Source organism: Nansenia antarctica (genome assembly GCF_963989245.1).
Source record: "Nansenia antarctica genome assembly, chromosome: 7".
In the NCBI taxonomy this organism is placed as follows: Eukaryota; Metazoa; Chordata; class Actinopteri; order Argentiniformes; family Microstomatidae; genus Nansenia; species Nansenia antarctica.
Window position 1 is genome coordinate 18,438,982 of NC_137677.1, and position 72,089 is coordinate 18,511,070.

A 72,089-nucleotide genomic window follows, 5' to 3' on the forward strand; every position below is an offset into this window, starting at 1 on the left:
TGAAGACATTTTCAAACCTATCACTACCACCCGCCAATCAACAACTACCCAACCTTTTGACTTACTTAGGTTCACTTACTTTTTCCACTAGTACTGTGAATGTTCAATAAAGACATGAAAGATTATAATTGTGTGTGTGTTATTAGCTTAAGCACATTGTGTTTGGCTATACTTGTGACTTAGATGAAGATCAGATCACATTTAATGACCAATTAATGCAGAAAACCAGGTAATTCCAAAGGGTTCCCATACTTTTTCTTGCCACTGTAGATGAATATGGACAGACAGACAGACTAGACATGTAGAGAGATGAATATGGACAGACAGACAGACTAGACATGTAGACATAGATGAATATGGACAGACAGACAGACTAGATATGTAGAGAGATAGATGAATATGGACAGACAGACTAGAAATGTAGAGATAGATGAATATGGACAGACAGACATGTAGAGATAGATGAGTATGGGCAGACAGACATGTAGAGATAGATGAGTATGGGCAGACAGACAGACAGACTATACATGCGGAGATAGATGAGTATAGGCAGACATACATACATACATACAGACAGACATGTAGAGATAGATGAGTATGGGCAGACAGACAGACAGACAGACTATACATGTAGAGATAGATGAGTATAGGCAGACATACAGACAGTCAGACATACAGACAGACATGTAGAGATAGATGAATATGGACAGACAGACAGACATGTAGAGATAGATGAATATGGACAGACAGACAGACGGTACTCACCACGTCTGGTCCAGTCAGCTGCAGTGGTGTCAGCATGTCCTGACAGGTGTTAGAGAGGGGGGCCGCCTCACCCAGGGACAGCAGGCCCACAGCCACCACAACACACAACACCAGCATCATATCTCTCTCTGTCTCACACTACACAACGTCTCTGTCTGGTCTACACACATTAGGTCACTGACACTCTCTCTATCTACTGTAGCGGCTCATCAAAGTTCAAAGTTCATTGTCATCATATACTCAACGAGCAGAACTGTGATATGATTGGTTGGTCACCCAAGTGAGACAATGTTGCACCCCTAGTGTGTGTGTGTGTATTTTGGTCTGGTTACATTTTCTGAATCTTGACGACATCCTGTGTGGTGTTGCTCGGCCCCGGGGTCACCTCCACCCAGCCTCCGTAAGCAAACTTCTTGGTAAACAACGTGCGCCATGGAATCTCTGAGCTCTCGTCTACAGACATCCACTTCCCTAGAAACTGAGAAGACAGACAGACACAGACAGACAGACAGACAGATAGATACACCGACAAACAGATAGATACAGACAGACAGACAGACAGACAGACAGACACACACACACACACACACACACACACACACACACACAGTTAGATACAGACAGACACATACACAGAGATAGATACAGAGACACACAGACAGATACAGACAGACACATACACAGAGATAGATACAGAGACACACAGACAGATACAGACAGACAGCAGTCCTGGCCGCTGGCATAAACACTCTATGAGGTTGTTTAGGGCCACAAACACTAGAGGGGGCCACACTTGCGCTGTCGATTTAGCCCAAGCTACCTGTTCGGTTCTAGTAGGGTTAAATGCTATATTCTGGTCAGCCTGGTTGTAAAGCAGGCCATGCTAACCCATCGCTAGTTCAAACAGACCGTAGCAGACTTTAAACAACAAAGAGACACGGATTCAATCATGATTATTATTTACTTGCAAGGAGGACAAATATAAAGCCTCTCCTGCGAGAGACCCCATATTCATACTGTCTTTCCTTCTCTGAGCCAGTCTTTTATTCCCACAGAATGGAAAGGAGGAGGCAGTTTGTGATCCTATCAGTCTCCTAGATGGCCAAGAGGGCCGTCCCCTGTGATGTCACTATGGCCTTAAGTCAGGGGGCTATTGCACAACATTGCACAACACTCAGGGGGCTATTGCACAACATTGCACAACATTGCCCTACAGCATATATACAGGCCCCTATCATATACAATCTATGCATCGAAGTGGACGCCCAGCGTGGGGCTGAAGATAAGGAGTGGACAATGGGTGAGGAAAAGTTCATACACAGAGCCCAGAGTACAGGCTGTACAAAGTTCACACAGTAATACACAGATGGATAGGAGGAGGCACTTTTCATGAGGAAGTGCAGCGTAAGCACAAACCTGGGAATGTAAGCAGTTTCATGGAAATGTACAGCGTTTAGCAAAATCAGATTTACGACAGGGCCCCTCTGACAACACAATCTCAGGAAGGGAAACTACCCAGGCTGGGATAGAAGATAAGGAGTGGAAAGGGGCCTTGTATAGTTGTACTTTGGAAGCACACAGTTGAACTCTCAGAACAGAACAAAGTGTACAGTGTCCTTTTCAACAAACATATTCACATTAACATTATGAAGACATTTTCAAACCTATCACTACCACCCGCCAATCAACAACTACCCAACCTTTTGACTTACTTAGGTTCACTTACTTTTTCCACTAGTACTGTGAATGTTCAATAAAGACATGAAAGATTATAATTGTGTGTGTGTTATTAGCTTAAGCACATTGTGTTTGGCTATACTTGTGACTTAGATGAAGATCAGATCACATTTAATGACCAATTAATGCAGAAAACCAGGTAATTCCAAAGGGTTCCCATACTTTTTCTTGCCACTGTAGATGAATATGGACAGACAGACAGACTAGACATGTAGAGAGATGAATATGGACAGACAGACAGACTAGACATGTAGACATAGATGAATATGGACAGACAGACAGACTAGATATGTAGAGAGATAGATGAATATGGACAGACAGACTAGAAATGTAGAGATAGATGAATATGGACAGACAGACATGTAGAGATAGATGAGTATGGGCAGACAGACATGTAGAGATAGATGAGTATGGGCAGACAGACAGACAGACTATACATGCGGAGATAGATGAGTATAGGCAGACATACATACATACATACAGACAGACATGTAGAGATAGATGAGTATGGGCAGACAGACAGACAGACAGACTATACATGTAGAGATAGATGAGTATAGGCAGACATACAGACAGTCAGACATACAGACAGACATGTAGAGATAGATGAATATGGACAGACAGACAGACATGTAGAGATAGATGAATATGGACAGACAGACAGACGGTACTCACCACGTCTGGTCCAGTCAGCTGCAGTGGTGTCAGCATGTCCTGACAGGTGTTAGAGAGGGGGGCCGCCTCACCCAGGGACAGCAGGCCCACAGCCACCACAACACACAACACCAGCATCATATCTCTCTCTGTCTCACACTACACAACGTCTCTGTCTGGTCTACACACATTAGGTCACTGACACTCTCTCTATCTACTGTAGCGGCTCATCAAAGTTCAAAGTTCATTGTCATCATATACTCAACGAGCAGAACTGTGATATGATTGGTTGGTCACCCAAGTGAGACAATGTTATTTTATTTTGTTTGCAGTCCATTTATTCTGGTTGCTGTGTTACTTATTTGATTATGTGTGTTTTAATTTTTTGCAGTGCTTATTCATTTACTTACTTAGATGTGTAAGTCTTATGGTTGTGTTTCTACTTTGTATAGTTGTTTGCTTTGATTGGACTTCTGCATGCTTTTACTTTGAAATATTGTCTTTTGTACATGTCTGCATGTGACCGGCACCCCTTAAGGCCCCTGCCCACTGTGCGATGTTATGTCGGTGAACCCCTCACACTGCACGACTGAAAGTTTCAGTCCTACCGTCTCCGACTTGATCAGACCTTACGACGTGCGTGCTCACACTGTACGATTGTGCTCACACTGTACGATTGCTCTCAGCCACGATTGTCATCCACGATTGCTTGTGACGCGACTTGTGCAGTTGTTGAAATTGTTCGATTGTGAACTGTAAACAATACAAAGGTTCCTACTGTTCTTGTTAAATCCGTGTGGAGCTAATGCTATCGTCTCCACAGGCTAAAGTACAACTACACTAATATCCTTAACTTATGTCCTAATCACACTACTGTCATACAAGTCGTACCTTCTCCTTGACATGGACATACACACCTGCTACCTTCTTTGAAAGAAATCGCGATTTATTCAGTGAAAACGAGTACATCGTTCAACTAGCACATGATAGCACAACATAGCATAACAATAGCATAGCATTCGCGAACACAGTCAGTCAATGCACCTAGCACAACAACTAGGGCCGTAGCTAAAGGCTACTATCATGTACTATACTACTAAACCAACGCATCATTTCTACTAACACAGTAATATGACATGATCACACTAGTCTAGTCGTGTTTAAGCCCAGTAGTCCAGTCAATCTGTGGTTTAACCCAGGGGAAATTGCAATAGTAATCATTCAAGTTTTTTGGTGATCCCTAGGGACAACCAAATAACATATTAAAAGTCTTAGTCTTAATATTTATTGGATCAAGGTAAATTCAGGGGTCGAAAATGTGGGTTTTTGTGCCAGGCGCAACACAGCCAGTTAATAGGATAAAAAAATTAACTAATAGATATCACCATGAAACTTGCCCAGTTAATCACTTACATTAAGACTACTATTTTTTGTATTACAAGTTTTCTGAAATATTATGTTTAAATATGCAAATTAGGCATTATCTAATGAAATATGTGCTAATTTGCATAACATTCAAGATCAGAAATCTGAACATTGGATAAAGCCAGGTTACAAATTCTTGTTTCATCTTGTTGTCATATTAGAGTCACGGTCCTCTATAACAGGGAATTTGGATAACTCTTTTTATCACTCCATAAATCTGAAAATGCTGTCAACAGCCATAAAAAGTAAGCTTTGCCATGTTTTTAGGAGTAAATGTTACATAAATCAGGCTATGAATGATATATTAACAAACCCCTCTATAGCAGAACTCGGAATGTAGATAGGAATACAACTGGAAAGTTTGGTGTATGTAAGTGCTACTGAAGTGGAGATTTCTGGCTCAGAGTATGAGAAAAAACAATTTTTGAGAAAACGGCCATTACCCGCAATTATATTTTTATTTTATTGTATTCAAACAAAGTCAATCAAATTAGTTTATAACACATTTAATATCATTGACATTTCGGAACATAGAGAAATGTTAATGTTTTTCTATGAAAACCATGTTGCATATCATATACAGATTAAACACTTCAATGAGAAATAAACCACATAAACCTATAAACCTATTAAAACTTTATAAATACAATATTTAAAAAATTAGACAAAGCTTGAAATATGCCTTTACTGTAGGCCTACATGTAACCTTCACTCCATGTCCTCATCCCAATGTTGTGCCGACATATTCGCGCACACACCTCTGCATTCTGAACAGGCTACAGAGCAATCAAGTCCTTGACGACGGCATTTGCAGCGCATAGTGCCACAACCTGACGTGCAATTACAGCGCACAAGCTCCAACAAGTATTGAGGAGCAGGGTCCTGGTCAGAATGGATGGGAATGAGGCATGAGTCTTGGATCCTCCAGCCCCATTCCTCTGGTGGTAGCGAGTTTCCCATCCATTCCTGAACCTGATGGTACACTCTGAAGCTGTGAAGCATGGCAGACGACGATGTTGGCGGCAAGTTGCGAGGGTGGATAGCCGTTTTGCTGTCAGTCACTTTAGTATAAAAACTTTTCAGCCTGAGGTCATTGAGAGAATCCATTTCTGCTCCTTTGTAGATTAGTATCATTGCCCTTTCCCCTGCAGCAGCAATGTCATCCTTGGTAGCAGATTGTTTCTGAAAAATGCTGGCCTGTACTCTGAATGAGTCGCTTTCTCTAACCAGACCCAGAGATACCCCTTTCCCAACCCCAAAGAGTCTGGATGTTGTATCACAGCCAAGCATGGCATGCGCGAATAAGATGTTGTTGCTAACGTCTTCACCCAACACATCTCTTGCTTGCCCAATGTTCAAAAACCTGTAACTTGATGAAGACGACTTCTTGGGCTCAGACATGAAGTACAGTTCTCCTTGCTGATAATGGTGTAACAGAAGAATGAGGAGGTCGGTGTCGTCTCCAACAAGGACAGTTCGATGTTTCAATGCTGCTGTCACTGCAGTTTGAACTATGAGCACATCGGCGTCTCCCTGAGCATTGTGAATGTCAAACCCTGCAAGTGTTAGTCCCTCCCCCAACAGGTTTATGAAACGTTGTTTGTTCTCATTGTTTAACAGAAATTCCTGTTTTTTCAACCTCAGTGACATGGTTGACGGGAATGAAACCTTCCGGCCAGTGTTTGTGTTCCTCCTTTTATGGGCACCATCCTTTGTAGATGGCTGGTTGCTGTACCCATCAAACACAATCACCACTGATTGCCCATAATGTTTTCGAACATAACCTATGTACGTTTCCACTATTGCTCCATATGTTTTTCCTATCTCCCAGGGTAGTCGGTGGAGGAGGGCCCCTCCATCTAAAACGTACAGAATGTCTCTTTCTGGCACATCATCATGAGGGACTGCGTTCCATATTGCTTTTGCAATTTGGGGTTTGTTCGCTGGGAGAAACACTGTTTTCGTTTCGAAGAGCGCAGGTGGATACCCGCTGAGTTCATACTTGAAGGCTTCAGCTAACTTGTCTGCCTGTGTCCCAGCAATCACTAGTCTCTGAAACAAGAGCTGCGAATCAATATGGACAACTTCTTCTTTGTTCAGTTTGACTGTGGATTTGGAATCCATGGTGACTGCATGTGCTTTCCTCTTGAAGGTATATTCTGTCACCTTTTTCCCTACCATGTCCTTTAAGACCTTTCTACCAACTTCTTTTGAATGGTCCACATTCACCGCATTATGGGCTGTCACACCAGTGATTAGGTGCTGAAGGTGTTCATACCCGGCAAACGGATTTTGTGACTCCAACAATTGAAGTATTTTGATAGTGTCAGCGTTGTCTCGTGCCTGTCTTGATGCAGAAAGGTCCTTGTGCTGTTCACTAGTTTCATAGTTTACCCCTGTCACTTCTTTCATGGCATTGTTGATTTCAGATGTTGCAGGGTTGATAGATAGAGATAGATAGATAGATAAATACTTTATTTATCCCCGTGGGGAAATTCATTTTGCCGCGCCACTCCACTAAAAACCACACATAACAACACAACACAACATAAAGGACAGACAACAACACTGGGCCAGCCATGTACAGTATATAAAAAACAGTGAGATCTGATATAAAAGTGGATTAAAAGGATGGCTATAGTTATTTATATTAAAATACTAAAAAAGTGATGATGGTGATTAAAATAAATAATAAATACAGATTCAGGAGCCTTGACCCCGACTGCTACTTTAGTTGCCATTGAACAGTCTTAGTGCAGCCGGGATAAATGATTTTTTATATCGCTCCGTCCGGGAGCGGATCGTAATGAACCGCCCTCTGCGGCGGCTGCTGGTTTGCCCAGCGAGGACATGATGGAGGGGGTGGTTGGGGTTGTCCCTGATGGACAGCAGCTTACTCCTAGTCCTTCTCTCCACCACCGTCCCCAGAGAGTCCAGGCTCCTTCCCACCACTGAACCCGCCTTTTTTACGAGCTTGTCCAGCCGTCCGGTATCCCTCTTGGTGATGTTTCCCCCCCAGAAGACTGCAGCGTAGAAGAGAATGCTGGCCATGACAGACTGGTAAAACATGGCCAGCATCTCTCCACACACTTCAAAAGACCTAAGTCTTCTTAAGAAGTACAGCCTGCTCTGGCCCTTCTTATAAAGTGCCTCTGTGTTGTTGGACCAGTCCAGTTTGTCGTCCAGATGCACCCCCAGGTACTTGTAGGTCTTCACCACCTCGATATCCTCGCCCCGGATGTTAATGGGCAACCGAGGTGGCTTAGACCTACGGAAGTCTATAACTAGCTCCTTGGTCTTGGTTTGGTTGAGGAGCAGACCATTCCTCTCGCTCCAGGCGCTGAAGGCTCCTATCAGATCCCTGTACTCCCCCTCCCGTCCATCCCTCACGCACGCCACTATGGCTGTATCGTCAGAGTACTTCTGTACGTGGCAGGACTCAGAGTTGTGTTTGAAGTCTGATGTGTACAGGGTGAACAGGAAGGGAGCCAGCACAGTTCCCTGCGGAGCCCCGGTGTTGCTCACTACTGTGTCCGAGACACAGTTCCCCAGCCTGACTGACTGTGGCCGTCCAGTGAGGTAGTCCATGATCCAGGATGTAGTGGAGGGATCAACCCCCATACCTGAGAGCTTCTCTCGGAGTAGAAGAGGCTGGATGGTGTTAAAGGCACTTGAAAAGTCAAAGAACATTATCCTCACCTGACTTCCCGGCTCATCCAGGTAGGAGTAAGCACGATGGAGGAGGTAGAGGACAGCGTCATCCACACCAACTTTTTCCTGGTACCCGAACTGCAGGGGATCACGTGCATGTTCAGTCTGTGGTCTCAGATGTCTCAGAAACAGCCGCTCCAGTGTCTTCATACTATGTGAAGTGAGGGCAACCGGTCTGTAGTCGTTGAGCTCGGCCGGGCGCCCAGTTTTGGGTACTGGCACGAGACATGATGTTTTCCACAGAACCGGCACCGTCCCTGACTGTAAACTCAGGTTGAAGAGCTTCTGGAGGGGCTCAGCCAGTTGGTCTGCACAGACCTTCAGCAGCCGCGAGCACACCCCATCAGGACCCGCCGCCTTTCCAGGGTGCAGCCTCTTCAGCTCCGCCCTTACCTCCTCCACTGTGAGGGACAGGGGGGGGGGGCTTGGTGGGAGAGGGGGGGAGAGGAGGGGAAGGGGAGGGGAGGGGAGGGGGGGGGGGGAGGGAGGGGGGAGGGGAGGGGAAGGGGGCCCAGCCGTGCTGCCGAGCCTGTAGCTGTGGGATGTGGGGGAGGCTGGTGGAGCGGGAGAGGTAGTGGGAGGGGGTTGGAAAGAACCCACACCAAACGTTGTGTTTCAGACATACCCCTTCCCCGTGTCAGTCCTCCGGTTGATTTCATACTTCGCATGAGGGCTTGTTCTATTACAAGGTCGGGGGATAGTCCGGCCCAGTATTCATTTGATCTACGAACAACTTGCAGACCATCTTCCTGAAATCGTTTGTAAACTTGGGGATGTGTGTCTTCTAGTTGGCGCATTTTCTGGAGGTATATGGTCAATGATTTTACATACAAGTTATGTCCGGAGGCAGCCATGAATGGCATCATGTCTGTCAGGGTATCAAGGTGCTGATCCCAATTTCCAGTTCTCTCCGATCCAATGAATGCACGGACTAGGTCGATCATCTCCATGTACTGTAGCCAGAGTGCTGCTGTCCGGTCATCTACCATGGTTCTCTTCTCTGCCTCCAAACGCTGAGCTATGATCTGGAGTAGTGCACTTGCATTTGTCCTGGTTGCAGTGGCAGCCATAACACTGTCATACAGATCTGAGGCTTCTGCTAGTTCTTCTGGTACTTTGGCATGGTCTGTGGATTCTCCATCTGGCTGATCAGAAACTGTTTCCTCACTGTCATCACCAACAGTACCATCTTGAGTCAACTCTGACACATCCTCTGAGTCCACAGCATAGTTTGCTTTGATTGGGACAGGCAGTTTGACATGAAAAGTTTTCGCTGCCAGTAGGGTGTTCAGTGCTCCATCAACCAGGAAATGACCTTGTATGGCCCTGGCAACTGCTTTTCCTTCGAGCATTTTGGGCACCGTATTTGGTGTGTACACTAATTCAAGGATTTCTTCCAAGCCAGAGCCTGACATCAAATGGCCAACTGCGCCAAGGAAACTCATGAGCACATGGAACCCACCAAGTCGGAGAACGATAGATTTCAATGGACTGCCAGGTGCTTCACTTTCAATAATTGTCATCGCTTTCCACCATAGTGGTTGATCAAAGGTTAGAATTGGAGTGACCTGGTAGCGAGCTGCGTGATCATGAACGAACTGCAGAGTGGAATGAATGCAAGTCAGATCTCCTGGATCCATGTCAATCATGGGTAGGAAGATGACTGACGACTGACCAGGATGATCTCCAGTGTTGAGCATTTTCATCATCCCGGACCATCCAGGCCTTGAGCATTTGCCGAGCAGCAAGGACAGCTTCCAGAGTCTATCAGCAGGCGTCTCTCTATCGTCTTCAGAGTGCTCTTCACATTCCCTGTAGGTAAGATTCTTGAGGCCCCCAGACTTCTGTACATATGGAACAATGTTAATGCGTCCGACATCTGTTAGGTCCTTTGCTGTCACCTTGATACGTGGAATGATGGAAGCTTGTTCAGTTTTGGAGGTGATGCATGCAATAATTCCCATGCCATGGAACGTTCCATGGCCATCAATTGTTCGGATATTATGGTCAGCATTATCAGCAACATATTGTATGAAGTGCCCAGGTGTGAGTCCACGTACCTCAAGTTTCTCAGCTACTACTAATGTGTTTTATTGTATTGAGTGGTAGAATTAAAGAAATGTCTAATCCTTTGTTTGAACTAGGCTACTTACCAGTGACAGCTGTACACACACTGTGGCTAGCTAGCAAACGTCAGCTAACCGCTAGCGAAGAGTAACCTGTAATTCAATGCAGCAAAAATGACGATTGATGACAATTATAAATGTGTTTTATTGTATTGAGTGGTAGAATTAAAGAAATGTCTAACATCTTTGTTTGAACTACTTACCAATGACAGGCTGGGAGTGGTGTTTTCATTGTGTAATTGTATTGAAATTACGTCATTCACTTCATTAATCAATGATGCATCAAGTTGTGTGTTATATATTGTATTCACAGGATGGGGGGGGGGGGGGGGGGGCGTGACACATGATGAGGAACATTTGTGATGAAAGCCAGTCTAGCGCTAAACCAGTCGCAGAAAATGAGAGTGAAACTTATTGTGTCAACAATATTTGGTTTCGTTTTTTTTTCTCATAACACGCAACTTTAAGTTTTAAAATGTATTTTCATAAATATGTAGTAATGTGTTTTTAGCATGTTGATGTTCTCTCAGTATGTTGGGATCTTATAAAAATGCAGTTAGACGTTCGTAGCGATGTAACACTGTTAGCAGCGTTTGTTGTGGTTTCATCAGTGACTTTTCTCCCATTCTGTGTTTGAGGTGCACCAACATTCAAATACTCGTATCGTCTTCAATTTCTGTCCGATTTCAATGTGTGACACATCATTTGAAAGCTTACAATCTGTATTTTCAGAATATGTAAAAAACTGAAAGTGTATGTTGGCAACTGATTGATGAAAACATTGTCTGGCGTCACATTTGGCAAATAAGTGGGTGTTGGGGTAGTTGTACCCCTAATACAGGTATAAGACTTAAGAATATCCTCTGAAAAAGTGTTTTATTGGAAAGATTGACCCCCAAAACATAGGAAAAGACACCAAATATGTTGGATAGGTATACATAGGCCCTCCAATATTAACACCATTTTACCCAGATGGCGTCACTCTAAAACATTGTTTAACCTCTTTTGACCTTGAAAAAAGTATGATCCAATAAATTAATTAATTAAGACTTTTAGTATATGATGCAGGAGGGTATTAGGAACAATAAAAACTATGAAACATTACTATTGCAATTTCTCCTGGGTTGGGCCTTTTTTTGAGTTAGATTGACTGGACTACAGGAGGATGATAAAGATGATGATAGATGATAGATGAGGATCTTCTCCTGGGTTGATGACCGGAGGAGATAGCAAAGATGGCGCCGTTAGCATCACAAACACTACTATGCTAACAACACTATGATAACATCCTCCTCCTCCGTAGTATCTAGTCTATCTCAGTCACAGACATGTTCAACAACAACACGTTTTACAACAAGGAAGGGATACAACTAATAAACATGTTAACTCATATTTTACATGTTCTACATAATATGAATCATATTATATGATGAATACAATACTGGTGCTAGTCTGTTTGAACTCTGCTGCTAGCTGCTGTAGCTGCTGTTAGCTTAGCTGATTGTTGAATAGTCATATCACAGTAGCCCTCCTGGCTGCTGCTGTTAGCTCTCTACATACAGCTAAGTTGACTACAGTGACTTGTTCCATTTGATCAGCCCAGGAGGTTTGAGGAGATGAAATCTCTTTCCAACTGTTCTCCCTCATCCCTCTGTCATGATAGGAAGCGGAGGAGACGTCAAACAGACACCCGTGTTCCCTCCAAAGCTCTACCAATCTTTCTTCCAGTGGCTGGGACCACTGAACACGAGCAGTAGGGTTTCTTTTTGCAGCCATTATTGGGCTTGTGATGATTTTGAGCGGATGTATGTGCAGAATCGTGTCGTAGGACCAGCCACACTTCACGAGCCACGACGAAAATGTCTGACCTGCCAGAAATTTGGCGGCAGGTCGTAGCCTCGTCTTTAGAACGTAGGAGCAATTAGTCGTTGATCGCTGACTCTCTCACACTGTGCGACTTACGACGTCCCGATTTGGCCTTACGACGCTAGGATGTCCCTACGACTACGCAACGTAGTCTGCGACAACAAATTCGTGGCGAAATCGTGGACAAATCGCACAGTGGGCAGGGGCCTTTAAGCCTGGTACACATATAAGGATTATCAAAATCTTAACAGATTTTTTATCTGAGAGAGACCCCACACATGAAGATAAAAAATCATGGATTGAACAGCCTTGATCGTATTGTGACTTTGGTCTTGTTTGATCGCCTCGCCCCTATCCACCCCCAACAACAAACAGATAGACTTCAACACACACTCAAACACGGAAATACCACAATCACCACACATTCAGATACTCAAATACCCCGTTCAACACACACTCAAATACTCCATTCAACCCACACTCAAATACTCAAATACTCCATTCACCACACACTCAAATCTGCACTCTGGTCAGATTAACACATTCAGTACTGCAGACTTCAGTCAGTTTAATAGTAATATGAAATAACTAAAAAACCTTCTTCACCCCTGAGCCATGAGTGCTGATCAGATTTCCAGAGCGAGATTACGATTGCAGCCATTGATTACAAACACAAACAAAATCGAATCTGCCTTTTGGATCATAATGATAAGACCACTCTACAAAAAGGCCATTGGATCAAAATGATAAGACCATTCTACAAAAAGGCAGTGGTTAGGCAAACTCGCTAGTCAAGCCAAAATACTGCAAGGCAATGGATTGGGTGAGTAATCGCCAATGAATGTTATCATAATCTAATGATATCTAATGATCGCAAAGTCAGCAGCTCGCAGCGCTTCGAATCCCCGGCGGGCCACGTGTCGAAGTGTCCCTGAGCAAATCCCTAATTGCTAATTCCTCTGTGGTCGCCTTCAATGGCTGTTACCCATTGCCTAGATAATAATTTTGCCATTTAGCAGACGCTTTTATCCAAAGCGACTTACAATTACCAATTACAGGGACATTCCCCCTGGAGTAACTGAGGGCTAAGTTCCCAAGGGTACACTAGTAGTGGTGTGGCTTCAGGCGGGATTTGAACTCACAACCTTCCGATCACAAGTCCAACTCACTATCCACTAGACCACCATTACCCCTAGATGCCCCCTAGACCACCACTACCCCTAGATGCCCCCTCTAGAGCATAAATGTATTTTGTGTGTGCAATAACAAACTTTGAATCCCTCTCCCTTATCTTTGGGCTTTCGCATATATATTTTTCACTATTTCTACATGTAGGGAGACATTACATTAGATTAAACCATGATATGCTGTACAATGCATACAATGCAATGTCAGCTATTGCACAATTTTGGAAGGTTACTGCTGCTGGAAACTCAAAAAGGGCAAAAGAGGGAAGCCTGCTCTCATAAAAAGGGTCTATGCTCAAGAGTCTAGACAAGCACCACACACACAGGTCTTCTAGTGGTCAAACAGTGGAACATCCACATAGTGTACTCCACGCCTACACACACTCACACACTCTCGTCTGCAAGTGAAACCTAGATGTACTCCACGCCTACACACAACAGAGAACACATACTCTCACCTGCTTTGTGGTGAAGAGATCCACCAGGCTGCACATGAGAGCTCATTTCAGACCAAGTATCTGGTCGTGATCATCATCTGGTGGACGTCTGTGACGGCTTAAGTGGCGGAGTGTCTGTTTGAACAGAAAAGAAAGAAAGTGTCCCTAACGTGATTTGAACCAGCAACGGTCAGGTTACAAGTACAGGCAGTTTCGTTTTAACAGTTCTCTCTCTCTCTCTCTCTCTCTCTCTCTCTCTCTCTCTCTCTCTCTCTCTCTCTCTCTCTCTCTCTCTCTCTCTCTCTCTCTCTCTCTCTCTCTCTCTCTCACACACACTGTCGTCTGCGAGTGTGTGAGGATGGCTTGGCTTCCCGGACCCAAAGTGCTGTCCCTGTTGTTGTCGGCGGTGGCTCTATATCTCTGTGTGTCTCTTCCCCGTGGCACAGGTGAGTGCTTCTCCCTCAGTCGTTGTCACACAGGGGATAATGAACTGTTAACAGTGTGACAGATACATTCAGCCACCCCTTGGTTAAGGCTTAGTGGGATGTTTGGGACCAGTGGTGTAGTCTAGTTTTTTCTAGTGGGTATACTGTGATTTTTCCCTCCCAGCCTCATGTCGTTCATTTCGGAACGGCATAAAAATAAATATGCGCCCCCTGTCTAACATTATATCTAACATTACATGTTTTAAGGCTGATCTGTGCACGACAGTGCTGCATTTTGACATATTTGATGTCGCATTTCCCCCCCGTTGATGGTATATGACGCTATAGTCAGTCCCAATGGTCCAAAGGTCAGTGCTTCGTAACACAGACAGGGTGAAGTTTATGAATTAAAGTGTGAAAGTTCTGTCACAAAACGCTGTTACGTATCCTCGCACATTGGAGTAAGTGGGTATACGGAAATCCTTGGCCTTTCTTACTGGGTATACGGCGTAGTCCTGCGTATCACATAGACTACACCACTGTTTGGGACGGACCGACACTGACACTCTGTCACCCCGTTGAAGTTGGCATTTAAATGGTTCTGGTTACAGTTAGGGTCAGGGTGATGGTAGGGGTTATGTTACGTTCTACATTCGCTAGGGAGAATAAGAAGTAACAATATACAGGTGTTATGAGTAAAGTAAAGATATTTATTACTGTAAGGGTAAATTAAAGTCATAATGGTACAAATAACAGAATTAGAACTAACAAATGCCTCATACTCAAATAAACAATAAACTCATCCCGAGGATGGTTAAATAAACAATAATAATAAAAAGGTTTTGAACATGGTATCACTTAATTCACTAAACACATATCACAACTAACAAATCAAACCAAAAGGATCTCTACCAAAGTATCACTGAACAAGATCACTAAACACAGAACACAACTAACAAACTAAACCACCAGCAAGGCAACACAAAATGGTGGGAACTGTGTGATGGGATCACACAGCTGCTGCTGGTTCTCTCTCCTGATCTTTTGTAGGGTGTGGCATCTGATGATTGGTTGGGGTTTGATTATTGGCTGGTGATGATTGGCTGGAGATGATTGACCACTGCTGGGGATGATTGGTAATTATCACGGGGGGGGGGGGGGGGGGGGGTGGATCCCCTGGACTGGACTTATGGCTGTTAAAAAGACATACACACAAATACACAGACACAGACAACCAGGCTACTCATATCCGTCACAGGTTATGATTAGAGTTTAGGGTAGGGTCGTCCCAAGGATCCCACTTAGCATCTACCCTGTTACCATGGTCACACCCTTCAGTATGTCAGACTGTTAAAGTAATGTTACATTGAGTTGATTCAGAGGCGTTCAATACAAGGTTGTACAGTATATTATATAAGATACAGTGCCTTACGTAAGTAATGGGACAGGGAATCATTTGTTTGTCTTTTGGCTCTATACTCCAAAAGTTTGGATTTTACATCAAACAATTACTAGGTTGGCTTCACCATTTAGAAAACCTTTTAGACATAGTTCCCCTATTTCAGGGCACCAAAAGTAATGGGACTGATTTATATGATGTCCAAATTACTAAGCACTTTATGTTTAGTATTTGGTTGACAATCCTTTGCATGCAATAACTGCCTGAAGTCTGCGACCCATTGACTCTACCAGAAGCTTCTCTGGTGATGCTCGGCCCGGCCTATAGCCATCTTCAGTTGTTGTTTGTTTTGAGGAGGAAGTTTCCTCTTCAGCAAATTAAATGTTCAATAGAATATAAATCTGGAGTCGGTTGACTTGGCCCTGAAAAACGTTGCATTATTGTCTTACTGTATGATGAAGCACCATCCGATGAATTTAGAATTGACACTTTTGGAGCGTAGAGCCAGAAGATGGAGAAAATAAATGCTCCATTGTCCCGTTACTTTATGCTGGGCGTAATGTCCATACAATACCTCTCACCATCTCCTGCAGATGCCGCAGAGGTGAGGTACTCCAAGACCCCCGTCACTGGGACAGAGGGCCTACCGCTAACGCTTACCTGCACTGTCGTCTACGTGCCCGAAAGGTGTGGTCCCATTGAAGCTGACTGGAATCGTCTGGACGGCGGCACCAAGCTGGCTGACCCTATAAGGTACCTCACCACTGTCAACGAGAGAGAGGAGGAGGAGGGGGACCCTGACACCAGGCGCAGGCAGGTGGTCACAGAGTTCAAACAGCTCACCCAGGACAACGAAGGACAGTACCAGTGCACGGCACGGTGTGGAAAGAGTGGGGTTATTGGCATGGGCCACATCATCACTGTCAACGTACAAGGTAATGATGGTCTCTTTTAGGGTACAAAAAGTGGAAGGTATCGCTTTCTAACCATATGATTATTACGGTAATTCAAAGCACGTAGCTCATGGAGAGTTGAGGAGATTTGAAGAGGGAAGCAAGCATATTTTTGTGGTGTTTTATGAGCAGTATTTTTATACTTGTGAGTTTGTGTATATGTGAAATGTCACAAAAATCATCTAGTGTTACCAAACCACCCAAAAGGCAAAACATAGAGAGCCAGCATGGGGTGACAACAGTGCACTCTGCTAAAGGAGCAGAGTGAGGAGTGTAATGTGGGCCTGTGTCTGTAGCAAAAAGAAACGCCTGGATATTCTTAGAGAAAACAGGGGGAAAAAATACAATTAAAAGCCCTAGGCTCACAAACGTTCTTGGACAGATGTAATATAGTTGATATTTGAAATTGAACATGCTAAATGTTTTATTTATGTGCAATCACACTTTCCACTTTACTAAAAACCTGTAAAATCCAATTCTGTTTTTGTGTTTTTCTTTCCTTTAAACTATTATTACACACTCCTAACATACAGTAGGGTTAGTACTGTTAAATAACTGCCACATATTGAAAGCTGAAGTAATCCTGGAAAAAGGGGCCAAAGCACTTACTCCTAGGACATTTTGTGACACTTTTATAGCCATAAATACAAAATAAATCCAGGTGGAATATTTCATTAATAATTAATAATAGGGTTAACAGCAGAGGGCGTAATTTACTTTTGACTTCACTTGTTCGAAGTTATACCCTATCATACTCTACCTCAGAAATAAAGAGGGATTATTTAAGACAATATGTAACGATATGTATTTTATATAGCCATGTATATATTTTTTCGTTTTTGTCTGAGAAATAAATAAAATAATATTTTTCAGTCATACTTTGTCTCATTTTGAAAAGAAATTGTGAGAAAATCGTATCGGGTACCCAGTATCGGGAATCGTAAAGAATTGTAAGTTGAGTGTATCGTTACATCCCTACTTTCCACCCATATTTGCACTACACATTTGCATTGGTAGTAGTCACTCTTATCCAGACGATTTACAATAAGAACACTCAGCTAAGAACAACAACATAGCACAACCCATTTAGGCCTGCAGGTCTCGGCCAATCAAATTATAACGCTTAATGAACCAATCATGTTGGTCTCTGTCCATAACAGCGGGCATCAGCACTGATCAACAGGAATCAAACGGAGGTGGACTGAACAAGGCCTGTGATTCTAGACTAGTGGTATGGTCCCTCCTCTTGATGTTGGAGTTCCTTTGGGTAAGATCAGTAACAGTATTCATCTGTCAAAACTGTGCACAAACAATAATAACGTCTTAGAAAACATTGGGAGATAGTATGAGAGAATACTAGTGAAGGATAACTACTATGTTAGATAGGACATGTGGTGCTGATGTTTCTATGTGTGTGTGTGTGTGTGTGTGTGTGTGTGTGCGTGCGCACACGTGTGTGTTTACAACACTAGCCAAACAAGTGTTAGCTTGTTAGCTACATAGCTAGCTTTGTTAGAGATAGATAGATATTTTCTATAATAGATTATAGAAAAGGTAAATCCTATGCACTCCGACCTACACTATAGAAGTGTCCACACCTCTGACCTGAAATTTGTGTTACAGAATGACGAAGGTGAGAGGTTCTGAGAGATGAGACCTTGATGTGAGTCACCAGCACTTCAGGTATTTGTCATTGTATTAGCAATTCTATTTGATTAACATAGTAGTATTTTGTAAAAATGGTGTGTTGGTAACAGTGGCCAATAATTTTAAATGTACTGTCTTCTATTGTTATTACAGCTTTGATGCCCAGATGGGATGGGAAGGAATTACACCGAAGTCCCACTAGACACACAGACACAACATTATCATTTCTTTACCATTCTATTGTTGTATTGCTCAATTGTATCTTGCCAATTTTTTTCCATTGCCATTTTGTTTTCTCTTGCTGCTGGAATGTCGACTGAAACTGAAGCCATACGAATTTTACTCTCTTGTACTTGTATAATTAAAATGAAATGGGATGTAATAAGATTTCAGATTTCAATGTATGACACATCATTTGAACGTTTACAATCTGCGCTTTAATAATCTGGAAAAACTGAAAAATGTCCGTGCCCTACTTGGGGACCTTTTCATCAGACCCTGTCACCGATGCTTCAATTCAGAAATTCAAAGCTGACTGCAGGAGGTTCATTCTGTGCGTGGAGTAATTTTTGTGACAGAAATCAGGCCTGTGTGTTTTTTTGGTAGATGTTTGCCTGTAATTTGACAGAGAAATATATATTGACTTGTAAAACTAAATCTGGGTGCTGGTGAATTTGTTCATCCACCAGAGACCATGGCTGGACCAAAAGGTTAATATCATGTTGTGACGTTAGAATTATAAGGTTCCATCTCCATTATTGTCAAAATTTAGTTTTTAACCTAATCTGATCCATTAGGTGTTTATTAATGCCTGTGTGGTTTTATTTTTAAAATGTTGACATTTTTGAGTTAGTAATTAACAAAATACAAAGGTTCCATCTCACAAAACATAATGGAATGTAAAAACATTGACGCTCAATATCTCTGAACTGCCCTAAACGGAGATAGAACCTTGTAATTCTAAGCTCACGATGTCACAAACATTATTTCTACATTCAATAAGGTGCTGATCCTTACCTAAAAGACCAACATGTATGCATGCTGTCCATTCAACCTTACAGACATCAAAACAGTGGTTATTTTGTAATAAATCTGTTTCAAGCAACATCAGGTTAACAGAGGGTTGGGTTTGAATTATTATAAGTAGTTAAGAATGTCAAGCGAATGTGTATTTGTATTCTTCACCGACCTATGGTACTTTACTTTACATTCTTTGTCTTGTTTCTCACACAGGCCTATTTCTTCTCCTTCTATTCTCTCTTCTGTTATTCGTTGTTTGTCGTGGGCTCGACCTGCAGCGCTCAGGCGTAAACAGGAAATATACCCCCAATGAAGGACAGGAAACCACAGCAGTAGCTTGTGCACAGTAGCAGAGACAGAAGCAACTGAACACTGCCAGTGGAAGGTCTGTGGTCAGAAGCTGAGGGGGAGTGGGAAGTTTGTGCCAATCTCACTTTAGTTTGAATGTCAGCAGGCTATAGACATTCATGCTAGAATTCTTCATCCGATTGTCATAGCAACATGTAATGTGCATAAGATGCACCAATAATAACTGAATTGTGATGAAGGGTGGCTGGACAATGTCCTTGAACAATCGAATCTAGCAACTCAATACGAAACTTTCTTCAGGTTACTGTGTAGTTGCATTTGATTACACCAAGAAGAAATACTGTCAAACATTCAGTAACCAACTTATAATGAAGGTTTGGAACTGTGTGTCTCTCCAGAGCAGAGTGGTAGATAAGTAGCTATGTGTCTCTCCAGGGCAGGGTGGTATAGGGAGATGTGTCTCTGTAGGGCAGGGTGGTATAGGGAGCTGTGTCTCTGTAGAGCAGGGTGGTAGAGGGAGATGTGTCTCTGTAGAGCAGGGTGGTATAGGGGGCTGTGTCTCTGTGGAGCAGGGTGGTACAGGGAGATGTGTGTCTCCAGGGCAGGGTGGTATAGGGACTTTGAGATTAGATTAAACTTTATTGTCATTGCAGAGTACAAGTACTATACAACGAAATGCAGTTTAGCATCTAGCCAGAAGTGCAAATAGAATAAAGAACATGATATTCAAAAATATGACAGTGATAGTGATAGGTACAGTACAGACATGTACAGTAGTTAGAGGTATACCGTTATGAGCTATGTACAGTTATGGTAGCTTATACAGTGTGGTATAAAAAGAAACCAACAAAAAGGACTACGGAAATGTATGAAATGTTTAATTTACTTTTTTGGTTATGTCCCGTGTATTATGTATGTAGCTTTAAGGATGTAGCGATTGGTCACCTACCTGATACTGACCTATGACTCGAGGTTACTTACTGTGAGTGATTGCACCTGGTAGGATGTCTTTATATAGGAGAACGAAAATGTGTGTTTGTTATGGTGGAAAGCTTATAATTTCAAGGGAGCTCAGAACTGCCTTAATTCTTCATGGCATAGATTCAACAAGGTACTGGAAACATTCCTCAGAGATTCTGACCCATATTGACATTAAAGCATCACACAGTTACTGAAGATTTGTGCCAAGAAAATATCCCCCACACCATTACACCACCACCACCATTTTCGCCCAGAGAACTGCTGCGAGATTAATTCTGGTATTACGTTCTCATATTTTACTTACTGTACTGTATGAACATTTTACCTAGCCATACAACATATTTAGATAGATAGACAGATAGATACTAAACCGTAATGTGTTTCCCTCCAGCATGTCGAAGCATATACATCTCTGTAACTGATTTGGCTATTGAAACGTATTCCACTCAGATGGGCAGCTAGCTGGATAGCTAGGCTACCATAGTTACCGAGTGCATGTCTTCACTACACTTCATTATTTTAATTCAGTCGAATATTGAAGAGAGGCCTGCTGCTATATGGCCGTGACGATGGCGCCCCCACGTGTTTATAAATGGGTATTGCAGTGTATCAGGTGAGTGCTGAACTTTAGTTACATTTCGGGTGTCATAAGCCATCAAAGGGAGGAAATGCAACATGGAAATATGTCAAAATGCAGGACTGTCCTGCTCAAATCGACCTTAAAACATGTAACAGATAGCGAACAGATCACTTCAAATATGTAAAAAGAAAAAAATGTGTTATGCTTGTTTATAAAGAAAAGGTCTATAATACATTGAAATGACATTAAACTAAGATAATACGACGGTTATCATCATATGTTTTAAAATCTTTATTAACGAAGAAAATAATTACATGTGTGGTTTTTCTCTTCCTGCTTGACTCCATCCACTATCGTGCCGACAACTCGGAAGGCATTCTGGGATTTCATAACAGTTAAAACGGTTAACCTTTTTTCATTTGTTTTCATTCCTTGGTTTCTCTGACCTGCACATTAATTCAGGACCTTAACAAAACAGTAAAATAATCAATATTCACACAATAATGTAGAGCCATTTACAGATGCACCTGGGAGATGCAGTGCATGGATGTCAGAAAACATGTTACGACTTAAGAATCAGTTTTAAACTGATTTCAGGGAGATCCCAAAGCATTCAAGTTGATGCAAACCTACCAGCATCAACCCTTTTATAGCTTTATGGCTGAGTCTAGATCATTCAACACCATCATCAACATCGCAAACATACACATTATTTTATTTCCTTTTCCCAGCCTTTCCCAGAAATGATTATTCAATCTGGACATCAATGACAGCCAACACATTTCTTGACTTATCTATATCTTTCTTTCCTTTCTAAAGGGATTCTGGGAATCATTGTGAATATTGTGTGCATCATCTTATTTGTGGCCCTCTCTGTGGTTGTCATGGTGTTGTCTGGGTGTTGGTCTGTGAATGTTAAACTTAAGCTTTGGTACCACTCATCCCAGCGAACATAACAGAATGATATATCTTATATAAGATTCATTATTATGACGTACACAAGATCATTTATAACATGTCCCATCCATTGGTTCATGAAAATTAATCTTTCTCAATCTCTTGAACCATTTTTTTTTTTTTTAGATATCATCATTAAGTCTTTTTACCTAAAGGAAATTGTTTCCCTTTGTGGCAGCACAGTGCAGATGACCAATGCCTCTCTCACACACACATGCACACACACACACACACACACACACACACACGCGCGCGCACACACACACACACACACACACACACACACACACACACACACACACACACACACACACACACACACACACACAACCACACTCTCTCACACACACACACACACACACACACACACACACACACACACACAGACACACAGACACACACACATACACACATACATACATACATACATACACACACACACACACACACACACACACACACACACACACACACACACACACGATTTAGTGTACACGATGTTGAGTGCGGAACTCAGTGTTCGGGCTCAGTTGCACAGGGGAACTATTTTGGTGAACACGCGTTTCAGTTCACCATTCAGACAAGTTGCGACAGAACAAGTTGCTCATGTGATAGACATTGTTTCTCAAGATGGGCTTTTCAAGACGACCAAAGCGATTACTATAGGGGGTCCATAATCCAGAGGTAACCTTTCACAACGACGCCTGCACGACACGTGTCAGCGACTAGTGAGCGACACCGTGGTGGCCGATCCAGCAATGACATGACATTGAAACTGTCCTTCTGCAGGGTATATAGAGGAATCTTGAGGTTAATTTCAATACCTTTCTAAGACTTTTTAAAGACCTTGTCAATATGTTTCCAGACCTCACCGCCACTTCGAGCTGTAACCGTTTACATCAGTGACACCTTTAACTTAACAGTTTGAGTTTGCTACAGACTAGACCACTATCACTATCATAATACTTTTCAAGACACCGCGGATACCCTGTTCTGTTTCTAGCAGGATGAAACACGCTCACAACAACACCTCAGGACTACAGCCACATCATCACTAGACTTCTATTTTATTTTATTTTATTTAACCTTTATTTATACAGGTAAAAAACACATTGAGCCCCAAGGGCTCATTTTCAAGTGTGACCTGTTCACAGGCATACAACAACAACATCCACCACAAACAAATACAATACAAAAACCTGGCCTACATAGTCTAAAAACTAAACTAAAAACGACATTGTCTAAAACTAAAACTAGTCTAAAATAGTCTAAGATAAACTAAACTTTCCGTCAGTATAGACTAAAACTAAACTAAAACTACACAGTCTAAAACAAAAACTAGTCTTAAACAGTCTAAGATAATCTAAGACTAAGCTAAAACTACAAAAACCTTAAACTAGACAGCTAAATATCTAGGGACAGGGAGGGGTCAGTAATGGGCAAAAGGGAGGGTCAACTAAAGTCAGCTCGAAAGAGTTCTAATTGATCGATTTCCATCTTTGTCGTGTTTTTTCTGTTATCAGGCTTGGTTGACAAACTGTCTCAATGACCATGGAGTTCTGCTGCGTCCGGCTCATCAGGAGTCGTCAAGTGGTCTGGTCCCTGCCTGCGACCCTGACACGGGACGTCCGGACGTCGCTCTACCGATGGAGAGAACCAAGTGTCGCGAGAAGAAGCTTCTTCTCGCCGTCGATACAACTCTCCTCCACCGTCAGCTGTCAGAGAACAGACAACTCAGTCGCTCAGCTTCACTACAGAACATTATGTCAGAGACGTCTTTTTGTCACCCCTCAGAATGTCACGAGGGGACTCTTCACAGTGGGGAAGGGGACCCCGAATGCGAGAGCAGCTGCTGCACCTGTCCACAGTGTGTTGTCGTTGTGTGACGGCACGGAGCTGCTGCTGGCCAGGCCGTTCCACACCTCCAGTCAGCTCCGTGCCGTCCCCCCTCCTCTCATGTGGCTGGTCCTCAAACCCCTGCAGAAGATCCTGGCTATGATCCTGGGCAGGTAAAAAGAGTGTCAAGTCGCAGAAGCCACTGACAGGGTTCCCACGGCGGGTCCTTGAAATCCTTGAAAGTTTGTGAATTTGAGGGGAGAAAATCAAGGTCTTAATTAAACGTTTTTGAAAATAGACACGGGTCATTGAAAGTGCTTGAATTCCTCTCTCTCTCTCTCTAAAAATAAATAAATATATATATTCAAAAATGTTTTACTTAGCTCGTCAACTAGTAAATACGTCTCTGTATTGCTTAACTTCACACATAGGCCTATTTCACAATATATTGTTTTGCTGTGCTGTGGTAGAGAAGGCAAGAGACCATCTAGTGTTCACACATTCAAGCCTCTCTTTTTTATTGTTGTCTGTGAGCGGATAGTTCCTATTATATCAATTCTCATCTAGATCTGTCTGAGGGAATTGAGTCTTGAAAGTCCTTGAAAGGTGCTTGAATTGGATGTTTCAGAAGGTGTGGGAAGTGGGAACCCTGACTTGTTGTTAGTAGGAGTCATTTGAACTGTCACAGTTTAATTTTTTACGTGGTGTCATGGAGGATTTGGTGTCGCTGTCCAATAGGAGTATCAGGAAGTGGTGGGCCGCCCTCCCACCCAATCGGCAGCAGCTCCTGCGTCAGGCCACGTGGCGGCGCCGCTGGCAGCTGGCAGCGGGGACCGCGGTCGCTACGGCGATCCTAGCGCTCTTCCTCCTCACCCACCTAGACGAGTCGCCGGTGACGGCGCGCACACGTCTCCTGGTGTTCAGCCGAGAGAACTACATGGAGCTGGCGGCCATCACTGCAGAGGGGGTGAGGGACGGGGGAGGAGAGGGGGGGAGAGGGAATGAGGGGTGAGGGAGGAGTAGAACTGCATGAAACTGGCCACGGTGGTGACAGGATTTCTTGTGCTGATTGTGTGTGTGTGTGTGTGTGTATGTGTGTGTATGTGTGTGCGCGCTCGCTTGCTTTCTGTTTGTGTTTGTGTTTTGTCTGCACGCTTGCTTTGTGTGTGAGTGTGTGTTTGTGTGTGTGTTTGTCTGCATGCTTGTTTGTGTGTGTGTGTGAGTGTGTGTCCACAGTACATGGAGGAGTTTACTGAGATGCTGGTCCCAGAGAAGGACCCCAGGCACCAGGTGGTGGAGAGGCTGGTCCAGCACCTGGCCCAGAGGAACCAGGACATCCCAGAAGTGGCCTCTGTTCCCTGGACCGTTCATGTGGTCGACAGCCCCACCGTCAACGCCTTTGTACTGCCTGTGAGTCGAGAGAGAGAGAGAGAGAGAGAGAGAGAGAGAGAGAGAGAGAGAGAGAGAGAGAGAGAGAGAGAGAGAGAGAGAGAGAGAGAGAGAGAGAGAGAGAGAGAGAGAGAGAGAGAGAGAGAGAGAGAGAGAGAGAGAGAGAGAGAGAGAGAGAGAGAGAGAGAGAGAGAGAGAGAGAGAGAGAGAGAGAGAGAGGTGTGTGTGTGTGAGAGTGTGTCTATAGAATGGTAAGGTGTTTATGTGTGTGTGTGTGTGTGTGTGTGTAGAACGGTACGGTGTGTGTGTGTGTGTGTGTGTGTGTGTGTGTAGAACGGTAAGGTGTTTATGTGTGTGTGTGTGTGTGTGTGTGTGTGTGTGTGTAGAACGGTAAGGTGTGAGTGTGTGTGTGTGTGTGTGTGTGTGTGTGTGTGTGTGTAGAATGGTAAGGTGTTTATGTCAGGGCTCGACAGTGCGACCATTTCACTCGCAATTGCGACTAAAAATACATCTGTGCGACTTGAGAAATAAATTCACGAGCACACTGTGCGAGTACAGATTATTTTTTATTTTTTTATTTTTTAAATTCTAAAAATAAATCTGCGCGAACCGTGTGGCCACATTTTAAGCCGTCAGCCAGCCCGCTACGACCACGGGAAGTCATGTTAAAAGTGAAGTTACTTCTGTTAAACTGGCGCTAAGCTAACATCGCTAATCGCTAACTCCCTCCTGGGCCTTAAAGAGACAAGCGCCCTTTTCTCATCTCAAGCTTCATTAGCTTCATTAGCTCACCACATCTACAGATTTGGTCCCACACACTCCAGATTTGAACCCAAGGTTACAACCAGGGTTAACTACCCAGGGTAGAAAGTAGAAAGCTCTCAGACCTTCAGAACCCATAGTGGAGGTACTCCAGAAGTCCAAATGCATCTCTAACCCTAGGAAACCCTAGGAAGCAAGTTGCCTAATGGCATGAAAATGCAACATGTTGTACTTGAGTGTGGCAGAGAGGTGGGACCCCCGGGGATGGTGGTGTGCTAACAGCTAGCCGCCGCAGAGGCACCGTGCTGGGCTGGCCACCTCCACATGTCACCACCCCGGGCAGCATGGGGCTGGGGACTGGTCATCTGGATGTGGGGTAGTTTAATACCCCTAGATGTGGAGTTGTCTGGCCACCGTGTGTGACTGATGTAGCCTGACCCAGCAGAAGGGAGGTGGGCAGCATGGAGACAGACCTCTGCATGGCCTGGCTGGGCTGCTAGCTGACAGACCTAGCCCTAAAGCCTGGCTGGGCTGCTAGCTGCTAGCTGACAGGCATGACATGGATGAATGAATGAACATGCTGCTAACCAGGAGAACTTGACACAGCTAGTTACCATAATACAATGCCATCAACTCTGCGTCTAGTAGGGCTGTAGGCATGGGCCAATGTGTGATTTTGGTGCAAAAATTGCAAAATCACTAATACAAATGTGTTATAATAAAAAATGTCACTGTGCTCCTAAATTTCTTTGTGTGCCCCTAACATTTTTCATTTAGGAGCACATGTGCTCCTAGTGAAAAAGGTTAGCGTAGAGCCCTGTATGTGTGTGTGTGTGTAGAACGGTAAGGTGTTTATGTGTGTGTGTGTGTGTGTGTGTGTAGAATGGTAAGGTGTTTATGTGTGTGTGTGTGTGTGTGTGTGTAGAACGGTAAGGTGTTTATGTGTGTGTGTAGAACGGTAAGGTGTTTATGTGTGTGTGTGTGTGTGTGTGTGTGTGTGTGTGTGTGTGTAGAATGGTAAGGTGTTTATGTTCACGGGGATGTTGGAGGCGGTGGCAGACGTGCATCAGCTGACCTTCATCATGGGACATGAGATGGCCCACGCCGTCATGGGACACTCTGTGAGTACACACCCCTGTGTGTATGTGTGTGTGTGTGTGTGTGTGTGTGTGTGTACGCATCTGTGTGTGTCTGCATGCGTCTCTGTGCCTCTGTATTTTTTTGTGCGTGTGTGTATGTCCGTCTGTGTGTGTGTGAGTATGTGTGTGTGTGTGTGTGTGTGTGTGTGTGTGTGTGTGTGTGCGTGCGTGTCTATGTTCGTCTGTCTGTCTGTGAGTGTGTGTGTGCGTCAGGGTTTCCGTTAGAAAAATTTGCCGTCGGACATCGTGTCCGGGAAGAATCCGATTTACCGGACAAACGTGATATATTCCGGTCATCATATTAAAATATAATTATTTTTATTTTTTTCAAAATCATATATTTTTTTTTCAAATCTAATATAGCTGTTTGTCGCGGTGATTACTGTTGTGTAGCGGCCTATATATGCCATTTAATGTCTATTTCTCATCCGATACGATTAGATGCGAGCTATATAATATATAATAATATAACATGATTTGACGCATGCGCGCTATGCCATGCGTCAAATCCAGCGCTGAACGGGTCCAGCGCTGAACGGGCGCCTCACTGGGAACTGAACAGACAGCATCGATCAATGAACGGACTCCACATTACGTTAACTGAAGTTTGTTAAATTGTTTGGGATTAATGAGTTTTCTATTTTCTCTTTCCAGTTTTACCCTTTTTTAAAAATCAATAAAACAACGTCATTTCTATAACCAGGTCTCGCTGGTTGGGAAGGCATTTCGTTTAGCTCGGGAGTATGACAATGGGGAGAACATAACTGTTTATTGAGAAACAATTGATAGGCAGTCTGGGATACGTATATAAAGAAATACCACAATGTCTAGATGTATAACATTTTATTGAGCAGTAACAGTGCAAGCATGTAGGCTTCTGGCGTGACACGGCTAGCCTAATTTCCGTTCATATGCCTTTTATCAGATAAAATAAAATAGAATAAAACTCTTTGAAAATAAATAGGCTTTAAATTAACTTGCAATGCGTATGTATAGGCTAATTTCCGTTCGATGTTACAGCCTAGGCCTATCGCCTATGCCTTTTCTCAGATAGATAGGGGATAGCCTTAAATAAAATAGCCTAGAGTAAAAACTCTGAAAATAACAATGGCTGCTCATATAATTCAGCTACTTATTAGGCCTACGTCGCTTTTTGGCAGCATTGAAGCGTGCAGCTGCGGAATTGAAATCAAAGCTGCAAAGTGTCTCTCCGCAACTTGCAATGCGCATTAGCCGTGTGACCTTGCCCTCCCCAAGGCGACTTCGGTCCGCAGTTTTAATTCGGTTCTGCAGAGAGAATCCTCTCTCTGCAGGCACACTGGAGACGGGAATCAAGCAGGCTATCTTGGCCAGTGTGGCCCACTCTGGGTAAATTTCGCTGAAGTCTCGGATGAGGACTTCGCAGGCTGTTGAGAAACGCAAGCCCCCATAACCACGAAGCGCTGTCATGACACCGATGGCATCTCGTTGCACGTTTGTGGCATCGATGACCGGGGCTGTGGCTGGTGCTGAGTCATCATCGCTGGTCATTTCTTGGCCAAAATGACCAATGATGGTCTGGATGGCCGGTTTAGCATATTCTTCAAGCGCTGAGGGGACGGAATGAGTGATAATGAATCAGTGATGGCCTATTTTTTTTTATGACAAAATGACAACAGCCAGATTAACTGAAAAGTAGGAAGGTTTAAATGTTATCCTGTTGTTTTCATCATTGTTGTTATTATAGCCTAATAATTATTATTGTTATTATGATGATGATAATTATTATTAGCCTATGATGGGCGGCGGCCATAGTCTACATTTCGCAATTTAGACAAGCATTTTAGGTTATTCAAAAAGGATAGGCCTAAGAATTATACTATGCATTTTGCAACCAACTTAATTAAACAGGCTAGCTTCTACTTACCATCCTGCGTCTGTGGGTATTGGGAGGGGTTCAGAAGGATGTCGAAGCTGTTCAGTACATCTAGGGAATCTTCGGGGAATCGCTCGTGTAGTGCATCTACTAGATGCTGGATGTAGCGTGCTCGGGCATTTTTAAACGCCTGAACGGACCGGTCACCTACATGTGTCACTCTGACATCATTGTACAGGCCGTCTTGGCAGTCCGCCTGGAACTTCACTTCTTCTGGGCCTGGGGCATCTCGTAGCTGTGTTAGTGCCGCTACGGATGCGTGAACCATTGGTCGGATCATGGCCAGATTGACGTCGTCTTTCTGGAAAACCAAGTTCAGTTTGGTCATCACCGGTAGCACATCAGCCAGTGCGTGAGTCCAGGCGATAAAGCTATACGGCTGGATTTGACCTAGGATGCCTTGGGCTTGGGCATTTCCTCCCACAGCCTCTTGATTTAGCTCCATCACCAGAGCAGGCCAGTTACGTTTTATACCCTCCACTGCCCTGTGCAAGGATAGCCAGCGGACAGCGCACGGCTGCTTTAGGCTCGTCATGTCTTCGTCGCTGAGATCTGCTGTCACCTGACGGAGGCGATTGGTCCTGCTGGCTGAGTGCTTGTAAAAGGAGTACACAGAAGCAGCTGTGCGCTTGTAGGCTCCTACCTGGTCAACAGCCTTTGCCGCATCTAGCGCGGCCAGCGCAACTCGGTGGGCACCACAGTGCACCTGAATGGAAAACGCACTCTGTTTCTTCAGAAGAGCACCAACTCCAGCACGCTTTCCCATCATTACACTGGCCCCATCCGAGCCCAGGCCAATGACGCGGGACAGCTCCACACCTCTCTCGCGGAGCACCTCCACCACTTTGTCAAATATACACTGTGCGGTCCCGGAGTGCACATCATAATTGCCCAGAAAACATGTCTTAACTCTTCCTTTTATTTCCAACTTCACGTATATAATCAGCTTCTTGTCCACGGTGATATTTACTGTCTCATCAATGATAATGCCAATGAAGTCACTCCCCTTTAGCTTTTCATCCAGCTGATCCATCACAACGTCTTCCAGTGCCCTTTCCATGTCATCAACAGAGTCGCTGTGGCGGTAAATGCCCTCACTCAAGACAAAATCTGGAGCCTTAACTGCTTTCAGTAGCTCAGTCAGTCCCACATACTGATGACATGCGATGCCATTTTTTGCCATGTGAAAGGCAACTTGTAGCTGAGAGTGCAGCTTATTGTTAGCCGTTGCATTAGCCTGCTCACAGTGGCCTTGCATAGCGGTTTGCTGTTGCCTCAAACTGACCGCCGATATGTGGTCACTGCACCGACTGTGATCAGTGAGAGCCGACATTCTCATATTAGTTGCTCCTCTCGTGAATCCATTATTCCTCCCCGATGTTTCGCACGGTGAGCAGAACATTTTTCCGGCTTCCTCATCTAAACGCAGCCAGGGGAAAGTTTTTTTCCATTCAACTCTGAATCCACGAGACTTCTTGGCTGGAGGAGCCACGACGGCGTCAGCCGCAGCGGCCTCCATCTCTTCAGAGTCAGACTTCTCCTCAGGCTCAGACTCATTGTTGCTTGGCTTCATGAAATAATTGCTAAGCTTACTTTGTTTTGCCATCTTTCCATTAATTTAATCGCTCGCTATGGTGCACTTTGAGCTGCAACGTTTGCGTATTACTATGGTGGACGGGTTGGCAGGGTTGCCAGATAGGCATGGGTTACCGCCGAATGGGCTACTGTGTTTAAGCGGTAATAGACTGGTTAAGCTGTAATCCCATCTGGCATCAATCCCATGTGGCACCTGTGCGCTGTTTTGCATAGGCCGGCCTACACATTAGGAGTCATCATCATGCCGGTGTCAAATCATATCATAATAAAATAAATACATAGCCTATATATTCGTCTTTTTTAAAATAGAAGGAATCAGAATGTGAACTTTAGCGAATTGTATTCAAAGGGAATTATTTTCACCGGACAATATGTCCGACGACTTTTCAATTTGTCGGACTTCAACAAATTTTACCGGACAAAGACCGATAATTACCGGTTAACGGAAACCCAGGTGTGCGTGTCTATGTCCGTCTGTCTGTGTGTGTGTGTGCGTGTGTCTATGTCCGTCTGCGTGTGCGTGTGTCTATGTCCGTCTGTCTGTGTGTGTGTGGGTGTCTCTATGTCTATCTGTGTGTGTGTGTGTATGTGTGTGTGTGTGTGTGTGTGTGTGCGTGTGTGTGTGGAAGGAAGCCTTTTCAACCATGATCTTGAAATACCAACAGCTGGAGCAGGCCATATCACAACTGGGTTACAGATGTAAACTTGTAGATTTTTAGGTCGATTGTACGATCAGAGAATACGTTTGAGGTGCAATTGCGTGTCTGCATTGCGAAGGTTTAAAGTCCTCTGAGGAAACGCTGCACTGAGAATGTAATTAGATAAGAGAGAAGGTCTATGGGCTCAGCTGGACCCACATTCTATTGGATTTCGAGACTTAAATCTCAAAATCTCTGCAAGTACTAAAAGTTCAGCTGAAATAGACGAGTGATCAATACTCCTTCTCCTCCTCTCTCTCTCTCTCTGTCTCTCTCTCTCTGACAAGTTGTGCTACCATGTATGTTTGTATTCCCCTCTCTCTCCCCCCTCCCCCCTCTCACCCCCCCAACCCCCACTCTCCCCTCTCACCTCCCCCCCAACCCCCCCTCTCCCTCCCCCTTCCCCTCTCCCCTCTCCCCCCCAACCCCCCTTTCACCTCCCTCCCCCCATCCCTCTCTCCCCTCCTCCTCTCCACCCTATCCCTTCCCATCCCCTCCCAACTCCCCTCTCCCACTTTCCCCTCCACCCTCTCTCCCCCCCTCCCCCTCTCAGGCGGAGCAGGCCAGCATGTGTCATGTTGTGGACTTGTTGTCTCTGATCCTGCTGACGGCCATCTGGGCCGTGTGTCCCCGAGACAGCCTGGCTCTGCTGACCCAATGGATACAGAGCAAACTCATAGAGGTGAGACACACTCATACATACGAGACGAGACGAGATAGCCCTGGTTCACTACTGAGCTGACAGACCTCCTACATAAGAGGAATCAGCTCTGTTTACTGGTGGTCGACCACATGAAGGACAACTATTTCCTTGGAATAAGGACAGCCTTTTATGCTTGAATTTGTTTTGATACTCTCTCTCTCTCTTTCTCTCTCTCTCTCTCTCTCTCTCTCTCTCCCAGTTCATGGTTGATCGTCCCTACAGTAGGAAGTTGGAGGCAGAAGCTGACCAGGTTGGGTTGCAGCTTGCTGCCAAGGTACTAACTGCCTCTCTCTCTCTCTCTCTCTCTCTCTCTCTCTCTCTCTCTCTCTCTCTCTCTCTCTCTCTCTCTCTCTCTCTCTCTCTCTCTCTCTCTCTCTCTCTCTCTCTCTCTCTCTCTCTCTCTCTCTCTCTCTCTCTCTCTCTCTCTCTCTCTCTCTCTCTCTCTCTCTCTCTCTCTCTCTCTCTCTCTCTCTCTCTCTGTGTTGTGCTCACCATGCTGTAGTCTCCCCTACAATACACTAGATGGTCTGTAGTCTCCCCTACAATACACTAGATGGCGGTGTTGCCTAGTGGAAATAATCAACCCCGCTCTACCCAAGCAGACAGAAGGATGCGCGCCGGCCCGTTTCCACGACAACCAGTTGCTCAGGACAGCGAGCGGTCATGTGCATTGGTGTAGCCCTTTGTGTTTTGTGTGTGTGCGTGCGTGACTGTACGTGCGCCCGCGTGTGTGTGTAACCCCTGTCTCTACCGTATCTTATCCCCAGGCGTGTGCAGACGTGCGGGCCGGTCCGGTGTTCTGGCAGCAGATGGAGGTCCGGGACCAGCTGACAGGAGAGCCCAGCGTGCCTGAGTGGCTCTCCACACACCCCTCACACAGGAACAGAGTCACCCAGCTGGACAGGCTGGTGCCAGAGGTAACACACCTCTCACACACACACACACACACACACACACACACACACTACGCACACACGCACACACACACATATTACAGACGTACGTACGCACGCACGCACACACACACACACACACACACACTACAGACGTACACACACACACACTACAGACGTACACACACACACACACACACACACACACACTACAGACGTACGTCGTACGCACACACACACACACACACACACACACAGCATTGTCCCGGTTCCCATGTTGCCAGGTTGGGTGTGCTGTGCTAGTGTTGGTCTCTATGATAGATGTGGTTCTGTGTTGCTGCTGTTTTGCCGGAGATGAACAAGGACACTCCTGGTCTCACCTCTCGGGTCAATCGTAGTGAGTTCAGCGTGTGTGTGTGTGTGCGCGTGCGTGTGTCTGAGAGAGAGACACACGCATACACACACACACACACACACACACCATGCCGTTTCTCCAGTCAACCTGGAGAGGAGTGTGTTGTCCGAGAGGAGTCCTGTAGATCAGAGTAAGGAACGGTAGCCAACCCTCCACGTTTTCCATATGTGTTGTGATGCCGTTCCTCCTCCATTACAATGAGCCCTCCCTCCCTCCCTCCCTCCCCCTCCTCCCCCCCTCCCTCCCTCCCCTCCTCCCCCCCAGCAGACTGTGTAGATGTGGCTGTGCTGTAGACACGGAGAGAGGAGGACAGCGGGAGAGAGAGGGAGGGGAAAGAAAGAAGGGGTTCAGCAGGTGAGGAGGGAAATGTTTCGGGTGTCCGTCGTTAAGGGCCGGGGCATCTGCTGAGCCCCCCCCCCCCCCGCCTCGTTAAAACAGTGTCCTCAATAATAGATTGAGCGTTAGCGTCCCCTGTCAAGAGAGACGAATGAACCCATTAGATCCACTGTATGTTACCATCTCTCTCTCTCTCACACACACAACGTGACCTACGTCATCACAGACCAGTCGACAACTTCAACATGTTATTTTATTGTTTAGGCTTCTTCTATGGACTGGTTGTGTATTGGGAACAGATAGGATGGATGTTGACGGTGAATCTAGTACAGGGTTAGTAGGCTAGTACAATGCTAGTAGGCTAGTACAATGCTATTACAATACTAGTAGGGTAGTACAATGCTAGTAGGTTAGCACAATGCTAGTAGGCTAGTACAATGCTATTACAATACTAGTAGGGTAGTACAATGCTATTACAATGCTAGTAGGCTAGTACAATGCTATTATAATGCCAGTGCTAGTACAATGCTAGTGGGTTAGTATACATCTACATTTACGGCATTTAGCAGACGCCTTATTCCAAAGCGACTTACAATCGATACATTTGACTAAGCAAGTGAATCATCAATTCACAAGTCGTAGCAGGAAGAGTAATCTAGCTCAGGCCAGGGGCCATTGACAGTCATCGTAATATAAGTAATTACTCTTTTTTATGTAATTGGAGAAGTACAAGGGGGGACGTATCAATCAATCAGGTGTCTCAGGAGACACAGTGCGGAGGGGTAGTAGATGTCGGATTTTAAAATGTCAGATTTCATGTGACTTGCGCTGTTCACACAGTCATGCATAAATGAGACCTGAGTCGCATGTCGACAAAAAAAATAGGATTTGGGTCACATTTCACTGCCGTGTGGATGAAGCCTAGGTGACTGCTGCCCAGGCTTAATAGCTGGCCTCACAGCCTCAACAGAAACACAACTCCTAACCCACAACTACCAAAAACACAATGATACAATTCACTTACTTCAGACTTAGAAAAAAGTTATCTCCGCTCACTCAGTCACAATGTATTAGTGACTAGGTGACTGCTACTTGGTGACTTCTACTAGTACAATGCTAGTAGGCTAGTACAATGCTTGTAGGCTAGTACAATGCTAGTAGGCTAGTACAATGCTACTAGGCTAGTACAGTGCTAACAGTGCTAGTAGAGTGCTAGTAGGCAAGTACAGTGCAGTTTGTGTATTGGGCACAGATTGGATGGATGTTGACGGTGAGTGTAGTAGTACAATGGTAGTACTACTACTAGGTCGTCCTCTGGGCGCTTCCAGTCATCCTGATTCTCCATACATCTGGTTAGCTCGCCGGTACTTTCCGCTCCTGCATCTTTCTTGAGTACGTCCATGTATGTTAGTGTGGGACGCCCTCGTGATCGATGCCCGTGTGTTGGCTCCCACAGAACCAGTTTGCTGGCTGGCAGCTCCTGGTGTCTCTGGCAGTGACCTGCCAGCCTCATTCTCCTGACTGCTATTTTCTCACACACTGGCCATGCCATAGTAGGTTAGTACAATGCTAGTAGGCTAGCACAATGCTAGTAGGCTAGTACAATTCTACTAGGCTAGTACAGTGCTCACAGTGCTAGTACAGTGCTAGTAGGCAAGTACAGTGCAGTTAGCCTAGCGCTGTTCAACGGCCTGCCCCGATGCTCACATGACAGCGTTTCCTTGTTTCTCCCACGCGGAAACGAAAACAAAATGGCCGGATGTTGTGAACAGGAATGTTGAGGCGTGTGTGTTACGGTTGGATCTAATGCCATGATTCAGTGCATTGTAGCATGGCTGTTTTAGTGCACGCTAGCATGGCTGATTATTACACTCTGAAATTCAAGAGGTGTGAAGCAGAAGAGAGACACACAACTTCAAACCACATTAAGGGATGGGTCAGTTTTTTTTTTTTCGATGTTCGACCTCATTTTACCACTTACTTGGAGTGCTGCAGAGTGAGACACTTGTTTCTTTCGGTCATATTTCCATACATGAGCTTCCTGCTGGCTTGCTCTGGGGCTACACTGGTAGGGCTAAATGCTAGCGCCAGGAGCCAGCCACAGGAAGCTCAAGAAAATAGGGCCCGAAAACAAGTGTCTGGGTGATTCTACAACACTGGAAAATGAAATGAATGATGAAAATGAAAACAACCGGAACGATGCCTTTAATGTAGATACTGTATTTTGTGTGTGTGGATATGTGTGCGTGCGTGTGTGTCTGTTTGTAACCCCATGTGACACGCAGGAGTGTGTTTAACCTTGGGTGGGGGTGCTGGTCCTGGAACAGAGTCCCCTCACACCATCCACTGCTCTAAGCAGGAGAGGAACAGATGGGTATACTACTAATTGTCTAATTGCACCACTAAATGGAGTGTGTGTGTGTGTGTGCGTGCGGTGCGTGTGTAGGACCCCCCTGTTGAATCCCTGCCTGGGAAATTAACCACTAGAAACAGTGATCCTGCAGAGTTCTGTCTGCAGGCGCTGGACTGGTGATTACTGTATTGTTCGGGGAGATATTTACTGTGAGTGTGTGTGTTTGTGTGTGTCTGTGTGTGTCTGTGTGTCAGCCTTGAGACGATGATCCTATAACACCTCCTCTCTAAGGCTGCCTGCTGGGATGAAAACAACGTAATGCGCTGATGCTCTCTGTGAAGAGGCCGGGAGGTTTAGCTCAAGGTTAGCTTAGCCTCTCAGCCTCCGACCTTGGGAGACGTCCCGAGCTTACCGCAGCCTTCCGCCCAACAGCCCTCATGCAGTGCCCAAACCGGGGCCTTTTCTCCACCTAGAAAACAACCCCACAGCCAGCCCCCACAGGCCCCGTGGCGGGTGTGGTGCTGAGTGCGACAGTAAGTAAGAGAGGGGGGTCGATGAGGTTTCGGGGGAGGATGAGGATGAAGGAGCTCCTTTAAGTGCTAGCCTAGCTAGCCTAGCTAACCTAGCTGTTAGCGGTTAGCTCTCTCTCTCTCTCTCTACCTGCTTACATCTGTGACCTACTGCGTCCTTACAGCCCCAGTAGGTCTCTCAGGTCCTCTGACCAGGGTTTGTTGGTTGTCCCCCGACGTGCCAGATTAAAAACCAAGGGTGATTGAGCATTCCAAACCGTGGCTCCCAAACTTTGGAATGCTCTTCCCTTGGATCTTAGATCAGCGGTCTCGGTCGAGGCTTTTAAACAGCTAAAGACTATCCTGTATAGACAGGCTTTTTTTGGCTAACCCCAAAAGCTTGTCTTTCTGTGTCCTGTTGATATTGTTGTACACTTGTTGTTTGTTACTTGTTCTTATTTTCACTTGTTTGCCTATTTTAACCTGCTATAACTTTTGCTCTTGTATTATGTTCTTATATATGTAAAGCACTTTGTGACCCCTGGTCTGGGATAGGGGCTATAGAAAAACATTTGACTCTCTCTCTCTCTCTCTCTCTCTCTCTCTCTCTCTCTCTCTCTCTCTCTCTCTCTCACTCTCTCTCTTCTCTCTCTCTCTCTCTCTCTCTCTCTCTCTCCTCTCTCTCTCTCTCATCCTCTCTCTCTCATCTCTCTCTCTCTCTCTCTCTCTCTCTCTCTCTCTCTCTCTCTCTCTCTCTCTCTCCTCTCTCTCTCTCTCTCCTCTCTCTCTCTCTCTCTCTCATCTCTCTCTCTCTCTCTCTCTCTCTCTCTCTCTCTCTCTCCTCTCTTCTGGAGGCTCTGAGGTTGAGGGAGAGCTGCGCATGTCCCGCGCTGCCCGCCACCGACCCCCGGGCCGTCTTCTCCCGGAGCGTCCGGTTGCTGCTGGACGACGCCAAAGAGCGGGGGAGGGAGGGGGAGGAGGAGAGACTGAAGACCCCGCCCCCGACCGCCGCGGGAGTCCAGCTACACACACACACACGCACTGGGGGTCTGGCGACATCCCTCCTAGCCTCTGCAGCCCCAGGCCCGGGCCCAGACCCAGAACAGGAAGAGGAGCAGAGCGCCGTGTACAGGAGATGTACATGTTAAGTGAATACAGTCACAGTGTATTCACAGTAATTAATTATTATTATATAAATTACAGTGCATTCGGAAAGGTATTCAGACCCCGTCACTTTTCCCACATGTTGTTGTGTTTTAGACAGGGGTGCACGTAACGCTTTTGGTCTGATTCCTCAGAGGAGCACCTGGAGATGTTGCTTGGCGCTGCTCGCGCTCCTCTGTATATGACTCGGTCAACATAGTGACGACAGGCAGATTAGTTACATTCAGAAAATCAGAAAAGTCATTCTGTTGTCCCTTACACTTCCCTTGAGCAGGATCTTACGAAGCAGTCAGGTACAGTTCTCCTACACGCAGTCAGGTACAGTTCTCCTACAAGCAGTCAGGTACAGTTCTCCTACACGCAGTCAGGTACAGTTCTCCTACAAGCAGTCAGGTACAGTTCTCCTACAAGCAGTCAGGTACAGTTCTTCTACAAGCAGTCAGGTACAGTTCTCCTACACGCAGTCAGGTACAGTTCTCCTACAAGCAGTCAGGTACAGTTCTCCTACACACAGTCAGGTACAGTTCTCCTACACGCAGTCAGGTACAGTTCTCCTACAAGCAGTCAGGTACAGTTCTCCTACACGCAGTCAGGTACAGTTCTCCTACACGCAGTCGTCATCACTGCCATCCTGACTGCTCTCCTCACTATGTTCCTCTCTTTCAAACATGGTAGATGATGGTGATGGAGGCCCACTTCTTTCCCCCAGGTTGAGCCTGCCATTAGCTGTCTGCATCCACAAGTCAACAGCTGGCTTTGGGTCAGACAAGTCTCTGTTGTCGTCTTAGACAAGTGGATGTGCATCAGGGATGAGAGGCCAGAGTCTCACAGGCGGGATCTGTACTTGCTTTTTCATAATTATTTATATTGAGATGTGAAAATCCCCTCTCACATGCAGCACTGCTCAAGGGCAGTGTAAGGGACAACAGCATTACTTTCTGAATGTTGGAGTAACTCTCTGCTTGTTTGTTTATTAGTTTATTTGACAGGGACGATGCACAATACATATTGTATGGCAGATAATAGCTCAGAGCTTATTTTCATCTGTAGTCCCTGGGGGAAGGGTAACTTGTCTTCACTATGTTGACCAAGTCGTACACAGAGGAGGCTGCCCCTGTTACTAAGTGTTGCGTGGCCAAAACTGGGGAGGTCTTGCATTTCTTGAGGCCAAGATTGAAGGATAAAAACAATAAAACATTTATCACATGACTTGAGGGATTCATATCTGCTTTCAAACTCATGAATTAGACCTCTCAATACATCAACCTTGTCCCTGTCAGCATCAGCAGTTGAAACAGTCTCTTTCCTGTACTTATCTCTTTCCTGTCTCTTTCCTACCAGAAGGGTCAGCTGTCCAATAGCTACAATGAGCTCATCTTTGCATTCACCAATAGTCAAATTCTCTTGCTGGAACCTGAGGCAGGTGAACTGTAAAATGTTGAGTGATTTGTTGATGACATTTTTGCATTTTAGATCATTTCAAGAGTGTCAAGGGTCTGCATACTGTACATAATGTACATGAGGCATACTGTACATGGGTCATTGTACAGAAACGGTGGCATTTGCAATTACAAATGTCTTACATAATGTACATGAGGCATTTCTCATTTCAATTCTAATACATTTACAGACATTTCAAGTGGTTCACTTTGTCATCCTGGGGTATTGTGTGTGGATTGATGGAAAATTATTTGAATTTAATAAATTTTAAATTGAGGCTATAACACAACAACATGTGGAAGAAGTGGAGGGGTTTGAATCCATGGAAGCCCTTATTATCATGTTAATGATATGACTTCCAATGGGGACGTGGTGGCCTTGTTAGCACAAGGCCTCTCTGTTCTGTTTGGACCAGCCTGTTCATTATTCATCAAAGGAATTCAGAAGAGAGTGAATGTAGAATGTGTGTGTGTGTGTGTGTGTGTGCGCGTGTGTGTGTGTGCGTGCGTCCAGCCGTGTATTTTATTGAGTGTGAAAACGACTGACTGTTCCATCCTCAGTTTGTTATTGAGATACTTCAAAAAAACAAAAAAGCGTTTTATTTTTCCCATAAGGGATGATCATACGCTGTATTCTAGTGTCAGAGACATTTTAAAAGATGTATGACGTTGGTGAATAATAAGAAACTAGTTTTGTACAAACTATGGGACGGAGGAGCCAGAGGACATGTGTTTTCTATAGTAGAGATCACGTCTGCTGGCAAGAGTCAATAAATAGATGATTTGAAAAATATTTAATCTTTGGGGTTAGCAGAGGGGACTGTTGAAGAGGATGTCACAGATGGAAATTTACCGTGCGGAGTAGTAGGGTCTTTGACTACACACACGCACTTGCGCACACGCACACTCACTCACTCACTCATTCACACGCACACTCACACACTCACACACACACACTCACACTCACACTCACACATACAGTATGCTGTAGAAGGTAGTGTGTGAGTGCGGGGTCCCAGGGGAGAGAGACAGAGGAAACTCATTAGCCTGTGTGAGATTGCATGAGAACACCAAGCTGCTCCTCTACGTCACTGCACCTCTACCTCAATTAGGGGAGAGGAGGAGAGGGAGAGGAGGACAGGGAGAGGGAGATGATGAGGGGGAGAGAGACAGACACACACACCACCACCACAGACACACACACACCACCACCACAGACACACCATCAAACACACACACCATACTATAGCTGTATATAAACATACCATCCTTCATCTCCTGAGAGAGTTGGTCGTGCTGGAGCAGTGCAGACATGTCTGGGCCTTCAGTCTTGTCCAGAATGTTCATCACCCCTACACGGTCTTTACTGAGGCGGAAATTGAAGTCCCCGAACCAGAAGACCTCATCAAAGTGTGTGGTCACATCAGCTGAGAGACATAGAACACAGTCGGACATTAACACTGATGTTTCCACGCAAATACCTTGTTGTTAAAGGTTGTTCAGAGAACAAACAGAGCAGTCCCCCTGACTTAACATGGACTATGACATTGCAGTAAGAGGAATACATTAGCACTCCCTTTCCCTGTAAAGAAACACCAGAACACAGTTTAGTCTGTTTATTTATTTTGTGTTGTTTCAATATTAAGAATGGAAAATTATGTTTATTTATTTATTTTGTGTTGTTTCAATATGAAGAATGGAAAATGATTAGTACTGTGGATACTGTAATTTATGTATTAATTCATGGATTATATAATTTAAGTATTATTGTTCTCACTTGGAAGTGAGGGATAGGGGTAGGACAGGATAAGCTGAGGCTTCATCCTACTCCCTTTCCAACAGTGATACCTGTACTTTTCCTTATTATTATTTTTTATTTTTTAACCATTGTTCGAAATAAAGATTCATTCATTCATTCAGTCTGGTCTACTTACAGGCTGTGGAGAGGTCAGGGTGTGTGTCAGGGAGGCATTTGGGAAGAGCAAGTGTTTTAATGATCTTCTTGTAGTCCCGGATCCTCTTAGACACTTTGGATTTTCCGGCTGGAACACATGGACATAAAAACAAAAAAAAGCCCTACAATGCTACATCATCTAAAGACAAATCACTAAATCAGTACAATCATACTTAGGGCAGCACTCATCATGGCTGGATGACACATACTGGCTCCAGAACAGCTTCTTTCACAGCTTCTTTCAGCACCCCACCCCCACACCCCATGGGGTAAACTGACTATCAGAACTGACTAAATGCAAATTTCGGTCGCATTTTGTTGTCTGGTACTTGTACTCTGCAATGACAGTAAAGTTGAATCTAATCTATAAAAAAAAAAAGGAATGGGCTTTCTGTTCCCTGTTTAGAATCCCATGTCATGCAATGGCATCTCTTCCTGAGCAGAACTGCATTTCCCAGAGGCCTCTCTTACAGGTAAAATGGGAGGCGATGAAGAGGAACGAAGTCCCGAAGAAAGTGAGAGCAATCCCCAGAGCCCCTTTGGTCTTGATCAGAGGGACGACCCGCGTAGTGACTGTGTCATGCTCCGCCCCTGCCAGGGACACACACACACACACACACACGCAGACGCACACACACACACACACACACGCACACACACACACATGCAAACACACATGCAGACGCACATACACGCACACACATTCACACACACACACACACGCAGACGCACACGCACATACACACACACACACACAGTCAGACTATGACACTAAACAAATGTGCATTGTAGCTTGATAAACGTGTATGCACAGTAGTAGCTAGACAGATCATGTTATATAACATCTGCAATGTCAATGACACTCAATGAAACATTCTATCTGACACAACATTCTCTGGACCGGACCTGTGCATAACCAGGCGATGTCCCTCCTGATGAACACGGTGAGGTACAGAACTCCGTGGGCGGCGGCATGGTGCAGCTCGTAGCACGACCCCAGAACCTCCTGGAGACGGGCCTCCCACTGCCGCCTGTGACACACACACACACACACACAAACACACACACACACACGCAAACACACACACACACACACACACATACACACACGCCCACACACGGACACACACAAACACACACACAAACACACACACGCAGACGCACACACACGCACATACACACACACACACATGCAGACGCACATACACACACGCATTCACGTACACACACACACAGACGCACACACACGCACATACACACACACACACACACATGCAAACACACATGCAGACACACATACACGCACACGCATTCACGCACACACACACACACACACACACATGCAAACACACGCAGACACACATACACACATGCACATAAACACCTCAGTTTTCACAACACTTAACCTCATTGTTATGACGTTATAACTAGTGTTGTTCCGATAACGATACTAGTATCGGCATGGCCACCGATACGCACAAAAATGCTGGTATCGGTATCGGCGAGTACTTTACAAAAACGTATATATATTATTTTTTTAAAAATTTTTACTTAAGTTTTACAAAAACTTTACGGGCCGGTTTCACAGACAAGGCTTAAGCCTAATCCTAGACTAAAAAACATCTTCAATGGAGATTTTACATTGAAAGTGTGATTTAGTCCAGGACTAGGCTTAAGCCTTGTCTCTGAAACCGGCCCTATGAGTTTTACAAAGGTTTTGAGCAGTGCCAGACTAAGTGTTAGCAATAATTTTACATCGAGGTTAGTATGCGGCTCAAAAAACATGTTTTTTTGTTTTGTTTTTTCAAACGCCGTGGTATCAGATCGGTACTCGGTATCGGCAATTACTGCACGGTCAGGTATCGGTATCGGGATCAAAAAATGGTATCGGAACAACACTAGTTATAACTCATTAACATAATCATGCCGTCTCATACACACCTGTTTGGACATCCCTCCTGGACTCCAATGATGTACACGTCTTGAGGCTCAGACTCAAACAAAAGATCCTCTAGGTTGTTTGGTCCCTGAAAATGACACATGATTTACTGTTGGTTTGGTAAATGGACCTCTCATGTCTACCTAGTGCCAAAACTGTGGGACGAGTAGCCGAGTCCAATTTTGCTCGAATAATAAATAAAGAAGAAAATGTACAATACTAATAAGCGCTGCTTGCTACTGCAAGCACACTTAATAACACGCTGACCCTTCACCTTCTCTCCCTGCATGTTCCACGTGACGATGTAGACGCCCAGGCTCCCAGGCAAGTAACGGTCCAGCACGTCCGCCCCCAGCAGCGCACCACCGTCCTGCACACTGCGATGGGGGAAGTATAGAGCAGATTTGCATGACCTGTCTAGCCATACGCTCAGTGAAGCTGTTTACCAACTTCAAATACTCATCAATTAATCCAAGGTGGTTGACAACTTTTATTAAGGCCTACTCCTGTTTAAGACAATAATAATAATAATAATAATAATAATAATAATAATAATAATAATACATTAGACTTTTCTAGACACTCAAAGACGCTTTACAAACTGAAAAGATCGAGTAGTAAAAATAAAAATAAACAAAAAATAAATGTGATGTTTATGTTCCCTCTCAGAAGGTAAACAGAGGCCATTCTTATGGATCAGTGCTTTATCTACAAACTCCAATTCATGACTGTGAATTCTGGTGAACATATTGGATGACTGAGTTTATGTGTAACCAAATGACTTACCTCACTGTCTCTGTGCCATCACCTGCATGCACCACAATGCTCGTCAGATATCTTGTAGATATCATCTTCTCAGCAAGTAGATCATGTCTTCTAGATGTCATCTTCTCTTCATGAAATGTTATTTTCTAACTGACGTGATCCCAGGTTTCACCTGTATTTATAGTCTACCAATTGTTGACTATAGAGCCCCAGAAACCTTCCTCCGACGCTTGATTATTTTGACCCATGTGGTTAGTTGTTTGGCTCTCCCGTTTGTCGATTCTAGTTCTAGTAGTTTTCACGTCCGAGTTTTGTTTGTTTGTTATTTTGTTAACTCTTGTTGTTTTCTTTGTTTACCCTCGCTCCCCAAAGGAACCTGCCTTCCCTGCTTAGACCCCTGCCTGCCTATCGACTACGTCTCCTGCCTATGCCCCAGCCTGCCGGCCGACTACTTCTCCTGCCTAACCCCCAGCCTGCCTGCCGACTAATCCCCCTGCCAAACCCCCCCCTGCCTGCCTGCTGACTATTCCCCCTCACTGCTCTGGACTGGTTAGTACACGTACATATTTCAACACTTCACTCATCTACATATCTACACCACACTAGCTCTTGCACGCTAGACACTCACACTCAGACACATAGAGTACAGTCCCACTCACACCTCATTTACATTTTCTAGTTTTCTGGCATCCACACATTCCCCCCACTTAGGTCCCGTTAGAGTAGGTTTATTATTTTGTCCATTTTAATAAATCCTTTTATTGTTTATTTGCCTCTTGTGTCCGTCTGTTCTGGGGTTCTGCCACACTTGACTCTTTTCTTAGTTACATCATAACAGAATAATCAAGCCATAATGAGTCAAGGCAGAACCTCGGGGCAGACGCCCGCAGTTAAGCCCAACCCAGTTTCCCATTCTGTTGACGAGCTTGTTTCCGCCCACGCGGCTGAGCTCGCGTCCCTCCAGGCGGAGTTGAGTAAAGCTTTCCCCTCCGTTCAGGGTAACATCGCTGAGCTCCAGGAGTCGTCCACCTCCGCCTCAGCTGCTCTCACCTCCCTTGCTGTCCGGATGGGCACTCTTGCCTCTGCGGTGGCTTCCATCCAGCTGAGGCTGAACACGCTCCCTGGAGGAGCTGCAGTCCCTGCTCCCCCTGCTGATTCACCGGGGGTTCCAGCCTCCCCAGGGCGAGCTCCCGCCCAACCCGAGCCCAACCTGGTTACCCCTCGACCCTTTGGAGGGAACTTTGATCTGGGCAGAGGGTTCCTGACCCAGTGTGAACTTTTTTTTTCTTTCCAACCATCCAAGTATGGGTCAGAAGAGGCTAAAGTAGCCTTCGTTATGTCCCTCCTGGTGGACAAGGCTCTAGACTGGGCCATAGCCGTGGTGGGCAGAGACCCACATCTTGCCCAGGACTACGAGGCGTTCCGCCGGGAGTTTTCCTTTTTATTTGACCACCCCTCTGACGGCGCGGACGCCGCCTCCAGGATGCTGGAACTCCGGCAAGACTCCAGGACCGTCGCGGACTACACCCTAGAGTTCCGGATCCTCGCCGCCGACAGTGGGTGGGGAGACATAGCGCTCCGTTGCGCCTACCGGCGGGGTCTGAGTGAGGCGGTGAAGGACCTTATCGTCCGGGACCGCCCAGGCTCCCTTCAAGAACTGGTCACCTTGTCCCTTCAAATGGATGAGCGCCTGCGGGAGCGCCGCCAGGAGCGCAGCCAACGCGCCGTGGGGCCCCCTCACTCGGTCCTCAGCCGCACGTCCTCTCTCCCCCGTTTTGCGGCCGCCCACTCGGCCCTGCCCCCTCGGGTTCCCATGCTCTCCCCAGCCCCATCCACCTCCGAGTCAGCGGAGGAGCCCATGCAGGTCGGCCGGTCCCGCCTCTCTCAGGAAGAGAGAGAGCAGAGAATGCGGGGCGGGCTGTGCCTGTATTGCGGAAGACCCGGACACGTCCTCCGAACCTGCCCGGCGCGGCCAAAAGACCCGGCTCACTAAAGGAGGGGTTTTTGGTGAGCCGTGCCTCGATCCCCCAACCCATCAAGAACCACAACCGGCTGTTCCCAGCCACCCTCTCCTGGGGTGAGGAGTCCTTTTCTGCCGGCGCCCTCATTGATTCCGGGGCCGACGAGTGCTTGATGGACATCTCCCTCGCTCGTCAGGCCGGCATCCCGCTCGTTCCCCTCGACCATGCCTTGTTCCCCCAAGCCATCGATGGTAGGCCCTTAGGTAGGATCACTCACAGCACTGAATCCCTCACCCTCACCATGTCCGGTAATCACGTCGAGACGGCACGTTTTCTTGTCCTCCACGCCCCCACTGCACCCCTTGTATTAGGTAGGCCGTGGTTGGAGAGACACGATCCCCACATCTCCTGGACCACTGGGCGGATTCTGGGCTGGAGCATCCCCTGTCATGCCAACTGCCTACGCTCCGCCCTCTCTCCGTCCAGCGGTCCCAGGCCCGTAGTCTCTCCCCCGGACCTCACTGGTGTCCCCTCTACGTATCTTGACCTGGCCATGGTATTTAGTAAGGACCGCGCCCTTTCACTTCCCCCTCACCGGCCGTATGATTGTCCCATCAACCTCCTTCCCGGGGCAGCCCTTCCCAAGGGTCGTCTCTACAACCTCTCTGTCCCGGAGAAGGAGGCGATGCGCAATTATATAGCCGAGTCCCTAGCCTCGGGTGTAATTCGACCATCGTCTTCCCCCCTCGCGGCGGGCTTCTTCTTTGTGGCGAAGAAGGATGGTGGCCTGAGGCCCTGTATAGATTTTCGTAGTTTAAACACCATCACTGTTAAGAATAAATACCCACTCCCCCTTATGAGTTCCACTTTCGAGCCACTCACTCACGCCCGGGTGTTCACTAAACTTGACCTCCGCAACGCCTACCATTTGGTTAGGGTCAAGGAGGGGGACGAGTGGAAGACCGGGTTCAACACCCACCTCGGTCACTTCGAGTACCTGGTCATGCCCTTTGGCCTGTCCAATGCCCCCGGAGTCTTCCAGGAGCTGGTCAATGACGTGCTGAGGGACATGATAAATGTTTTCGTGGTTGTTTACCTGGATGATATCCTGATCTTTTCCCCGACCATGGAGGAACACCACCAACACGTGCGCCTGGTCCTACAACGGCTCCTGGAGAATCGTCTCTTTATCAAGGCGGAGAAATGCGTCTTCCACTCCTCCTCAGTGACGTACCTGGGTTACGTCGTGGAAGAAGGGCAAATGCGCGCCGACCCGGCTAAAATTAAGGCGGTGGTAGAGTGGCCACGACCCACCGACCGAACACAACTCCGGCGCTTCCTCGGATTTGCCGGGTTTACCCGGCGGTTCATAAAAGGGTTTAGCCAGGTGGCGGCCCCTCTCACCGCTTGTACCTCCACTGTTCGCCCGTTCTCTTGGACCCCTGAAGCTGAGGCAGCCTTCTCCACCCTGAAGGGCCTTTTTACGACCGCGCCGGTGTTGGCCCACCCGGATCCAGCCAGGCAGTTCATCGTGGAGGTAGACGCTTCAGACACGGGCGTCGGGGCCGTTCTCTCCCAGCGGTCAGAGGAGGACCAGAAGGTCCACCCGTGTGCCTACTACTCTCGCCGGTTTGACCCGGCCGAGAAGAACTACGATGTGGGCAACAAGGAGTTGCTGGCCATCCACGCTGCCCTCGGAGAATGGAGGCACTGGCTGGAGGGGGCTAAGCTGCCGTTCCTTGTGTGGTCCGACCACAAGAACTTGACTTACATGAGGACGGCAAAAAGGCTTAACCCTAGACAGGCACGCTGGGCCCTGTTCTTCAGCCGATTCGACTTCACCCTCACCTACCGCCCGAGGGGTGAATCCCTCTTCGGCTCCGCCCCCTCCTGCCTCGTTGGCGCTCGTTGAGCCTCATCAGGCTCAAGTGGAGACAGCTGGACCTTCCACAGCAGGCTATCAACTCAGGAAGAGGCAGCCCTATAAAGAGCCCCAGAAACCTTCCTCCGACGCTTGATTATTTTGACCCATGTGGTTAGTTGTTTGGCTCTCCCGTTTGTCGATTCTAGTTCTAGTAGTTTTCACGTCCGAGTTTTGTTTGTTTGTTATTTTGTTAACTCTTGTTGTTTTCTTTGTTTACCCTCGCTCCCCAAAGGAACCTGCCTTCCCTGCCTAGACCCCTGCCTGCCTATCGACTACGTCTCCTGCCTATGCCCCAGCCTGCCGGCCGACTACTTCTCCTGCCTAACCCCCAGCCTGCCTGCCGACTAATCCCCCTGCCAAACCCCCCCCTGCCTGCCTGCTGACTATTCCCCCTCACTGCTCTGGACTGGTTAGTACACGTACATATTTCAACACTTCACTCATCTACATATCTACACCACACTAGCTCTTGCACGCTAGACACTCACACTCAGACACATAGAGTACAGTCCCACTCACACCTCATTTACATTTTCTAGTTTTCTGGCATCCACACATTCCCCCCACTTAGGTCCCGTTAGAGTAGGTTTATTATTTTGTCCATTTTAATAAATCCTTTTATTGTTTATTTGCCTCTTGTGTCCGTCTGTTCTGGGGTTCTGCCACACTTGACTCTTTTCTTAGTAACATCATAACACCAATGCTATTATGCCGTCATCCGTCTATGACATCACAAAGGCGCAAGACAGTTTTGACGTCACCATGGTCCGTGAACCTCAGGATAACTCGATATGTCATTTGTAAACACAAAACGAAATAACCAATAAAACGCCTGTTTAGAAGCTTCCAGCTAGTAGTTGATGGCGATTACGCCGGTTTTTCATGTTTTTATTTATTTATTACATTTATATAAATATATCAAATGAAATAACAATTAAACGGTATGGAACAGCATGAAAACTTCACATGTTCAGGATGAAGTGTGTTTTTGTCCTGTCCTGTCCGGTTATTAAAATGGGATGAAAAGATTCAGCGAGGTAGATCGGGTCGGAGAGGGGGGGGTGTAGAGTTGGAGTTGTTGAGAGATGTGACACTTAACGTGACACTTAATGCTGCGGCCAAAAAATACCAAGGTTTACAGTTGCACATAATAACAGTGTAGTATTTTCTCTTCTGATTCCTTCATTTTATAAGAAATGTCGAGCATGCGAAGAGCCATACCATTTTCTCAAAACAGAGGGGTAGGTTAGTCTAATACACTAAGTGGTGAAAAGGTCTCCAAGTTCTTCTTTTTTTATAGATTATGAAAATAGTTGAGGAAATTATTTTAGCAGGACAGGCTGTTTCTTAATTACTTTTGCATGTGGCTTTCATTCATGCTCTGTAACCCAAGAAGAAACTTTATTTCTATGACGTTTTTTTTTCTTTTTAATAAGCGACTTCTTAACTTGTGAGTTTCCTAGACTAGAACTTTACATTTGAAATGAGTACTATTAGTAACGGTTAGTTAGGATCTATGAGAGCTCATTATTTCAGACACTACCCCATCCCTTCATCCAAGTGAATTAGGAGCACTATCATTGCTAAAGGAAAATCCAGGCTTATTTTTGTTAACTCTCGTGAGATTTATCAGAATAAGCCTGGATTTTCCTTTAGCGATGTTGATGGAACGCCCCCCCTGGAGGAAGAACAACACAGACATCTCCCTCATACATAACATCAACATGGATTTTAATATCATTTAGTTTCAGATTAACATTCCACATTTTATACAAAATCATTGGAAAAACGTCATGACAACCTCTGAACCCCGTCCTTCTTCAGCGGCTCCCGCCGGCGAATTTGCGAAACCTAGGATGGTAGGGGAAGGCAGGGCAATACCGCTCTTTTCTCATCCTTTCGATATCGTTTTTTTTCTCCTTTTCAATCTTCTCCTTCTCTCTCGACTTCTACCCTCCTTCTCTCTCCCTCTCTCTCTACCTCTTCTGTCCTCTTCATCGCCTCCATCTCTTTTCTCATCCTTTCGATATCCTTTTCTTTCTCCTTTTCAATCTTCTCCTTCTCTCTCTCGACTTCTACCCTCCTTCTCTCTCCCTCTCTCTCTACCTCTTCTGTTGTTAGGATGAGAAAGGAGGATGGTATCATCCACTGCATTTGAACAGGCTGGATATAACTTCGGAGCCTCTTCTCTTCATCCTGGTGAAGAGGGACGTTTTACTGCTCTTCTCTGTTCGAGGAGAGGAGTCATCTTTCCCTTTGAAGGATGAGAAAGGAGGGTGGTATCATCCACTGCATTTGAACAGGCTGGATATAACTTCGGAGCCTGTTCTCTTCATCCTGGTGAAGAGGGAAGTTTTACTGCTCTTCTCTGTTGGAGGAGAGGAGTCATCTTTCCCTTTGAAGGATGAGAAAGGAGGATGGTATCATCCACTGCATTTGAACAGGCTGGATATAACTTCGGAGCCTGTTCTCTTCATCCTGGTGAAGAGGGACGTTTTACTGCTCTTCTCTGTTCGAGGAGAGGAGTCATCTTTCCCTTTGAAGGAAGAGAAAGGAGGATGGTATAGGTGTGCAGCTTTTTTTTATTTTCTTTTTTTTAAACATCAGTTCAGTTGAATGTGCAACATTTTTAATGGAATAGCACATGGGGTTATATTTATAATCTTGACAGAGCAGTGGTTTACTTACCTGTAGAGGATACAGGCCTGGAAGAGCTTTGAGGTTTGCTCTTCATCGATTTCGGAGGACTGCCGTCTATTTTCTTGGAGCCCTGAATGTTGAGAAAAGGTGCAAATGGAAATGCCATACCTGTTGCAGCTTATCAATCCCAATAAAGCAATGCAATTATACAAACTAAAATACTACACATATGAATATAAATGTGTAATTCTGTATCAATTAGTTAAAGACAAGGCAGTGTTATCAATTAACATTTTGAAAGATATACATTCAGTATGTGTAATATACCTTCCAGCGAGAGAATAGTTTTCCCTTCTTTCCTTTCTTGGCTGCCTGTGCTGCACCACACGCACCAAGAAGCTCCGTCGTCAATGACGTCTCCAAAACATTGACAATTGCTGGATCTTTGGACTCAGCCGCCATCTTGAGGCCTTCCTCACCACCGAACTGTTGCACAAGCTCCTTGTGAACATCCTCCTTGTCAAAGTTTGGCAAGACATGGGAAGGGGAGGGGCCACATACCCTCATATCTGGTGACACATAGGCAAGGCAAGGTGAGTTTATTTGTGGCACATTTCATACAATAGAGGCAATTCAAAGTGCTTTACATACAGCATTGAACAATACCAAGAGGAGGATAGTAAGAAAATATATATATATATATATATATATGTGTTACGGTACATGTGGGAATACGGTACATGTGGGAAAACTAGGGTTAGGGTTAGGTGCTAGGGTGACTTGGTACATGCTGGCATGTCGAACCCTAATTCTAACCCTAACCCTAACCCTACCCCTAACCCTAATCCTAACCTTAACCCTAGCATGGCGGCCATCCTGCTGTCGCACGCGCCCTCCAGGGCCTCTGCCACACCCACTGCTGCAGCAGGAAGCAGGACGTCCTATTCAACACCTGACACCATCTCCAGGAACAACAACAATAACAACACAGAGGGAGATCAGGCACCTGTGAGGGAAGGAAAAGGTAATCATGTCAGATCTATGGTATAGAGCTACATGACTGGGGTCTTAATCGCTCATAGATGGATGTAATGATAGTGGTATCTCCAGATGTACGTCTGTGTGTGCCTGCATGTCATGAAAGTATACTTTATTATTTCTTTTATTCAATGTTATTTACCTTTAATACTGGCCAAAGCCATAGGAAGCGGCCGAAATGCTGGCCATCAGGTCGCGGTGGAAGTCCTCATATGTCCGTTGATGTTTGGACAATTTCAGCTTCAGGAAGCAAGTGGATGACTGTGGTAGAACACAGTCAACCACTTCCACTTGCAGGTATTCTGGAGGGACATCCCACCCAGTCCAAAAAGCCAGAAGTCTTTTCAGACCTTCAGACGAACCTAGGTAGTGGATAGGATATCAATTCAGAAACAATCCATTTCAACAAGGGCCAACAACAAATGTCTCCGCCCTAGGAGACCTATCCTAGAGCAATAGGTGGCAGATTTTGGCAAAATAAAGTAATTAATTGCAAGTGCCCTAGAGAGTGCTGTGGTCTAATGCGCTTGGTGCTTATTCTGTATACACATCCATGTAAGGGCATCAGTATCGAATAATGAAAAATAGCCATACTTGTTTCGATGAAGGTCCTCAGGAATCCCAGCATCCTCTCCTGGCCCTCCTCATCGCCATCTTCAATGTTCGAATCTGCCTCCGGCCATTACATTTTCTCCAGAATCATCTAATATAAATGCTCCCCCTTTATGCTTTTTCAATTACAAAAGCCGTTTCAATACACAATCTTTAAAAAAATAATCGAGACACATTTAATGCAAAGCTACATGTGATAAGTTCGCACTTTGGCGAGCCCACTGGTCATGATAAAAATGATCATGTGTTTTAAGAACCATATCTCCTACAATTCCCTCCTCTCTTGCTGTGACACTGCTTTGTGGATTCCGAGGGGGGAGTGTTGATGTCGTTGCATGCTTAAAAAGTCACTTCTGGCAATATTTCCCACGGTATCTAGCCTAGACACCTGTCTAAAATCTGAAATTCACAGGGTCTCATGTCACGAAAAATATTTTGGGGATCTTGCTAAGGCCAATCCATACTCTCGTAACAAAAACAAGTGAATATTTAGCAATAAAAATGCTGTCACATGTAGCTTTAATGTTTTCATTTGCATTACCTGTGGCGTGATCCTGGTTTCTGCGGCTCTTGGCCATAAGACTGGCACAGTGTCCGGCCTGGAACTTAATAGCTCCCAGACACCGGTGTCTTTTAGCCCCCTCCTCAGGTGTTTGACCTGCTTGTTCGTCCTTTCCAGCACCTGTAAAACAAATAAACCCCCCAAAAAACGTGTCATGGTTATATTAAGGCAACAGTGAATTCAATGAGAACCAGTGGTTTCGTTTAAATTCAAAGACTTAAGAAAGACAAACTTACAGCATGCACCAATAGTTTCTCCGCCAGCCACATCCTGTTTGCTGATGTAGGCCCTGGGAAATCCCATGCCTGGCATAGGGAGAGGACCTTATCTTTGTTGTCCTCGGTGAGGTCATGACCATTGTTCAGCTGACAGGAAATGTAATTGTGAAATGTAACAAATGTAAAAAGCAATTACTTAACACATTGTAAATAGAGAGCAATATAACATCATGAAATACTGCACAATACTAGCAATTAAAAAGCTATTTCTAACCAGTTCCAGCGCCTCCCGAACATCCATGTCCACACAATCCAATGGGGAGACAATTGTCATGTGCTGCGCCCCCCCACACAGGACATGTGCAATGGCTGGGCTCAGGCCGGTCAAGCATGGTCCACCATGCAGGAAACTGTGCCCCATCATGCGGCCCGCGACAATGAAGAAGTCGCTGTCGAGGAGGGTCTGGTCAGTAGACAGAACCAGATGGTCCGTCTCCCCGTCGAAAAGTAAGGTTTTCCCTTAAAAGAATAAAAAGGTAAAACATTTATTTTAGACATCTGGAAAATATTAACATGACCACCAGGCTAGGAAAATATAGCCTATGCATTAAAAAAATAAAAATCACATATGTACGAGTAACAAGACTTAATTACCTTTCTCTTCATCAAGGTGGAAGCCATATTGGAGGCTCTCCATTGCGGTGGCGAGGACAAATCTGGCCACACCCTCACCGACGGCGGGGTCCCCTTGTAAAAATGAAATAATCAGTCATTTTTAAATAACAAGTTTAGCTTCACAAGTTATTGAAAACCATTAGTGTAATGGTACTGTACAGATCTATAGATTATCCTGATTGGCCCATGGGTAACTGTTTTTTTGCTTCCCCAAATGTCCTCTCCAATCTCTCTATCCCCCTTTCCTGTCATTGTCTCTACTATCACTCTACAATAAAGCATAAAATGCCCCAAAAATACATTTAAAAACAAGAAAAATTATTAAGATCATTACCAATCAGTTTGCAGGTGAGAGGACTCGCCCAGTTCACCTTCGGCCTTTTGTAGAACGAAACGATCGCTCGTGTTCGTTCCTCCAGAGAACCTCTCATACTGAGAGTGAAGTTGAGCGGCGACTGATTATTCATATCTGCGAGGGCCGACGCGCAGAAGAGCTTGGCAGCCTTTGCAGAGTCTGCTTCCATTATCCACGCTTTAACAGAAAGAAACTCAAATTACACTACACACAAGATTGCATTCACTGGACACAGTTCTAAATTGATATAACTTAGTCAGACATGTAGCCTGTCAATAGCCTGAATGTGATTGTAGGATTCAACCCCATCCATGGTGTACACACACTTAAACATAGTGTAGAACCTTTGTTTTTCTTATTCACAGCTTGTGCTTACCAGCAATGGAGTCCAACGACTCAGATGGATCAAGGTCTGTTATCGATATAGAAAAGATAATCAATTAAGTCCACAGTCCACAGTTGTCACCAGTATTTTATTGCATTTTATTAAGGATCCCCATTAGCTGATTTTCCTAGCAACCAGCTTTAACACTGTACATGTGCTTACCATCCATGATGTGATCCTCTGACTGTAGGGTGCCAGAGGAACCTGCTTTCACGGCAGAACCTGCTGCAGCAGACGGGAGAGAGGCTGCAGAGGACCCAGCTGCAGCAGACGGGAGAGAGGCTGCAGAGGACCCAGCTGCAGCAGACGGGAGAGAGGCTGCAGAGGACCCAGCTGCAGCAGACAGGAGAGAGGCTGCAGAGGACCCAGCTGCAGCAGACGGGAGAGAGGCTGCAGAGGACCCAGCTGCAGCAGACAGGAGAGAGGCTGCAGAGGACCCAGCTGCAGCAGACGGGAGAGAGGCTGCAGAGGACCCAGCTGCAGCAGAGCGGCGAGTGGCTGTGGAGGATCCTGCTGGTTCAATTAATAAAGAAATAATAAGTAAAAGCAGTTAGCACAGTCCACAGCTTAGTCACCAGGAAATTGTAAATGTTTTGATCATCTAGGTAAACAATAAAAGTTCAGATTCTTAATCTAAACGTGAACAGTAAAAGTTCAGTTTTTTCCTAGTACAAAAGCAGTTTGCCATTTTCACAGAAATTAATTCACATTTGAGCCATGTCTTAAAGCACTAAAAATGTCAGAAACCCTCGGTCTACACTGACTAACCTATAAGATCCTGCTGTGTGGCACTGTCAGCTCTCCTTCTCTCACCCTGCAGTATACTTAAGAGGGCGTTAAAACAGTTAATAACATCAGGGATTTATCACATACTTATACTTGTCTACACACAAGAACTATTTATGTACAACAGTAAATCATTATTTTCCTACCAGAGTATTGCAGTACTTGTAATAATGAGCAGACACAGTATTTCCTGAACAAACACTGTTGTATCCAATTCACAATACGGAATCAGGGGTAAGTAATTACATTTAGCATGTTAGAAGATACTTTTCTAAATGGCTTTACATTCAGTATTACCTGGAACACACTGCATTGTGTGCCCTTATAGTGGAGAAGTCAAACTCCTCCCCACAATTTACACACTGGACCGAGGGTCCACACTGGGCCTGTCTGTTATTCACGACCTATTTGTGGAGACAAATCACATTTAAATATAAATTAGTTCAACTTCAGGAACATTCATTCAGTATTTTATTAATATTTGGGACACAACACAAACTGATATCGAATCTTACATTCACAGAGGTCAGACTGCGTTGCAGTGGCCGGACATAAACCGTTGCATGGTTCAGTATCTCCTTCAGATACTGAACCGTGTACCCCTCATTTGGGCATGGAATCACTTCCAAATTGCGGCTCCGTGTAGACCCCGCAACTTTCATTAGCTCAAACCCACCCCCCTCACGCAGTTTAGGGTAGGCTGAGAAGAGCAATTCTGCCAATTCCTCTGCACTGTGTTGGTTTCCTGTGAAATTGAGAGGGACAGACAAGACAAATAATGCACAGATCAGGTGCTGGGTTGAGATGACAGAAACTGGCTACACACTACAGACTGTCTGGCTACACACTACAGACTGTCTGGCTACACACTACAGTGTACAACTGGCTACACACAGTACAGACTGTCAGGTGACATACCTCGAAAGGTCAGGCGACCGTCCCCCAAACCCATAACCAGCAGGTTGTATTTCACAACCCTTGTAGGGACCATCCTCGTATCTTTCTTCTCCAGGCAGCAGAAATTGTGGGTGTAGGTGGTTACCCCCAATCCCTGAGCTGGGCTTCTCTGGAGGCGCCTTCCCCTGGAGGAGGCATGGTGGCGGCCTGTCTCGGGTGAATAAACCCAGGAAGAGACACGGTGCAGGCTGACAGTGTCCATGAGACACCAATAAAAACAAGATCTGAGGTTGCCAGGTTCTCCCAAGTATTGAGTTGAAGTTCTGTACAACAATACTTTAATAAAACCCACAAATGATCCAAAAAATAAGAAATACATGGAGGAAGACATAGAGAAAAGTGAGAGGAGGTGGAGCGAGAGTGTCCTCGGATCTAGCGAATATCCTCTGCCCTCCCGACGGAGGCGTGGGAGTGCGGCCTTATGGTGGCGGTCTGTCTCGAAGTGCTTCTGAAGGTTATTCTGCTCCGGCGGGGTGGCTAGCAGGGGTACATTGGGGCGGGCTTGCGGCCACTGGCTTGCGGCCACGTCGAAAGCGGGTTGGTGGGTGGTTTAATGTTCTTTGCCCTCCCGTCGGAGGCGTGGGAGTGCGGCCTTATGGTGGCGGCCTGACTCGGGATGCCTCCGTCCAGTTGTCCACTGCTTCGGCGGTTGACTTCGGGCGGCCGGGTGTCTTGGGGCAGGCTTGCGGCCACTGGCTTGCGGCCACGTCGAAAGCGGGTTGGTGGGGATCCTTTGCCCTCCCGTCGGAGGCGTGGGAGTCGCCGGCCTGGGGTGGCGGCCTGTCTCGGGTGCCTCTGTTGGTTGTCAGCAAACGGCCTGGCCTAGTCTGACTTCTGGCGGAGGTGTCTTGGGGCGGGCTTGCGGCCGCGTCGAAAAGCGGGTTGGTGGAGGCGCCTCCCTCCTCCATCTGTGGGATTATGACTGAACGCCTCTAAGTCAGAGTCCCCCTTGGGGAGAGATGGGGGGTTCGATCGGTTAGAGAATCAAGGGCCCGGTTAACAATCTGATTATGGATGTAGTAAATCGAGGTGTGCATTGTCTGATCACAGGGAACGGGCAAGTCCTAAACCCCTGGTTAAGGACAGGTTGCAACCCGGTGGAGAAAGGTCTGTAGGTTCAGGGTATGGAGACTTCGGGGGACTCATACCTATTCTGGTTAGGCCGCCGCCGGAGGCGTAAATCCTGTCAGCCACGTAGTGGGCAAAGTATTGTTGCAAAGGTCGGAACCCACTACGTTGGAGCCACTGTTCAGTCTGGTGGAGGATGTCGGTCGTAAGCATCCCCCAGCAGTTTGGTCGCCCTGTCCCAAAGGCGACCCCCACCCGGCTGACCGGAGAGCCTGAGTGCGGTATCGAATTCCCCGGAACTGGCCACCCCGGCAACTGGTGTGTCAGGACGCAAGCAAAAGTTGTCGGCGTAAAGGTGGCGACTCGCCGAAGATCTTCGAGGGAGCAGTTATCCACACACGGACGTGGACTTCAAGCCAAGACCAAGTCTAAGCCTTCTGCCCCACCCCAGGGGGGAGAGAAGAGCGTGAGGACCCCCACACATAGACTACTCCTCCACCGTGATTGGAGGGGGATATGGGGGTCCACACACAGAGATGGGAGGCTAAGAGGAATAGCCCCCAAGACACCCAGAGCAGACGTCAGAAAAACCGCTGACGTCCAACCGATAAACGAGGAGGTTGCCAAGGTCGGTATCGGGAGAGTAAGAGCCCCTGCGGGACCATTCACTCTTTGGCTGCCGGGAAGCCAATACTGGTGTGAGATGTGCAAAGCAGGGCCCTACACCATAGGCAGGATGGTGAAACACTACAAGGCCTCGCATAATGAAGTGTTATTGAAGTTTGTGTGTCGAGGATGCAGGAAATCCGGCGACAAATACCACACGATCGCATGCCATGTCCCCAAATGTAAGGTGGCTAAGGTGCATAAGATCGAGAGGGCAAGTAAAGCGTTCTCATGTGAAACATGCGGTAACACATTTGCAACGCGAATCGGAGTCTCACAACACAGGAGACGTAGACACGTAGCGGAATGGAATAGGGAGAAGGCCCAGGCCCTAGATCCAGATAGTGGCGAAACTGAAGGCCGAAGTTGGAACGCCAATGAGCTCGAAGAACTCAGCAGATTAAGAGCACTACACAACAGTGCTAAATACATAGCGGCAGAGCTCGGTAAGTCAATAAGACAAGTTAGATGGAAATGCCGAGACCTAGACGCAAGGGCAAAGAGGAGGGTGAGGATCACCAACCCAAAAAGATATCGGCTGGACCTGATGGCACCCGCAGAAAAACCACCCCCACAGAACGGAGTTCGGAAAAGGTTACTAAAAGAGTTGAGAAAGGGGAGTGGTGAAGCGGGATCCATAGAGAGCGAATTGGTACGTCACAGGCTACAGTCGACTGATCATGGTGCAAAAATGATCCGGGCTAAGGCCCTTGAAGATAGGACGCAAATGAGGGAAATTGAGGACCTCAGAAAACTTAAAAACCCCACCGAGGTCGAACCCACGATTAAAGACCTAGAAGTCCCAGACGAATACGGATGGCATCAAGAGCTATTCAGAAAAGATGAGGCGGGCTTGGCATCCCTGATCCTTGACGGCGGTAAAAACAGTAAATGCGAAATCCCCATGAGAGAGCTCACCAAAGTCTTCAGGGACAGGTGGGATGGGGATAAGGTATACAAGGGACTAGGCCAATACCGCTCACTGGGAGGCGCTGATAACACAGAGTTTGAGAAACTCATCACGGCCGCCGAAGTGTCCGCAGCATGCAAGGCCGTGAAGACCAGCTCAGCCGCGGGCCCAGATAAAATCACCAAGAGGGCGGTGATAAGCTGGGACCCAAGCGGGGCGCGATTGGCACAGATGTTTAATTGTTGGCTGGCGGCTGGGCTCATTCCGGAGGCCTTCAAGGAGTGTAGAACTATACTTCTACCGAAGTCATCGATCCCAGTGGAACTGGAATCGGTGGGTGGGTGACGACCCATCACCATAGGATCCATGGTGCTAAGACTATTTTCCCGGATACTGACGAAGAGGTTAGCGCGTGCATGTCCCATTAACCCCCGACAAAGGGGTTTCATCGCTGCTCTGAAATGCTCTGAAAACCTGATGCTGCTTCAGACCGCCATAAGAAAGAGCAGAAGCGATCGAAGGACATTGGCGGTAGTGCTCATCGACTTCGCAAAAGCCTTCGACTCCGTGCTGCACGAACACCTGCTGGACGCCCTACAGCAGAGGGGCCTAGACGAACACGTGCTTAAGTTGATCGAAAACTCTTACAAAGATTGTAAGACGGTATTGGAGGTCAACGGTAAAACATCTCTGGCTATAAAAATGAAAATTGGTGTAAAACAAGGGGACCCCATGTCTCCACTTCTGTTCAATATAGCAATTGACCCATTGCTACAGATTTTGGAAGACCGGGGATCCGGCTTCCGAATTGGGGGCGACAACAAAGCCACAGCATTGGCTTTCGCAGACGACCTAGTGCTACTAAGCGACTCATGGGAGGGCATGGAGTCCAACTTACAGATCCTAGACGGATACTGTGAACTGACAGGGCTGAAGGTAAATCCAAGGAAAAGTCATGGGTTCCTGATCAAGTCGATCATAGTTAGAAAAACAAAATCATTCACAGTAAACGACTGCAGGAAATGGAAGGTAGGAGGCGAGGAACTAAACTTAATAGGACCTGACGAGACCGAGAAATACCTCGGTCTCAAGGTGGGTCCTTGCCTCATATCGAGCCCCTTTGACTCAGTAGAGAAAATAGAAGAATGGGCTGGTAAAATCAATATAGCATTGCTCAAACCGAGTCAAAAATTGACATTACTTACTCGGTACGCTATACCCAGGCTGCTATACGCACTGGACCACTGCAACGTGGGATCGGGAATTCTAAAGGAAATTGACGGAATAATCAGAAAATGGGCAAAGGACTACCTCCACCTACACCATTCAGTGTGTAATGGGATCTTATACTCGAAGAATTGCGACGGCGGACTGAGCATACCAAAGCTTAGCAGAATCGTACCTGCTATGCAAGTGAAACGTTGGGACAAGCTCAGCAGGGCGGAAGACAAATTGATCAGAGAGACCGCTCTGGAGGCCTTCAGCCAAATCGATTTGATCAAATTATGGAAAAAAGCGGGAGGCGACCCGCTGAAGGTACCAACCCTGAGACGGCCTCGTGAGGTGTCACAGGAGGACATGTAGGTACAGTGTCTGGGGGAACGGACCACCCCAGTGCACCGCAAGAGAGATGGCCAACCCCCTGTGATTGGCGCAGAGGCGAATACCAACGGTGGGTAACAAAACCTACTCAAGGCCTGGGCATTGAGGTATTCGGAAGGGACAAGATCAGCAATAGCTGGTTAGCGGGCCCAGATGGAGCGCACCTAAATCAGGCCCAATTCATCGCGGGGCTACAGCTCAGAACCAACATGTATCCAACCAGAGAGGCGCTCGGCAGGGGCAGAAGGTCTCAGGTGACCCTATGCCACAGATGCCACGCCGGCCCGGAGACCCTACCGCACATTCTCGGAACTTGTCCGAGTGTAAAGAAGTCCCGCATGAGAAGGCACAACAAAGTGTACAAACTCCTGCAAAACGAGGCGGAAAGATACGGCTGGACCGTAGACGCAGAAAGTCATATCACGGATGACGACGGTACTATACGGGTTCCAGATTTGGTCTGCCGAAAGACGGATCACATCGTGGTGATTGACGTTACTATCTGTTTCGAAACGTCTGTAGAAAACTTGCAGGTAGCGGGAGGCAAGAAAGTGGTAAAATACTCACCACTGATACCCCACCTTAAAAGAACAATGGGGCCGCAAGGAAAAGTAAACGTCTTTGGCTTCCCGGTAGGAGCCAGAGGCAAATGGCCAACCCAGAACAACAAGGTGCTAAGAACACTGGGTGTGAGAGGCAGCAGAAGGGCCGCCTTTGCACAACTGGTGAGTAGAGAGTGCTCCTGTACTCACTGGACGTGCTGGGTGACTTTTATAACCCGGTAAGAGGAGAAGGAGAGGAACACACCCAATAAAAACTGGGGAAGAGCTTGGTCTCCGATGCCCTCCGTATTTCTCTCTCCCTGGTTCTCCTGTATATGCCGGTCACGCTCGATCACGAAGGCCGCTTACAGTACATTATCTGGACATCCTTGCCCTCTGTATATAACATATCTTACCTGTACATATCTTCCTCTTGTCTGTACATATCACACTGTATACATGTCTTTACTGTACATACATCATATTGTTATTCATGCTCATATACTATCTTTCTATATTCATCCCATGTATACTGACTCATTATTAATTTACTTATACACATTGTTATACTGTATACTGCCCCCCCATGCACTGTACATACATTCATAGATTTTGCTCTATGCACAATCAACAACTGTCTGAGGTTGCCTCTATGATGTTGTGAAAGTTCTAAAGGGTAGTTTTAAGTATTACTTAGAACAGTACATATCCATATGGTTTACCAAGCTCGCTGCATACTTTGATGATTTAGTTCTGGGTTGAGTGGTTCAGTGGTTCTAGCAGCATGAGTTATGTGTGCATGTGTGCTATTGTCACAGGATATACCAGTCCCTGACAAAAGTATTGTCGCTTGGGTACAAGTTGACCTTAAGTGCCCCTCAAATATATTTCTAATCAAAAAATGTTTACAAGAAATGGCTAAATTCAATCCCAACAGCTTTTGAAATAATGTTTTGGTGCAAAACGAAACTGCTGAAAAGCATTCTAACGTTCACAGCTTGGTAAAGCCCACTGAGTCAGTTTTTGCAAAGACAAAAGTCTTGTTGCCTTGTCATATGATGCACCCAATCCTAGATTACAGCCTCACCTATGATCAATAATTGATCAATCAATTAGTCGGTGTGTATAAAAAGAATCCCAGCACACCAGACCTTCACATCAACTGCAACTTGACCTCTGACAACATGCCTAAGATTCACCCTGAGACCAAAGCGTTGATTATCAAGAGGCTGAAGACTGCTGAGGTGGCTGACACCTTCAATGTGTCTCAGCGTCAAGTACAAAGAATAAGAAAAATATTTGAAGAGACTGGAGATGTTTTTGACAAGCCCAGGTCCGGCAGACCCCGCAAGACAACTGCTCGGGAGGACCGTTTGTTGGCTCGAAAATCCAAGGCCAGCCCCTTTTCCACTGCAGCAGAGCTCCACCAGGCCTGGTCACCTCAAGTCCCTGTGTCAACCAGAACAGTTTGTAGAATTCTGTCTCGAAATGGCCTCCATGGTCGAATCAGTGCCCAGAAACCAGCACTAAACAAAAGGCAATTAAAAAAACGTGTGGCATTTGCCAAGACCCACAGCCTGCTAAAAGGATGGACGCTGGAAAAGTGGCAGAAGGTGGATTTCTCAGATGAATCTTCGGTTGAATTACATCACAGCCTCCGCAAATATTGCAGGAGACCTACTGGAGCCCGCATGGATCCGAGATTCACCCACAGGTGTGCGAGAGATTTGCAGGGTGGAAGGCAATATCAATAGCCTAAAATATCAAGAAGTATTAGCTACCTCTTACATTCCCAACCATAAAAGAGGTCAAATTTTGCAGCAGGATGGTGCTCCATCGCATACTTCCATCTCTACATCAAAGTTCCTCAAGGCGAAGAAGATCAAGGTGCTCCAGGACTGGCCAGCCCAGTCACCAGACATGAACATCATTGAGCATGTCTGGGGTAGAATGAAAGAGGAAGCATGGAAGACGAAACCAAAGAATCTTGATGAACTCTGGGAGGCATGTAAGACTGCTTTCTTTGCTATTCCTGATGACTTCATCAATAAATTGTATGAATCATTGCCGAACCGCATGGATGCAGTCCTTCAAGCTCATGGAAGTCATACAATATATTAGATATGGATCTCACAGCACCACTACTTAATTCACTGAAGTTATGCAACATTATTTTAGTATTTGAAGTAAATTATTTGTTAAATTTTCACATTACTCTCTGTTGGCGACAAAACTTTTGTCTTGCCAAAATCTGACCTTTCTGTGTTCATTAAATGATCAATCTTTCTTCAGTGAAGCAAATTTATTTTGGTATATTAAACATAATTTGGGAGGATTTTTGCTTTCATATGAGCCATTTCTTAAACCAATGGATTAATTAAAAGTCAGGTTATAAACTGTTGTTTCTACAAAATGGATAAGTGACAAGACTTTTGTCAGGGACTTGTACAGTACAAACTTAAAACACGCGTTTTGTTCGGCGCTGCAGACATTCATGGAGGAAATGACCAGGAAGCAAACAGATGTTGACAAGGTCACCAAGACACACAAGAGTAAAGCTGCTGGAGTACACCTATCAAAAAGGGGAAACAACAAAAAGAACATAATTTGGCTAGTTTGGAGGAAAACCGATCCAACTTCCCATTAATTTCTCAATGCCTCTGTCTCAAGATCTTCCAGCTATATATCACTGTCAAACACAGTGAGTAAACAAAGTGCTCATTAGGACACGTCGAGGAGATGATTGACTCGGCTTAATGCAACTGCTGTCAAACACAATCACAATGACTCATTCAATCTCCTCTCCCAGCATTTACAGCATCAGTGTGATTATACACACGTCATTCACCACACAAACTGTCACCAGCAATGAGCCACAGGATGTTGTTGTCTTCTTCTAATACTGTAGTCCTCTATCTCTATAATAAAATAAATTGTCAAGCGTTATTTAGTCATGGCACAATTTTTGATCCTGTACATACTGTGTGTTGTCGTGGTGTGTGTGAGTGTGTGTGTATGTGTGTGTGTGAGTGGAGGTGTGGGTGTGACAAAGAGTGAATATGATATTCATATATGTGATATACATAAAGATAATGGCACAATTGGATCCAGTGTGGGGGATGTAGCTATCCTTGTGGTTGCAGGTGGGTTCGTTCAAAAATAAATAAATAAATTAAAATAAAATAAAAATAAAACAAAAAGAAGGGGAAAAAAAAAAAAAAAAAAAAAAAAAGGCTCTATGGCCTGACGCAACTGTGGCCGATTAGATATATTCTACCCATCCATATATGCAACTCGGCGGCGCTGAGTGTGCCGCGGGCCAACGGTCAATGTTCGCCGCGGGCACGGACGCAAGCGGCCGGGCGCGGCTCTCATTGTCCTGTGGGCCCTGGAACGCGCGCCTATTCTTGCGTGTCAGTGATTGCGTTTGTGTTCGAAGAAAGAAAAGAAAACGAAAAAGAAAAGGAAAAAGAAAAGAAAAAGAAAATAAAAGAAAAAAAAAGAAAAAAAAGAAAAAAAAGAAACAAATAAAAAAAATCAATAAATAAATAAATTATTAAAAAATTTAAAAAGGGGAAGAAGAGACAGAAGAAGAGAGAGAAGAAGAGAGAGACAGAAGAGACAGAAGAAGAGGCAGAAGAAGAGAGAGAAGAAGTGATAGAAGAAGAGACAGAAGAAGAGACAGAAGGAGAGACAGAAGAAGAGACAGAAGAAGAGACAGAAGAACACTCAAGGGGCAGAAGAAGAGAGAGAAGAAGTGATAGAAGAAGAGACAGAAGAAGAGACAGAAGGAGAGACAGAAGAAGAGACAGAAGAGACAGAAGAACACTCAAGGGGTGAGAGTGTGTGTCAGTGTGGGGGGGGGGGGGGTGAGAGTGTGTGTCAGTGTGGGGGGGGGGGTGAGAGTGTGTGTCAGTGTGGGGGGGGGGGGGTGAGAGTGTGTGTCAGTAGGGGAGGGGGGGTGAGAGAGTGTGTGTCAGTGCCTGAGAGACAGTCCTGCCTGTCCGAGAGACAGTACTACCCGAGAGACAGTCCTGCCTGTTTGAGAGACAGTACTACCTGAGACAGTCCTGCCTGTCTGAGAGACAGTACTACCCGAGAGACAGTCCTGCCTGTCTGAGAGACAGTACTACCTGAGAGACAGTCCTGCCTGTCTGAGAGACAGTACTACCCGAGAGACAGTCCTGCCTGTCTGAGAGACAGTCTTATCCTCACCCAGAACAATCAATCGGAGGTGCACCCCGGTGCATCTATCCGCAGTTGGGGTGTCGCAGGCAGCCTGGTGTTGCCTTCGTCCCCTTAAAAACAGACCAGGATGGCCCTGGTGGGAGTTTCGGCCCAGGCCGACTCGCCCCCGCGCTGCCTCTGCTCTCCATACCTCCCTTCACGGCCTCTTCGGAGGGCGTGCTGGGCCAGGAAGCAACACCGCGCTCCCGTATGTTCGGGCGCGGCTGCCGGGGAGACGGATCGGTGGGATTATGACTGAACGCCTCTAAGTCAGAGTCCCCCCTACCGGCTCAACGTGCTGCCCGCGTTACGAGTGCGCACCCGGGGTGTCGTCGCGGTGAGCAGTGGCATGGCGTGGAACGACCGGAGCCGCCTCTGACTTTAAAGACCATGAGTCCCGGTCCCTCCGGGGATCGGGCCACAACTAAGCTCAAGAAATCGGCAGGTCGAATCCAAGGCTGTGGTTGCTCGTGCACGACCTAGTTAAGAAAAGGCATTGTGGATCATCGTGGAATCAAGCGCTGTATAGGGTCATCTATGATGATGTATACCTCTCCCCCTCCGCATTGCTCACCGGGTGTCCAATTGAGGATTCCTAATGGAGCGACTCGGGGCCGTCGATAAAACCTCCAATCAAACATGGAGCCTAAGCGGGGATACGGCCACGGGGGCTGGTCCTGGGGCAAATAATGACAGTCGGCCGGTAGGGCGAACGATTATAACGCACCCCTGGGGCGGTGGTGTGATGGATAAGGGCCGTCCTTGGATTGGTACGCCTAAAAGGTCCGAATGTTGGTCATAGGGGCGCGCTGGGGTCCGGGTCTCGAGTGCGAGAGCCTAGCTGCGTGCACACAGGGCCATGGCGTCTCTCTTTCCCTCCCCCTCTCTCTGTCTGCATCCCTCTCGCGTACACGCAGTGTGCACGCAGCGTGGGCCTCATTCGAACCACGTTTATTGGGAAACATGTGCGCTAATCACCAGCCCGGATTAAAGGCGTGTGGCGGCCGCGAGTCCAAAAGTGACTGCGACGGTGACGGGACTTGCGCGCTGGCGGTACCGAGCGCCGGTTCGCGTGCCGGGACCTCCGGGCGTCGGCGCTGTCTGGTGAACGGGACTGCGTTAAACCGGTCTGTCGTTCGCCGGGCGGTGCCGGCGTTCGGGGGTTTCGGCGCACGGACGCGGGCCGGCGTTCGGGGCCGCCGGTGTGCAAGCCCTACAAACTAGCCTGCGTAGCCTGGACACGGGGGCGGCAAGAGTCCGCAGGTGCTCTGGTAACATCATGCATTGCATTGCTAGATACGATGACGTCCCTTCTGACCTGACACTGGTCAAAGAAGCACCCTGAAGGCTAAAACTAGTCAGGATGACCAACATTGACCAACACGGCGATGGAGGAAACCGTAAGGCTAGGTGCTGACGGGGTGGGGTCTGGGAAGGAAACACGGGAACTGCGCTAGGGGCTCCCACTCAGATCAGTAAAAAGAAGGAGGGCCTAGATAAATTGATGGTAGTGGGGTACACAGTACTCCCACTAATCCGAAAGCGATGAGTGGGGCCCATAAGGCTCAACATAGTCTTAATAGTCTTAACATGGTCTTAACTAGCCTTGACATAATCTTAACATAGTCTATAGTCAAGATAGACCCATAAGGCTCCCACTAATCCCAAGGCGATGAGTGGGGTTCGCGCAGCAATGTGATTCCTGCCCAGTACCGTATTTTCCGCACTATAAGGCGCACTTAAAAGTCCAAAAAAAAAAAAAAACGACAGTGCGCCTTATAATCCGGTGCGCCTTATATATGGATCAAAATGTAAAAATTACATGACCAATATTTTTTTTTAAATAATAATAAAATGTTTCAGTACGACTGGTAAACTACAAAGCCGCACCGCTTGCAGCATTACGGTAATCAGTAAACGATGGCCGCCATCTTGGAATCTCCGCGAATGCTATGCTATTGTTATGCTATCATGTGCTCTGAATGGATGCCGTACTCACCCAACTGTTCAATTCGGACACTCACACCGCTTGCAGCATTACGGTAATCAGTAAACACCGGTGTTGTGCTTACTCACAGTCCCACACCACAAGACCCCAAGTAAAGAAGACTAAACAGAGTTTCCGAGGGAACAAAGTGAGATTCTTGGTGCTTTCAACTTGAAGTTTTAAAGTACCCACTCGATATAATAAACAACAGTTTAACGATCACTAAACACTTATCATTTGTGTATTGGATTCATTATTCTCGTTTGCCGGAGGCTACCGGTAAGGGAGGGTTGATTTGTAAACATACTTTCGTTTTAGCTCGTGTTCAAAAGCAAGAACTGTGTGTTCATCTAGTTGTGTAGTTATGTGTTTTTAGCATGTCGATGTTCTCCCAGTATGTTGTCATGTTATTAAAATACAGTTTAGACCTTCGTAGCGATGTGTTTTGTTAGCTGTTAGCCGCTAGCAGCGTTTGTTGTGGTTTGGTCAGATTCACTTTTCTCCCATTCAGTGTTTGAGATGAACCAACATTCAAATACGCCTGTCGTGTTCAATCTTTCTCTGATTTGAATGTATAACACATCATTTGAAAGCTTACAATCTGTAGTTTAAGCATGTGTAAAAACTGAAAAAGTACGTTGCACATTTCACCAGGAGCTGTCACATATTGGTTGTTGGTTATAATTGTATAGCCTATTGGTTGTTTTCTGGTGTTGTTTTGCTCTGTTTGTAGTCTACTTGATGTATTTTTATCAGCTGTTAAATCACCACAGCGGTTAATCCACTAATAGAGATAATAGCAGATTGAAAATGCTTGTAGCTAACTACTCTATATCTCGTGGTTGCAGCTATTGCGAATTGCTATTCACGCGAGTCAGCTGTGAATCACCGCAGGTCCTTGACGCTTGTTGCAAAAATGGATGACGAACGGCTGATACTTGAGGTGGAAAAATATATATTTTTGACAGTGGAGCAGGTAGAACGTTGATGGTGACAACGCTCAGGTGGAGCTTGGACAACGGGAAGTTGACACAACACCGATGGAGAGGTGACGCAACGCAGTAGGTGGAGCTTGGGCGTAACGCAACCCCAGTCAAACGTTTGACTGCAGTATCTATTCTATGCGCCTTATAATCCGGTGCGCCTTATAATCCGGTGCGCCTTGTGTATGAAAAAAATTCTAAAATAGGCCATTCATTGAAGGTGCGCCTTATAATCCGGTGCGCCTTACAGTGCGGAAAATACGGTACTCTGAATGTCAAAGTGAAGTAATTCAATGAAGCGCGGGTAAACGGCGGAAGTAACTATGACTCTCTTAAAGTAGCCAAATGCCTCGTCATCTAATTAGTGACGCGCATGAATGGATGAACGAGATTCCCACTGTCCCTACCTACTATCAACATTTGATTCTTCTTTCTGACAGGTATCGTTTATTTTTCTTCCTTATCTCCATAGTAATGTGCTTTGTTGTGACCAAATCCTTCACCCTGACCTGCTGCGCGCCGTTCATTCTAATGGGCGCTCGCTACTTCTACAGTCGGAAAGTTATCCACAACTATCTCGATTGCGCGCTCCACACGGACATGGCTGACATCGAGGCATATTACATGAAACCCACAGGTAAGAGGGCCTTTGAACACAAGAGAAGGAAGATAATAACTGTTCATTTATTTGTGTTAGCAGGAAAATGTTCATCCACAGACATTTAGTTTTTTGTAAATTATTAGTTACTTACAAATCATGGCACAAACTTCAGAATTGCAAACACACACACACACACACACACACACACATATGCAGGTAACCTGACCGATATGCATCCATGATTCATCCAGGGAGGGCCCTCGCCGACCAGCCTTAAAAACTGTGTCCTGGTGAACGGTTCCTCCCGCTATATGAATTTGCCTCTACAGGGAGAGAGCCTTTGTACCGAAAGCTCGGTGCATTTCTCTCCCTGGTCCTCCTAAGAGCGAATCCAAGACGCCCCGTCTGTCCTAGTGGTCCTCCACTGGTTGTCAGCGTGAGGTCTCGGCGGTATTAGCCCAGGATTACGCCCAGGATCCATAGTGGCATGAGCTCAGTGACCGAACCTAAACACGCGTTGGCATCCAGAAACACATCTTCTCAAAACCTTCTATCGGGGATTGTAGTGGATCATCGGTGCCGTTGAGTGCAAGGAAATTGAAATCAATGGTGACCGTTCGGTGGCTCCTTGGCCCCTCTTCCCGTACAGCGTATTTCGAATTCCAGCCCCTCGAACTCATGGTAGCGTCCGACTGTTGTGCCTCGAGCTAGGACTTCAGCGGACCTCCATGCCCTGGAGACCACGGTGGTCAGACTGGGATATGGTTCTCTAAGGGGGGGCTACCTGGTTGATCCGGCCAGTATGGACTCTCACCAGAGCGAGACGGTGAGAGTGTCTTTCATGCTTGGACCCAAAGCATGTAAGTTATCCTTAACCCCTGCTACGAATGGGTCGTAGGAGAGCGCAGCCTACTTGCGAAGTGGCTTACATCTGTCATAGAGCCACCTTTGGTGGTAACACTGAAGGGGTCATCTGGACAGATGCGTCTATCGTGGAGGTTGCATACTAGGGGGGATATCGTGTCGGATGCAGGTGGCTAGGCTTACGGAGTTATAGCTACTGCACCACACACAGGGAGTGTGTATTCCAAACCCCTGGATGAAGGCAGGTCCCGGCCTGTCAGCTACATATTAAGTAGATTGCTCCAAAATCAGAGCCATCGCCGGTGGCAAAAACGTGGGATTATGACTGAACGCCTCTAAGTCAGAATCCCCCTAGCACACCGACGTGGTTATCTTGTGGGGAGTGATTGGATTGTGATGATAGAGCCTCTGTTGAGTCTGGGGGTGGGTGGATACTAACACTATTCACCTAAGGATGGATACTAACACTATTCATCCAACCCAGTTACGGCGCACTGAGCTAACAAAAGCGGCCTCCCCCTGGCTTGTTAGCGGGCTTGAGCGGGTAGTAAAAAGCACTAACTCCACAGGTCTAGAGGGCGGGCTTGTCGGACCCACAGCGAAGGTCCTCAATGCGAACGAAAAGGAGAGTTCTCCCATGGCGGGGAGAACGAGCTCTGGTGACATAGGCGGGATGGCTCGACCCCCGTCTAACATTAGGCTGGCGCGTGGGACCAGGACTGGTTTACCCCCCCAGCACGATGCGTCACCCCTCCCTGGTGTCCTGGGAGAGAGGACCTTGGTCCAAACTGTTCTTAGCTGGGGCTCACCTAATACCCAATCTGCGAGCTCCGCCGTCCCTAACCTCTTATGGGAAAAGGCAAATAAGGCCACAGCGTCTCACGTGGTGTGCCCAGCACCACAACCTGCTCTTGACTACTCTCAGGAAAGCAGAGTTGGATCCGATTCGGGCCCTGTGGTGGGTAACTCAGCCCAGTCCTACACTATCGTACTTCCCGACAAAAGTATTCGTTGCCCACTCTGCAATAATGGTCCGTACACCGTCGGTCGACTACGGAGTCACCACGTGGCGTGCCACAACGGGGTACGTCTCATGTTCGCTTGCGAATGTGGGAAGACCAGCTCCAACTACCACTCGATCAGTTGTCACGTGCCCAAGTGCACGGGGAGGCAGGTCGTGGCGAAGTTGGAGTTCCAATGTGACCTCTGTGAAGACACATTTGGCAAAAGAGTGGGCCTCTCCCAACACAAGAGACATAAACATCGATGTCAATGGGATGAGGAAGTCGTCGGGAGGGCTGCGAGACGTGAGGGAAGGGGTAAAGGTTCTCTGCGATGGAGTTCTGAGGAGGTGAATACCCTGCTTAGATTGAAAGCCCTGCACGAAGTAAGGCCAAACAGGAAAAGGTGTGCAGAGGCTCTGATTGGCGAGTCTGGAGAGCAGGCGATGACTAAACGTCGAATATTGGGTAGGGCGGACCCAGAGAGTGGGGGCGGCGCAAGCCATGGAGACACCTTCCTGGCACTGACGGAACCGGCGGAAACGCCACCACCCCAGTCGGGAGTACGGGCGAGGCTTCTTAGAGCCTTAAGACTGGGGACAAGTGGAACCGATTCCGGCAGGCGTTCAGCCTTCATCCGTTGTCTTCAGCGCGCAGATCAGGGCGCTTCCTGGATCGAATCGACAGCGCGTAAAGTGCTAAAACAGCTGGAAGTAGGGGGGCGGATTCGTTTGAGTGGCGGCCGAACCAGTGCGGAGCAAATCGAGACCGGGCTGATGGGTAGGATCAGGATGGGTCAGGTAAAGCACGGCGAATACCAACATCTGTTTGCTACGGACCGATCAAGCCTGGCAGCCCTAGTCCTTGACGGCCGGAGGGGTCATACATGTGTCATCCCACTGGCGGTGCTTGCGGAAGCATTTGGAGCCAGATGGGGGGTAGTGGACGACTACGAAGGACTGGGCCAGTTCTGCTCTGTGGGAGGCGCTGACAACGACGAATTCGCGGAACCAATTTCGGCTGCAGAGGTACTTGGGTCCTGTAAGACAATGAAGAACCGCTCAGCCCCCGGCCCAGACATGGTCACACTGTAAAAAAAAAACATGTAAAAAAACGGTAAAAAGTCTGGCACCAAAAGTTGCCAACACTTACCGTCAAATTACAGTAAAATAGTGTAATTAAAATAAAGTGGAAAAGCAATTAATTTACAGAAAAATATGTTTATATTTTTTACAGAAAACCACTGTTATTTCACCCAAAAACATCCGTAAAATTCAGCAGTCAAACACTGTTATTTGACAGGTTTTTCCTCAATTATTACGATCAAACACCTTCAATAAAGTGATGGCACTAGAAACTCAGCAGAGAAGCACCGTTATTTTACAGATTTCTCCTAAATTATTACCATCAAACATCTTTAATAAAGGGGCATCACTAAAAGTTAAGCAGACAAACACTTTTATTCGACAGATTTTTTCAAACAAAAAACTTCAACTGCCAACTGCCATAAAATGGACTTAGGATAGTCCAGTACCATCTTG

General features: G+C 46.3%; 2 protein-coding genes across 2 annotated transcripts; both read left to right on the forward strand.

Annotated features, from left to right (window-relative positions):
- The first annotated feature begins 22,776 nt into the window (after positions 1-22,776).
- On the forward strand, positions 22,777-38,380 carry LOC308161492 (metalloendopeptidase OMA1, mitochondrial-like). The gene is made up of 9 exons (XM_080535516.1): positions 22,777-22,863; positions 23,703-24,188; positions 24,754-24,982; positions 25,252-25,425; positions 27,180-27,287; positions 32,068-32,196; positions 32,417-32,491; positions 32,985-33,134; positions 37,578-38,380. Exons 2-9 carry the CDS (start codon positions 23,725-23,727, stop codon positions 37,869-37,871), a joined length of 1,623 nt encoding a protein of 540 aa, XP_080391642.1. The 5' UTR covers positions 22,777-22,863; positions 23,703-23,724; the 3' UTR covers positions 37,872-38,380.
- An 8,691-nt stretch (positions 38,381-47,071) lies between these two features.
- Positions 47,072-48,021, forward strand: LOC308162474 (uncharacterized protein; the record flags this gene model as incomplete). Its single annotated transcript, XM_080536625.1, has 2 exons — positions 47,072-47,602; positions 48,016-48,021. 2 exons carry the CDS (start codon positions 47,072-47,074, stop codon positions 48,019-48,021), a joined length of 537 nt encoding a protein of 178 aa, XP_080392751.1.
- Between the last annotated feature and the right edge of the window lie 24,068 nt (positions 48,022-72,089).

Excerpts from the sequence above, each read along its gene's own strand:
- LOC308161492 (XM_080535516.1), top strand. The coding sequence starts at position 23,725 with ATGACCATGGAGTTCTGCTGCGTCCGGCTCATCAGGAGTCGTCAAGTG. Across the intron at positions 27,288-32,067 it reads ACGCCGTCATGGGACACTCT|GCGGAGCAGGCCAGCATGTG; the intron begins GTGAGTACACAC and ends TCCCCCTCTCAG. Across the intron at positions 32,492-32,984 it reads GGTTGCAGCTTGCTGCCAAG|GCGTGTGCAGACGTGCGGGC; the intron begins GTACTAACTGCC and ends TCTTATCCCCAG.